The sequence below is a fragment of the Xenopus laevis genome, chromosome 9_10L, assembly GCF_017654675.1.
Source record: "Xenopus laevis strain J_2021 chromosome 9_10L, Xenopus_laevis_v10.1, whole genome shotgun sequence".
Lineage (NCBI taxonomy): Eukaryota > Metazoa > Chordata > Amphibia > Anura > Pipidae > Xenopus > Xenopus laevis.
Genome location: NC_054387.1, coordinates 133,366,892 through 133,434,595, shown reverse-complemented (window position 1 = coordinate 133,434,595; position 67,704 = coordinate 133,366,892). Strand labels below are relative to the sequence as shown.

At 45.6% G+C, this 67,704-nt stretch overlaps 2 protein-coding genes across 5 annotated transcripts in view; both read left to right on the top strand.

The window, feature by feature from the left end:
* XB5854344.L (provisional ortholog of nuclear FMR1 interacting protein 2 L homeolog) overlaps window positions 1-4,818 on the top strand; it is a gene marked incomplete at its 5' end in the record, with an annotated part of 6,125 nt that extends 1,307 nt beyond the window's left edge. Inside the window, 3 exon segments of the mRNA NM_001093993.1 lie at window positions 1,891-2,892; window positions 3,639-3,671; window positions 4,037-4,818. Coding sequence (NP_001087462.1) covers window positions 1,891-2,892; window positions 3,639-3,671; window positions 4,037-4,086 — 1,085 coding nt within the window. The 3' untranslated portion in view covers window positions 4,087-4,818.
* A 17,954-nt stretch (window positions 4,819-22,772) lies between these two features.
* Window positions 22,773-62,076, top strand: taok2.L (TAO kinase 2 L homeolog). 4 transcript variants are annotated; one of them, XM_041575604.1, is made up of 20 exons: window positions 22,773-22,920; window positions 31,510-31,710; window positions 31,838-31,909; window positions 31,990-32,091; window positions 33,328-33,373; window positions 33,521-33,617; window positions 34,804-34,917; window positions 35,626-35,717; window positions 36,850-36,943; window positions 37,639-37,720; window positions 37,839-38,006; window positions 38,136-38,342; window positions 39,119-39,247; window positions 39,382-39,618; window positions 40,742-40,870; window positions 42,019-42,222; window positions 42,644-42,883; window positions 58,456-58,668; window positions 60,203-60,385; window positions 60,693-62,076. In XM_041575604.1, exons 2-20 carry the CDS (start codon window positions 31,579-31,581, stop codon window positions 61,227-61,229), a joined length of 3,078 nt encoding a protein of 1,025 aa, XP_041431538.1. In that variant the 5' UTR covers window positions 22,773-22,920; window positions 31,510-31,578; the 3' UTR covers window positions 61,230-62,076.
* The last annotated feature ends 5,628 nt before the right edge of the window (window positions 62,077-67,704 follow it).

The following is a 67,704-nucleotide window of genomic DNA, read 5'->3' as shown; positions in this document are numbered from 1 at the left end:
AAAGGAGAAGGAAACCCCCTGGGTGCAAAAACCCTCCCGTGTTCCCCCTCCTTCCTCCCCCTGGCCTACCTGTCCCGCTGGGCAAATGCCCCTAATTTGTTACTTGCCCTTCTGCGCAGGTCCAGTCCACGGAGTTCACAGACGCCATCTTCTTCCACGCGATCTTCTTCCTGCTTTGACCGGCGTTTTTGGCGCATGCACAGTAGGAGCATTTCGCGCAGTAGATCCGTACCGGCGAAATGCTCCTACTGCGCATGCGCCAAAAACACCGGTCAAAGCAGGAAGAAGATGGCGCCTGTGAACTCCGTGGACTGGACCTGCGCAGAGGGGTAAGTAACAAGTTAGGGGCATTTGCCCAGCGGGACGGGTAGGCCAGGGAGGGGAAGCAACACAGGGGAGGGGGGAGGGTTTTTGCACCCAAGGGGGTTTCCTTCTCCTTTAAAAAAGTCGTGTTTCAGGCTGATTTATTGAATATTTCGGCAAAAACCCTAATAATCCCTCCCTTCTCTTCCACTTGCTGCTCCCTGAATTCCCAGGCTGTGCACTCAGCTCACTGCACTGTAGGACAGGAACCAATCAGCAGCTAGCAGGACCTGATAGGGAACTGAAGCCTGTCTGTGCTTGTGTGACTGCAGGGCTGTGATTGGCTGTCCCCCTCCTACTGTGCTTCTGGCAGGGACCGTTAGGACACACCCACCCCTCATGTGAAACACAGACAGGGACCAGAGAACATCTATAGGGAGCTCCAATAAAGGGGCTATTTTTAAAGATATTCATTTTTAGTAGGGATGCACCAAATCCACTATTTTGGATTCGGCCGAACCCCAAATCCTTTGTCAACGATTCGGCCGAATACCGCACCAAACCCTAATTTGTAGGGATCCGCTGAATCCTTCGTGAAAGATTCGGCTGAATACCGATCCGAATCCTAATTTCCATATTCAAATTAGGGGTGTAAAGGGGAAAACTTTTTATACTTCCTTGTTTTGTGACAAAAAGTCATGACATTTTCCTCCTTGCCCCTAATTTGCATATGCGGGTTCAGCCGGGCAGAAGGTTTCAGCCGAATCCTGTTTAAAAAGGCTGAATCCTGGATTTGGTGCATCCCTAATGTTTAGCCCCATGTAAAAGCAACACCATAAATTACTTATAATTGCCTACACAATTAGGGTTTTTCATTTATCCTGTATGTCCTTTAACACGAGGGTAACGACTCATTGGTGTAGCAGGGGGGGGGGGATTTGACCCCACAGCAGGCTCAGCATGTCGCCCAACATGTCTTTGGGTATAGGGATTATCTGGTCATGTCTCACTGTTAGAGGCAGATCTGTCAGCACTTGGTTTGGGTGCAGCTCAGGATAGTTACATATTTACATAGTTAAATTGGGTTGAAAAAAGACAAAGTCCATCAAGTTCAACCCCTCCAAATGAAAACCCAGCCCCATACACACACCCCTCCCTACTGTCACATAAATTCTATATACCCATATCTATACTAACTATAGAGCTTAGTATCACAATAGCCTTTGTATTATGTCTGTCCAAGAAATCATCCAAGTCCCTCTTATAGTCATTAACTGAATCATCACCCGGCAGTGCATTCCCCAACCTCACTGTCCTGACTGTGAAGAACCCTCTACGTTTCTTCAAATGAAAGTTCTTTTCTTCTAGTCTAAAGGGGAGGCCTCTGGTACGGTGATTTAGAGAGTGGGGTTCCTCTGCTGCTAAACCTGAGGGGGGCCACTACCACATTATATAATCGTCTCTGAGCTGAGATCTCTGTGTGTCCAGGCAGTGCCGCAGGCTCCATTTGTCAGATTGTCTATTTTAGTGCAAATGACCCTTCAGTGACTGGTATTTGAGTGTTAACCCTGTATTTCCTTTGCACAGGCTCATGGGAAGCTAATGGCTTTGGGCCGGACCCAGAGATCGAGACATTAGCCGGCCGTACAGAAGACAGTGTCCCTCTCAGCCCTTCCAACTCCCTCAACCTGCGTCACCTGAGAGGCTGCGAGAGAGACCCATCCGGGCGCCCACACCAACGCTATCCTTCCAGCCATCACCACTCCTACAGCTACTCCTCCCATCATCACTACCGACCCTTCTACTCCGGCTACCGCAAAGGCTACTGGGACTATGAGAGCCAATATAGAGATGGCAAGCGCAAGGAATGGGTGCCCAGGCCTGGAGGTGGCAGTCGCACTCAGCGCTCTAGGAATGGGGAGTCCTTTAACTCTACAGAGTGTGTAGCTGGGAGGCCTGAGCAGCCCGGGGTAGAGAAAGAAAAGACTGTGCAGACCCCAGTGATATCCCGCCAGCCCTCACCCCCAGCTAAGGAGGAACAGACAACAGACAGTTGGCTCCTCTTTAAACCTCTGCCAGTGTTTCCAGTTGATAGCAGCAGTGCCCGAACCCTGCCCAAAATCAGCTATGCCAGCAAGGTGAAGGAAAACCTGGATAGCAAAGGACTTGTGCCCAGCAGTGCCCTCCGAACCTCCAACAGCCTCCCTAATTGCCTGCTGAGCAGCACTGTAGCCAATTGCCATCCCACTAGCCCAGCACAGACTTCCCTCTACTCCTCCTCTTGCTCCTCCCTCTCCTCAACTCCTCCTTCCCCTGTCAGCCAGGACAACCTGGGGGCCATTTTTCAGAATGAGTGGGGACTGTCTTTTATCAACGAGCCAGGGGCTGGGCAGGCACCAGTAGAAAGTCAAGAGGTAGAGGATGGACCTATAGGAGAAGAGGAGGAGGAGGAAGGTCAGGCTGCTACTCCAGTGTGTGTCTTGGATCGTCTCAAGCTGTGTGGCTTCTACGTGGACAGAGTTGAGGATGATGAAGCCGATCTGGAGAATCCTAGAGACTGGGAGGCCATGGTCCAGTACAGTATGAGAGGTGAGCATCTACCTGGTGGTTAACGTGGGCTACTGAAGGGAGATCAAGGCAAAGGCATAATAGTGATGAAACATGTTGGTGTAGGGGCACCTTCACTGGCCTAGTGACGGCTGCACATGTACATGGTTTGGTCTGATCTGAAGATTCAGGGGCCACCACTGTGCAGAGAAGTAATGATGTGCTGTAGTCCGGTCATTGACTGTGTGGGTGCAGGCGGGGTGTATACATTCTGGGGGTCCCAGTAACACCATTTGCTCCACTACTGAACTTTAATGGACCTGTGGCCCTCCATTCCTTTTTCATGGAAATCAGTCTGGGGGGGGGGTCAGATGGATCCCGTAGGGGATTAAATGATTAGGAAAACAGAAGATACTGGTGGGTACATGATGGTGTATATGGCCTGTGGGCTGACATACAGACCAGACCCTGATCCACTGAGGGCCACTTAGGCTACGGGCTGAGCGGGTGCAGCATTGTATAGAGGTTGGGTTTCCCCAGTATTGAAGTATTATGTGTGACAGTAGGTGTCCTTTATATCACCCAGGAGTCTAGATAAGTAGTGGCTGAGGGTCTCGTATATAAGACATTGGGCCCAATACTACTATGGACAGCGACAGTTTGACCTTTTAGCATTTGTTCATGTCACTTTCTGCATTACTTGGGGGGGGGGGGGGTTCCTTATTCTGAATTGGTTAATATATATTACATGTATAAGCAGCCCTGATCTTGCTTCTTTCTATTTTCAGAGTGGAATCTAGCTTGGACCATACACAAGAAAGGTGAGTGGCTCCATCTGTATGTACACTGTGTGTATGTATGTACTCTGTGTATGTATGTACTCTGTGTGTGTGTGTGTGTACACTGTCGGTATGTGTGTGCCGTGTGTCTGTATGTGTGTGTCTGTATGTACACTGTATGTATGTATGTGTCTGTATGTATGTATATGTGTGTGTGTATGTACACACACACTGTCTGTATGTGTGTGCCGTGTGTCTGTATGTACTCTGTGTGTGTACTCTGTCTGTATATGTGTGTCTGTATGTACTCTGTCTGTATGTGTGTGTATGTATATATGTGTGTGGGGGGGTTGGTATGTGTAGGCATGTGTATGTAGTAACCCGTTTCCATCTCTCCTTTCTCCCAGATCCTTCCCGTGTAGTAGTTTATGCAGAATCCATGGATGGAAAGGGCTAGTCCTCCCGCCTTTCCTGGGGTGCAAAGAGCCACATGAGCTGCCCCCCTCCCCCAGACGCACGCACAGAGTTCATAGAGATGACGCCACGGAATTGGTGCCCCATGAAAGCCCCGGCCTCTCTTGCTCTCCTGTATGGAGGAAAGACTAAGGAGGCATCTTCTCAAAAAATTGTTTTTAATGCTCTTTTCCCTGTTTTTTTTTTTTTTCTTCTCTTGTTTTGCACCTTTGTATGACCCCTCCAATGTGAGAGGTAACCCCTCCGAGATGCGAGAGGTTTAATCCACACACTGGGCTTTATTTGCATCAGACTCATAGGAGTTGGCTTGTTGCTTTCCCTGCAGCTGACGCACAGCTGAACCCTTTCTGTTCTTGCTTTTATTCTGTCCTCTTCCCCCCCCCCCCTCTATTCATGCAGTGTAAATTGCCTGGGTGCAGTGTAGATTGCTAAGGATTATGTACCCCCAGCAGCTGCACCAGGCTGGATCCATTAGCTCCATGTCTCTTGTCACGGTTTTGGTGCCTATAGAGGTGGGACATACTCAGCACTACTCTACATTGATTCAGGACCTGATCCCACTAGGACTCCTGCCCCCCAGCAGAGTTTGCTAAGCACCTTCCTTCCCCTCTTAACCCTCTCCACGCTAAACTTTAGGCTGTGACACCAAACTGGCAATTGGTTTCCTGCCGGCCTGGGATTTATATTGTGATTAAAGCAAAAATCTGTTTTATTACCCGTTTTTTTCTACTTTTATTTGAATCTCTCTCAGCTGATTATAACTCCTGCCGTGGAAACCTTGTTCCCAGAGCTCTGGGCAAATTCTTTAGAACTTCCTTTAATTGACTCAAAAGCACTTTTATTTCAATAAATCATTTTAAAAAGCTGACAGTGCAATAATAGGGCCCCTTATTACTTAGAAATGGTATATCTGCAGCCAATTAACCTGCCTGTATTATTCAAGGGTGTGGGAAGAAACCATTGGAGACATGGGGGAGAAATATGCAAGCGCCTTACAGATCGGAATTGAACCCAGCCAGAGCTGTAATACATAGGAACATTTGTTCCATTAGATTAGAGGATTTGTTTGGTTAATATATACGAACAGGGTTTGCAAAGAATAATAAAAGTTCTTCCCATTTTCATAGAAATCTAAAGGGGAAGTAAAGACCATAAGTCCTAATTTTAGATGTTATTCTGCAATCAGTTTGCTTTCTAGCTATATATATATTATCTATATCTAGCTAGAAAGCAAACTGATTGCAGAATGATGCCAGCTTGTAACTAGAGTGCAGCACTGAAGCCTGAAAGTCAAAGAGAAATAACATTTAGGTTGTCTCACATGCTGCCAAGGAACTACCCGTATGTATTCTGAGCTGCAGTTTCATTCAGCTGTAGCCCTGCTGCTTTCCTTTCTCTATGCAACCAGAAGTATAAACAAGAGTTCAAGATTGGCACACATTTCATTTGTTGAAATTCAATTGTGGGACTTACTGGTAGTTGCCGAACTGCACCCCATTTCCTATTGCTCATACCAACAGCAACACTGGGAATTGTGGGAGTTGTAGGCCAAGACCAGGAATCCTAGGGCAGTGTAGGGGTGGACTTGTATGGTGATGTATTCTTCGGTGTTAATTTTGGTTGTGCTCATTAAAGGGACATTCCACCTTGTTTTTAAAAATTATTTTAAAGGAGACATATCAGTGCATTATACTTAATTAGATATAGAAGAGTTGTGCTTAAAGAAGTAGTGTTTCAGGCTGATTTATTGAATATTTCTGCAAAACCCCTAATAATCCCTCCCTTCTCTTCCACTTGCTGCTCCCTGAATTCCCAGGCTGTGCACTCAGCTCACTGCACTGTAGGGCAGGAACCAATCAGCAGCTAGCAGGACCTGATAGGGAACTGAAGCCTGTCTGTGCTTGTGTGACTGCAGGGCTGTGATTGGCTGTCCCCCTCCTACTGTGCTTCTGGCAGGGACACGCCCACCCCTCATGTGAAACACAGACAGGGACCAGAGAACATCTATAGGGAGCTCCAATAAAGGGGCTAGTTTTAAAGATAATATTAATGTTAAGCCCCATGTAAAAGCAACACCATATATTACTTATAATTGCCTACACAATTAGGTGTTTTCATTTATCCTATATGTCTCCTTTAAAGGGATGGTTCTCCTAGCGTTTTAGCATGACCGAAAAACAGTTTGCAAATTGTTGTTTTACAGTTATTTAGCTTTTTGTTCAGCAGTCCAAATTAACACAGTAACCAGGCGGTGGCTTGAAAGAGAGACAAGCATTTTAATAGAGGAAGATCAACATAGAGAGAAGTAATAAAAAGTACCAATAGTAATACAATGAAAGCCTCACAGAGCAATTGTTTTTGCTGCTGGGGTCACATTTAAAAGCTGGAAAGAGGCTGAATGAGACGGAAAATAACTGGAAAACTATTAAAATTAATAATCAAGACCAATAGCAAAGTTACTAGTAATAGGCCATTTTATACTACCCCTTTAAAGGAGAACTAACTAACTAAAGAAGTAGGTAGAAATGTTGTACATGATGTTTTGTGCTTCTGTACCAGCCCAAGGCAACCACAGTCCTTTAGCAGTAAAGATCTGTGTCTCCAAAGATGCCCCAGTAGCTCCCCATCTTCTTTTCTGCTGATTCACTGCACATGCTCTGTGCTGCTGTCACTTACTGAGCTTAGGGACCCACTCACAATATACAGTACACATAGAATAGAAATGTCACAATATAAGGCTGATTAGTAATTAATACAGATAATTACTACATGGCAGCACAGAAACCAGTGCAATTAGCATCAGAATTGAATAAACAGCAAACCTGTAGCATCAGCTTATATTACAGCCAGGGAAGCTCATTTTCTGCTGGATAATTAGTGATGAGCCCTAAGCTTAGTTTCTCAACAGCCAATCAGAGCCCACTGAGCATGTGAGTGTCACAGACACTTTCCAAGATGGTGACCCCCTGTGACAAGTTTGAAGTCCTGGATCATTGCTGCTATTGACAAGCTCAAACTTTAGCCTCGTGCAATAAGTTCACTATAGAAAATATGCAATTTGTAGCCACATTCATTTTTAGGGTTTTATTTCTCTTTTAAAGGGGTTTTAATCCCAACCAAAATGCCATACCAGACAGTCCCCTAGTTTTCTGTAGAAGTTGCCAATAAACAATTTGACTGATCAAAAACTTCATTATAAATGCAAAAGAACTGACCAATGAGAATGCTGATTCCCAGCACTATGTTAGGCATCTTGCTGTTATGTTACATATAGAGATAATTATGTCATTTTATTCTTCATTTTATGACACTGGAATCAGACATGGGGATAAAGGACAAGCTGAAACTTTAGCCTCGTGCAATAAGTTCACTATATAAAATATGCCATTATTATCCACATTCATTTTTAAGGTTTAGTTCTCCTTTAAAATCATTGAAAATGTGGCATAAATAAATGAAATGTTTTTCACCGTGGGGGGCGTTCCCCTTTAATTATTTCCTCTTTCATAGTCAACATGGAAGTCACTGTGCTGCGCTTATAAGGAGTAGCACCTGCAATGAAGGGAATGGCCACTAGGTGGCGGTACCACTGGGTGTAGCCTGAGTACTAGCTAGATACTTACAGCTGCTAAAGGCTCATGGGTGGGTTATTCTAAGGAGACAGGTTAAGGCACGTGGGGTTAGAAATAGGACATTTTACAAAATATCCCCATAAACTTGTCAGCAGGAGGCGCAAATCTCCTTCCTCTGGATCAACTAGCAGTTAGGCAGGTTATATAGAGACTTAAGGGAGACTTATAGGATAAATGAAAAAACCCTAATTGTGTAGACAATTATAAGTAATATATGGTGTTGCTTTTACATGGGGCTAAACATTAATATTATCTTTAAAAATAGCCCCTTTATTGGAGCTCCCTATAGATGTTCTCTGGTCCCTGTCTGTGTTTCACATGAGGGGTGGGCGTGTCCTAACGGTCCCTGCCAGAAGCACAGTAGGAGGGGGACAGCCAATCACAGCCCTGCAGTCACACAAGCACAGACAGGCTTCAGTTCCCTATCAGGTCCTGCTAGCTGCTGATTGGTTCCTGTCCTACAGTGCAGTGAGTGCACAGCCTGGGAATTCAGGGAGCAGGAAGAGAAGGGAGGGATTATTAGGGTCGCTAACCCTTAAATGCAAAGTACTTTATAAAAGGGGTCACTTTTACCAGTCAAAACTGTTCCACTGCTTTCTGTAACCCTGATAATTCTGAGACAGAAGCACCAGAACAACATTGCCCCAACTTTCCATTTCACATAGAGAATTACCTACCCGTCACTTATACTAGTCACTGGGGCGATCTGTCACCATATAAAGGCTCAGAGTATCACTCATGTATTATAAGGGAAAATGTACCCCCTACTGTAAATGATAAGGATATTAGAAGTCACTGAGGGGTTGTTCTGTGACCATATAAAGGCACAAGGCTGCAGGCTGAGTTATACAGGGAACTCTGAGTATCGCTCATGTATTATAAGGGATAATGTACCCCCTACTGTAAATGATAAGGATATTAGAAGTCACTGAGGGGTTGTTCTGTGACCATATAAAGGCACAAGGCTGCAGGCTGAGTTATACAGGGAACTCTGAGTATCACTCATGTATTATAAGGGATAAGGTACCCCCTACTGTAAATGATAAGGATATTAGAAGTCACTGAGGGGTTGTTCTGTGACCATATAAAGGCACAAAGCTGCAGGCTGAGTTATACAGGGAACTCTGAGTATCACTCATGTATTATAAGGGATAATGTACCCCCTACTGTAAATGATAAGGATATTAGAAGTCACTGAGGGGTTGTTCTGTGACCATATAAAGACACAAGGCTGCAGGCTGAGTTATACAGGGAACTCTGAGTATCACTCATGTATTATAAGGGATAATGTACCCCCTACTGTAAATGATAAGGTTATTAGAAGTCACTGAGGGGTTCTTCTGTGACCATATAAAGGCACAAGGCTGCAGGCTGAGTTATACAGGGAACTCTGAGTATCACTCATGTATTATAAGGGATAATGTACCCCCTACTGTAAATGATAAGGATATTAGAAGTCACTGAGGGGTTGTTCTGTGACCATATAAAGGCACAAGGCTGCAGGCTGAGTTATACAGGGAACTCTGAGTATCACTCATGTATTATAAGGGATAATGTACCCCCTACTGTAAATGATAAGGATATTAGAAGTCACTGAGGGGTTGTTCTGTGACCATATAAAGGCACAAGGCTGCAGGCTGAGTTATACAGGGAACTCTGAGTATCACTCATGTATTATAAGGGATAATGTACCCCCTACTGTAAATGATAAGGATATTAGAAGTCACTGAGCGGTTGTTCTGTGACCATATAAAGGCACATTCTCCCAGTATGGGTCAGTGTCACACCTTATGGGTGAATCATTTAATTTTAGAAAAGAGCGGATCCCTTGAATGCTGCACTTTACAGATCACTTGTCAATCTCAACACAAAGTGCCACCTACACAACACATTCAACTCTTTTTTGTTTCGGCAACTGAGACAAAGAGGAAAACAGTGACACTCACCAGGGCCGGACTGGGAGGAATAAGCAGCCCATGTATTCACCCGCCTGCAAAGCATGATATATAGTTCCAACCCCAAAGTTAACTAGAACTAGTGTTTATTAATAGAGCCCATTACCATATAATCCCGGCAGCATTATTATACACCCCTATGTGCTGGAACTGGCCCTTACCACAAATATCTTACCGTAGTTTCTATCAGAACTACACTCACCATAGAGTAGTAACACAACTGTGCCCATCATCTGAACAATGTTCTCTGGGGGCTCATTTATGGTTATGGGGCCAAATGAACTCGAATGTAGAAGATATTTGGTTTGATTTATTTGCAGGACTGTGTGCCAGCGGCACTGTGGGTTATTGAAGTTGTTAGGGAGACGTTGGATGGCGTCTGGCCTGAAGAATCGATCATTGCTGCTGCTGCTTCTACTCGAATTGAATAAACAAGTGTAGTTGCAATTCACTGAAGTCTGTACCCCACATTTGCATATATGATACCAATCCAGTAGCTGCCTAACCTAACACTGAGCCCTCCAGCCTGGTCTGTGCTCTCCTTTATATATATATATATATATTGTGATACTTACCTTCTTAAAGGGATCAGTACTGAGATAAACTGGCCCCTGCACTGTTTAGCCTCAAATTCATTCTATAAACTCCTACATTGTTCACAGCTGTACCACCTCTATAGTTCACACCCTAAAGCCCTGTACTGTTCACACTCAGACCCAGACTGAAACTCCCCACGTTGTTTACTACTCACATACAAACTGCTGAAGGGGCACCAGCACTGTGTCACTGTGTGTAGTACAGTATTAACTGTTAATCTTAGTGTGGCCCTGATAGGCTTCCCCGACTCCTGCTATATTCTGCCTGTCCTATGTTCCCTGTGTGTACCATACTATGACTGTCCTATGCTCCCTTGTGTGCCATACTCTGCCTTCTCTATGCTGCCTGTGTGTGCCATACTCTGCCTTCTCTATGCTCCCTGTGTGTGCCATACTCTGCCTGCTCTATGCTCCCTGTGTGTGCCATACTCTGCCTTCTCTATGCTGCCTGTGTGTGCCATACTCTGCCTTCTCTATGCTCCCTGTGTGTGCCATACTCTGCCTGCTCTATACTCCCTGTGTGTGCCATACTATGCCTTCCCTATGCTCCCTGTGTGTGCCATACTCTGCCTTCTCTATGCTCCCTGTGTGTGACATACTCTGCCTTCTCTATGCTCCCTGTGTGTGTCATACTCTGCCTGCTCTATACTCCCTGTGTGTGCCATACTCTGCCTGCTCTTTGCTCCCTGTGTGTGCCATACTCTGCCTTCTCTATGCTCCCTGTGTGTGCCATACTCTGCCTTCTCTATGCTCCCTGTGTGTGCCATACTCTGCCTTCTCTATGCTCCCTGCGTGTGTCATACTCTGCCTGCCCTATGCTCCCTGTGTGTGTGTCATACTCTGCCTGTCCTATGCTCCCTGTGTGTGCCATACTCTGCCTGTCCTTTGCTCCCTGTGTGTGCCATACTCTGCCTGCTCTTTGCTCCCTGTGTGTGCCATAACTGCCTTCTCTATGCTCCCTGTGTGTGCCATACTCTGCCTGCTCTTTGCTCCCTGTGTGTGCCATACTCTGCCTTCTCTATGCTCCCTGTGTGTGCCATACTCTGCCTTCTCTATACTCCCTGTGTGTGCCATACTCTGCCTTCTCTATACTCCCTGTGTGTGCCACACTCTGTCGTCTCTATGCTCCCTGTGTGTGCCATACTCTGCCTTCTCTATACTCCCTGTGTGTGTCATACTATGACTGTCCTATGCTCCCTGTGTGTACCATACTCTGCCTGCCCTATGCTCCCTGTTGTAAGACGCGCTGGGAGATTCCCTCGGCATCTTACCTCCCAGCACATCTCTCCCCAAATGATGGCACGCATGCGCGCACTTCTGCATTCTTCATCAAAGTGACGCTGGTATCCATTGCTGAGCGTACTGATGCCTCGTTGAGTCGCAGGTGTCATGTCGTCATCAGGATGCGCAAATTTGGAAGTTTTGGCACCAAAGACTCTTTAAAAGGCCTGTCGACCATTTTGCTTATGCCCAAGCTGGTTTCAGTTTTCTGTTCTTCCCTAAGCGTCTGATTGTGTTTGATCTTCCTGGTTTTGACTTCTGCCTGTTTACTGACTTCGACTTCTGCCGCCTGCCTTGAGCTCTTCTCCTGACCCTGACTACGTTTTTTCTTCACCCCTGTTGGTACCTCGATTTTGGCTACGCAGTTCTTGTTGGCTTCCGCCCAAAAGGGCGTCGGTGAACACCGTAACCCACAGGGTTCACCTGTGCATCCCAAGGTACTGTTCACCTCTCAAGGTTCCAGACAACGTGGTCATTACAGTTAGCTTGGGCCTCAACATGGAACCTTCTCAGGCCTCTGTTTCCGCGACCTTGGAGGGGTATTTCGATATCATGATGAAGCGTCTGGACAGTGAAGAAGCCCAGCAGTCTCACCTTGCTCAGGCCTTACAACATATCACCTCTTGCTTAGAGGCTCTCCAGATTTCAGGTGCTGGTGGCTCTTCTTCTCCGCTTCATGTGTCTTCATCTCCTAAGCTTCCCAAGATTCCGGCTCCAGTTCGAGATCCATACTCTGCCCGCCCTATACACCCTGTGTGTGTCATACTCTGCCTGATGTTGCCCCTGTCCCCTCCACTTTATTCACATTTTCATCATCGGGAACGGAGTAATGGAGTTTGGTGCAGGGGAAGTTTTAAAAACTATTGTATCTCCTGTGCATTCCCAGTGTTTCTGAACCAATGTGGGTGTGGTTGGGCAGCATGCCGCCCCCTAAAATTCTGCCGCCCTAGGCCCGAGCCTTGGTGGCCTCTTCACAAATCCAGGCCTGTCTGGTAGAGTTTGTTCTGGGGGTTTGTTAGCATTGGAAATTCTTGTTAGGGGCCCTTAAGGTGTTTAATCGTGTACTGGAGGTGCTGTGTTATCCATAGGGGAGGAGGTATATGGATTTAAGCATACATTTTAATATGACTTACATTTTTCACAATTGTTAGGTGATATCCCTGCAGTGAGCACCAACCATTTGTTTTTTTTTTTCGGAGTGCTACCATCATCATATCACCCAACATTTTGGAAGTAAAAAGAGGGACAAAAACATTTTTTCCGCATGTAGCGCAGCAATTTTTTGACCACACCCCTTTCTGTGACCACACCCCCTAATTACCATGTTTGTTTTACAAAATTTGGCAGGTTATGAAAGTTTGAAAATATTTCTCCTTATCTAAACTGTGTTTTTGTGTCTCAAAATTGTTACAAAGTCTCTTATTTGCACCTGTTAGCTGGGCTCTCTGCTAAAAGCCAATTAAGTGAGAAACTTTGTTTCTTTTTCTGGCTGTTCAGTGCAGAGAAAAGAGGGACTTTCCAGTACAAATGAGGGACTGCGGGTTGAGCTGTCAAAAGAGGGACTGTCCCTCCAAAAAAGGGACAGTTGGGAGGTATGCCATCATTAATGTGGACATGCTCTTAAAAGTTCTTGTGGTAACATGGGTGTGGTTTAAAAATAGGGAGTGATCAACACTGACTCCCATTATTGACCCTCCAACACAGACCAGAAAAATTCCAGCCCTCGGTACCACAGAAATTGGACAGGATTGATCTGTATGATCTGTAGATTTTATCCTGTTCTTTGCAGCAGAGATAATACATGAAATATATAGGGCCTGTGGCTGCCAGTACAACATTATCTGTAGAAATCTCATATGTTTCAGATAAGGACGGCAGCCAAGCTGACAAGTTAATGACTTAACCACAGGCCAGATCCAGATTCAGGGCGGAACGACAGTTTGGGATTTATTAGGGAACATTTATACCTAACGTGATACTCATTATCCCCATGTTCTGAATCTTCGGGGCTCTGGGGAGTGTTGGGGTTGGTGGATTCCTATTTGCTGGAAACTAAATGACCAGGTTACACCTAACGGCTTGGTGCTAATTTTACCCCTTTGCTCTTTCTATGCACTTAGTACATTCCAAAGGCAGTGAAGCAAGGGATGTATATTTAGGTCAGGGATGGGCAAAATCTGACTTTAAGAAAGGGTGTAGCCTCCTCTCTAACTCCCAGTTGTACAGCTGCTCTTTATACAAGCTTTTCTGTGTAACGTAGTATTAGTTCCAGCTGTAATTGCCGGCTGATTTATGTAACGAGGGGTGAGGCAGCTACAACACGGCATGATGGGGACAAGAGGGAAGGGTTAGGGAGCAACATAGTAAAATGTAAGTATCATAAACTGAGACTACTCCCCTAGCCATAGCAGAAAGACTGCTTCAACAGCCCAGATTCTCAGGATAAGTCATGGTTGACCTGCTGAGTTCACATCCCAAGAAGGATCATGGGAAGGGTGCAAGATGGAGTCAGGATAGCAGAATGGGAGTTAAAGCACCAGTCCTAGTGTTAGTGTGCAGGCTGCTAATAGCCAGTGTATCCACCAGTGACCAACTATTAATATTAATAATTACATTTACAGGAGACATATAGAATAAATGAAAAACCCTAATTGTGTAGGCAATTATAAGTGATATATGGTGTTGCTTTTACATGGGGCTAAACATTAAGATTATCTTTAAAAATGTCCCCTTTATTGGAGCTCCCTATAGATGTTCTCTGGTCCCTGTCTGTGTTTCACATGAGGGGTGGGCGTGTCCTAACGGTCCCTGCCAGAAGCACAGTAGGAGGGGGACAGCCAATCACAGCCCTGCAGTCACACAAGCACAGACAGGCTTCAGTTCCCTATCAGGTCCTGCTAGCTGCTGATTGGTTCCTGTCCTACAGTGCAGTGAGCTGAGTGCACAGCCTGGGAATTCAGGGAGCAGCAAGTGGAAGAGAAGGGAGGGATTATTAGGGGTTTTTGCAGAAATATTCAATAAATCAGCCTGAAACACTACTTTTTTAAGCACAATTCTTCTATATCTAAATGAGTATAATACACTGGTACATTCTTATTTTTTACATAAAATGTCTCCTTTAAAATCTGCTGAAGCAATGCTCAGGACTGGAACTAGGGAATATAGTCAAATACAAGAGTCCTCTGCACTCAACCCATTATCAATAGGGATGTAGCGAACTGTTCGCCCGCGAACTAGTTCGCGCGAACTTCGACCGTTCGCGTCCGCCGAATGTTCGCGAACGTTTGGGAACGTTCGCATTTTGAGTTCGCGTTCGATCGTTCGACCATTCGACCATTCGAATTCCTTCGACCGCTAAAAATCGAACGATTTCCATTCATTCGAACGATTGTAAGCATTCGATCGAATGAAAAGCATTCGATCGAATGGCTTCGATCGTTCGATTCGAATGAAAATCCTTCGATCGAACGATTAAAATCCTTCGATCGTTCGAATCGAACGATTTTAGCGGGTGTTCGAAGTTCGCAAACGTTCGCATTTTTTGCCGGTGTTCGCGAACGGCGTTCGCGAACACCAAATCGGCAGTTCGCTACATCCCTAATTATCAATATATTTAAGACAGAGACATTTTGTGCATACTGCTACTGAAAAATGCCTTACCCTTTAAACAAAACAGGGATTGTTTGTCCATATATTGCAATATATTTAAGCTGGCCAACTACGTCAAAGTCATCCCATATCTGGCCAGTCCTACGCTCAATTTTATCTGATTCATTAAGAATTCAATTGCTTCATTATACATTTTACAAAGGGACTAAGTTTTACCTGCAACTTAACTTGCTGCTTTCAAAGTAAAACTCCCAAACTTGGCTGCCCTTTTATTAGACGCCAGTGGGATCACCTGACTATAGTTGGGAGGGGTGGGAGCTACAACATAGAGCTGGTCACTGCTCCTGTATAACTATAACAAACAAGGGAAAGTTGTGCTCACCACTATTTTTTAAAACCATTAGGCGGGGGTGCAATGAGGCTGTGACCACAAAATACATATAGTCAAATACAAGAGTCCTCTGCACTCAACCCATTATCAATAAATTTAAGACAGAGACATTTTGTGCTACTGCTACTAAAAGGCAGAAGAGGCAGCTGCCTAGAGCAGGGCCCTATTTATGTATAGGCACCCATGGACTTACACCTAGGGTGCTAGACTGGGATACAATACAGGCCCCAGCATTTCAAGTACAAAGAGGCCCAAACGGCCCCACTATATAGTGACTGTTTTTGGCATCTTACAGCAGCATATATATATATATATATATATATATATATATATATATATATATATATATATGTATGCAGAAAGGCGGCACTCACAGGGTTTTCAGTCAAAAATAAAAAGTTCTTTATTAATCTCAACGTTTCGATCCCCACAGGGATCTTCGTCAGGAGTATACAAACAAACAACCAGAGGGCCCCTCCACCTCCACCATTTAAAGCCATGTGTGGACAAACGGCGCCAAAACCAGCGCACCTGGTTGCTAGGCAACCAGAGTTGTTGTCAAAAACATCTGTGTAGCATATAAAATAGAAGTGCAGGGTATAGGGGACATAGAGAACACAAGACAGGGAGAAATAGAGAATAAAAGTACAGAGCCGTATCCCAAAACGGTAACACCGTGCCCTTTGAGAGCCAAATCATTTCCCTTTCATGCGCCATCGAATCAGGACACTCGCCTGGGGAGTCGGTCCAATCATATTGCAGCAAAGAGGTGGGCGTGCGCCTCCGTGTGCATCTGGCTTCAGTATGTCGTTCTGTTGTTATGGACCCGTTGCCTAGATACCCATCGGTTGCAGGGAAAACAAGCGCCGGTAATGCCAGCCTGTGCAGCTCCCTGCGTCAGCCGTCACCACCTAAAGCGCCGAATCCTTAGTTGCAGGGTTGACAGCTACGGCTGTCTTACAGGTAGGGCATGTAGGCAGGGGCGAGGTTATAGCGCCGATAGTGACAGCCTGTGCAGCTCCCTGCGTCAGCCGTCACCACTTAAAGCGCTGGTTCCTAAATTACAGAATTGACAGCTACGGCTGTCTTACGGGTAGAGGGCATAGTCCCTTGAGGCAAGTAGTAGTGGGGTTTAATATAGAAGCGGCATACTTTGGTCAAAAACCCACTTATGACTGCAAGTAAGGTCAGGGCTGCACGCGCAGCTACTAGTCAAACCATACGTTAGGGGTGATGAATAGGCACAGGGCATGTACGGTGTCAGGAGAACAACGAAGAAAAGGTTAAAAATAGGTAGGCAGGAAGCAAAAGGGGGTATATGGAGGATAGTAAACACATATGTACACAGCATTGTTGCATATTATGCTCAGAACATACACAGGGTGTCAGGGTCTGGATTGCCCAGATAATTGTTCATTGGTTCATATTACTGGTTAAAGAAAACAGCCAAGTGGGAGAGTTTCGTTCAACCCCCGTGGGGTAACAGTGTCGAGTCGGTGGATCCATTTGGATTCTCGTCTTAGTAAGGCCAAATCTCGATTCCCCCCTCTGGGTAGTGGGGGCTGATAGTCGACTGCCATGCAACGAAATGTAGGTAGAGTGTGGCCCATCTGAAGGAAGTGTCTGGCCACCGGTTGTTTGGCTGTATTTTCTCTGAGAGCCTTGCTGATTGCCGATCTGTGGTTAGCGATCCTATCCCTCAATATAGTGGTGGTCTTTCCCACATAGTACAGACCACATGGACATGTAATAATATAGATCACAAAAGAGGAGGTGCAGGTGAGTCTATGTTGTATTTTAAAACGCTTGCCGGTATGGGGATGTGGGAAATCTCTGCCTGTCAACATTGAGCGGCAGGTAGTACAGTCCGGGCATCGGAAGCAGCCCAGTTTTTGTTGTTCGCCCAGGGGTGAACAAAACTTACTTAATAGAGGACTATCCTTTATCCCGAGCAGTACACCAGAACCAATTGAAATACTAAGCGACATTCATAAATTCCAACGTAAACTAAAGCTGAAAGAACATTTTAGACACAGTCCCAGTACGGACATCCCCCAGTTTAAATCTGCCAGTAAATTCGATCCTCCAAACACACCGGCATCTATCCGAACCTTTAGCAATATTGTCTCTAAAGAAATGGAACAGACCTTACAACATGCTAAACCTTACCACAATCTTTCCCCAGACGAAAGGAAGGCTATTAGGACATTACGATTGGACACTGACCTGGTGATTAGGCCCGCTGATAAAGGTGGGGGGATAGTCCTTTTAAGTTATGACTACTACAGACAAGAGCTACTTAGTCAACTATCAGACACCTCTACTTACCGTCCTCTACCGTGTGACCCTGCCAGGACCTTTAAAAAGGAACTAGATGAGAGACTGAACTTTGCTCTATCCATGGGCTGGATAGACCTTGATACGCTTAATTTTTTGACATCTGACTTCCCAAGGATCCCTATTATATACACATTACCTAAAATACACAAATCTCAATCTGCACCACCAGGAAGACCGATTATTTCGGCTGTGGGCTCTTTATTCCAACCTGTAGCAACCTATATTGATTCTTTTCTACAACCCCTGGTGCGCCTTATGCCTTCTTTTACCCGTGATGCTACACATGTCATCCAGATGCTACAGACTCTCAACAACTTACCTGAGAAATATCTCTTGGCCACCATGGATGTCAAAAGTTTATATACAGTGATACCCCATGATCAGGGCATACAGGCATGTAAAAAAGCACTTGAAACTAGAACGGACAAGACCGTCCCAACAGTATTCCTAATTGAACTACTTGAACTTACGCTCACTAGGAATTACTTCCGTTTTGAAAACTGTTTCTATCTACAGACATCGGGCACAGCCATGGGCAGTGCCCTGGCACCATCTTATGCCAATCTATTCATGCTACAGTTTGAACAAGAAAACATCATAGAGAGGGTGGCGGACAAAATTATACTATACCTTCGCTATATAGATGACCTCCTGTTAATTTGGGCAGGCGACACCGAAAGCCTCAATATGTTTTTTGACACACTCAACAACTTAGATTCCCCGATAAAACTGACTTTGAATTGTGATGACAATTGTATCGAATTTTTGGACTTACAAATATTTAAAATCAGAGATGGCTTGGGGACGAGTCTATACAGAAAACCCACAGACCGGAACACAATCTTACACGCTAAAAGTGAACATCCACCTACCACTATTAGAGCCATACCATACTCGCAATTTCTACGCATTATACGGAATAATAGCGACCGAAAGAAAGCAGAAATTCAACTTAAGGAGGGCTTCAACAGGTTTCTGGAGCGTGGTTACAAAGAGGAGTTACTTCTTCAACAACTCGAGAGGGCTCTATCCCACTCCCAGACTGACCTACTAGCAGGGAAAACCAAAGGTGAGCAACAACCAACCAACATGATCTTTACCACTAAATTCTCTCACTTCTCCAGGAATTTAAAGAAACACGGAACTGGCCGATCGTCGCTATGGATACCTCTTTATCCTTACACCAGGCACCCTGTCCCATGTTCGGCCACAGAAGAAACCAGAACTTGAGAGACATACTGGTACAGACTGATTTTATAAACAAAGTAAGTGGAACACCTAATTGGCTCTCTGTACAACAAAAACTGGGCTGCTTCCGATGCCCAGACTGTACTACCTGCCGCTCAATGTTGACAGGCAGAGATTTCCCACATCCCCATACCGGCAAGCGTTTTAAAATACAACATAGACTCACCTGCACCTCCTCTTTTGTGATCTATATTATTACATGTCCATGTGGTCTGTACTATGTGGGAAAGACCACCACTATATTGAGGGATAGGATCGCTAACCACAGATCGGCAATCAGCAAGGCTCTCAGAGAAAATACAGCCAAACAACCGGTGGCCAGACACTTCCTTCAGATGGGCCACACTCTACCTACATTTCGTTGCATGGCAGTCGACTATCAGCCCCCACTACCCAGAGGGGGGAATCGAGATTTGGCCTTACTAAGACGAGAATCCAAATGGATCCACCGACTCGACACTGTTACCCCACGGGGGTTGAACGAAACTCTCCCACTTGGCTGTTTTCTTTAACCAGTAATATGAACCAATGAACAATTATCTGGGCAATCCAGACCCTGACACCCTGTGTATGTTCTGAGCATAATATGCAACAATGCTGTGTACATATGTGTTTACTATCCTCCATATACCCCCTTTTGCTTCCTGCCTACCTATTTTTAACCTTTTCTTCGTTGTTCTCCTGACACCGTACATGCCCTGTGCCTATTCATCACCCCTAACGTATGGTTTGACTAGTAGCTGCGCGTGCAGCCCTGACCTTACTTGCAGTCATAAGTGGGTTTTTGACCAAAGTATGCCGCTTCTATATTAAACCCCACTACTACTTGCCTCAAGGGACTATGCCCTCTACCCGTAAGACAGCCGTAGCTGTCAATTCTGTAATTTAGGAACCAGCGCTTTAAGTGGTGACGGCTGACGCAGGGAGCTGCACAGGCTGTCACTATCGGCGCTATAACCTCGCCCCTGCCTACATGCCCTACCTGTAAGACAGCCGTAGCTGTCAACCCTGCAACTAAGGATTCGGCGCTTTAGGTGGTGACGGCTGACGCAGGGAGCTGCACAGGCTGGCATTACCGGCGCTTGTTTTCCCTGCAACCGATGGGTATCTAGGCAACGGGTCCATAACAACAGAACGACATACTGAAGCCAGATGCGCACGGAGGCGCACGCCCACCTCTTTGCTGCAATATGATTGGACCGACTCCCCAGGCGAGTGTCCTGATTCGATGGCGCATGAAAGGGAAATGATTTGGCTCTCAAAGGGCACGGTGTTACCGTTTTGGATACGGCTCTGTACTTTTATTCTCTATTTCTCCCTGTCTTGTGTTCTCTATGTCCCCTATACCCTGCACTTCTATTTTATATGCTACACAGATGTTTTTGACAACAACTCTGGTTGCCTAGCAACCAGGTGCGCTGGTTTTGGCGCCGTTTGTCCACACATGGCTTTAAATGGTGGAGGTGGAGGGGCCCTCTGGTTGTTTGTTTGTATACTCCTGACGAAGATCCCTGTGGGGGATCGAAACGTTGAGATTAATAAAGAACTTTTTATTTTTGACTGAAAACCCTGTGAGTGCCGCCTTTCTGCATACATATACATCCCTAAACTCGGCAGGCACCCAGGTATGTACCGAAGTAAACGGTGTGCACCTTTTGGTCTGTGAATATATATATATATATATATATATATATATATATAGATATGTATATACAGTATATGGTATATAGGATATACAATTGCTGATACAGCAGCCTATATATATATATATATATATATATATATATATATATATATATATATATATATATATATATATATATATATATATATATATATATATATATACACAGTATATTGCTGATACAGCAGCCTCCAGGGGAACAGGGCCCTATCCACTAAACAGTGTGATCTCTAATGGCAGGCCTGTAGTACAGTGTTTAAAGGGAGGGATTTTGGGGACATTTGAAGCCAATAAACAAAGATAACAATCTAGACCTGCAGCTAAAGGTAAAACTGCCTCAGGATATGATCCTTACAGCAAACTGTACAATGAAACATAGTCTTTATTGGATGGAAACGCCTGACTAGCATCTCCGTGCCTTTAAGAAATGTGAAATCCAGTGAAAAGAATGCGGTGGGGAAGCGACGCTCTGTTCTACTGACTTCCTGCTCTGCCAGGAAACTCCCTGCTTTACCTTTCAGTCTATTGTACCCAATGGCTCCGGCACACAGCAGGATGTTACTCATTGGCTCATACTCACATATGTGTAGATATATATATGAGCTCTACGGGATTCAAGGGGAAGTTCATATTAATAACAATGTACTTCTTCTCTTACTTCTGTACAATGTGACATGTGCATCAGCACTGTGACTTCTATACACAAACTCCCCAGATTCTCCTCTTACAATTAGGCTCATTTATGACTCCAAACACCAGTGCAAAGTGTTTGTTTTGTTGCAAAACTGGTCATACATTGCCACTATACACAATATTGTGTACACAAGGAGACCCAGTATTACTGCCCATAACTGCAGCTCTCTGTCCCTAAACAACATGACATTTTTGGGCTCACGTACCCTTTTATAGGCGCTGGGTGTTTGTGCAAATGGGGCTATTTGCACTGTTATTAAAGGGGTGGTTCAACTTTAAGGTAACTTTTATTATGTTATAGAATGGCCAATTCCTACCAAATAGGTTTTCATTGTTTATTTTTTATAGTTTTATAATAATTTGCCTCTTTCTTCTGCGCAGCTTTCAAATGGGCGTCGCTGACTCCCTTCTAAAAAACGAATGCTCTGTTAGGACAGTGGCACACGGGCAGATTCGGGAAGATTTAGTCACCTCTTCTGCGGGGCCACAATCTCCCAGAACTGCCTTCCCCCGATATAATGAGAAAACGCTGATGCACTCAAGGTGCTTTGATTTCCGAAGTCGCCAGGGGACTAAATCTCCCCGAATCTGCCCGTGTGCCCCTGCCCTAAGGTTACAAATGTATTTTTATTGAAACTTTTTATTAGTGATCCTTCTATTCAGACCTCTCCTATTCATATTCCAGTGTCTTATTCAAGTCCATGCATGGTTACTAGGGTTAATTGGACCCCGAAGATGGCTGCCGTGAACTGCGATCCATGAATCTGCACCGAGGGGTAAGTAGAAGGTTGGGTGCAGTTATGCTGAGGGGAGGAGGGAGGGGGGTCTTTGTGGAGTGGGGCGTAGGGTTTTTTCTCCCAGAGATAGATACAGGGCGGAACAACAGTTTGTGATTTATTAGGGAACATATCTACACTAACATAACACTGTAAGGAGGGGGTTATAATAAACTCACATACGTGTGTTACACTTTCTATAAAACAACCTCCTAAAAGGGTTGTAGAGGTTTATTGACAGCAGGAGCACAGATGAAGGGTAGACTAGTCATGGTAACTATTCACCAGGTACCTCCCTTTCCTAATGAACTATAGCGCAGTACCTTCTTATGATAACCCCCATATACTGACCCTCTTTACCCCCACATTATCGCCATTTTGGCTTCTCCTTCGCGTGTGACGTAAGCGCGCCCGAATGCACCACGTGCCCTTTCTATCCCCTGGCCTGAGATAGCTGCGGAGGCGGGTCTGGCCTTGGAACGCACGACGTCACACGTCAACGATGGCGGCTGGGAAAGACGATCAGTTGAAACGCACCCCTACGTCACGCGTAATGGCGTCAGTGAATGCAGACCCGAGCTGGCGGCGGATCCGCCGCAGCCGATAAAAGAGGTGAGTCCGGGTCCCCATCCCACTTTCTCCCTCCGCCGAGACGGGAAGGGCGATTAGCAAGTGAGAGTTTCCCGAGCTGCAGTGGGGCGGGATCGACTGGTCGCTGCGGCCGCTCCATATTTGCATGTAATATCCCTCAGCCTGCGCTATTTTCCAGCTGCGTCCGCTTCCCCTTCCTCCGCCCCTCCCGCTGAGCTCTAATCGCTGCGTCCGCTCACAGTCGGCCGCTCGGTAGGAATGCTGGGAGTTGTAGTCCAGGCGTTGTCAGTAGAGGTGCCGTGTGTATTTATAGGCCAGTGACATTTGTGTGTGAGACTTGGCCTGAGAGCAGACACCCCACCCTGTGTTACCCAACAGCTTCCTGACAGGGTGAGCTCACGTGTGTCTCATACTGGGGGGATTCTCTTGTGACAACTGCACCCCCCCATTATTGGTCCAGTCTCACCCCCTCTAATGACCCTCCCCAATTCCATGTCACCACTGGGGGGTAAAACATGACATTTATAGGGGGGACCCCTCCCAAGATCTATTTTATATTCAACGAAGACCCAATATCCGGTCATTCCTCATTCTTCTGATTAGTAAATGCCACAGTCTAAAGCAGCAGTGCGGACAATCTGAAGAACCCACCGATCAGTTGCACAAAACTAGAGGAATGAGGAATGAGGAATGATTGGATCTTGGGGAGGTAAAATTCACAAAAAACAAGAGAAAAAAACAAAAAGTTTTTGGGTGGAGTTCTCCTTTAAAAGGTAATATCTGTTTGTCCAATAGCTGCAAATAAAATAGTTCCCAGCCACAACTTGCCCCATGTGCCCTCCCCCTTATGGAACGAAAGGGCGGCCCGTGTATATGAGCTGCTCATTGGCTGCACTTGGGCAATAATCACAGGGGAGGAGCAAGTTGTGTAGGCGGGACTTGTAGTTTATAGGGGCCTGGAGAGTTGCCCGCTGCTGCCGCCATGATTATATACTGTGTTGTTTGTACCTGTCAGCTCATCTGATGTGGGGCAGATAGGGATGGGGGGGGACACAGTGGAATGGCATTAAACAAATCTAATTAGTGGTTTTACATATGTGCCCCTTTGTGTGCCTGGCTAAGGAGCATGGGATTGTTATACAGGATTTACTTGCTTCTGGCTATATATATATATATATATATATATATATATATACAGTGCTGGGCAATAGTATGGCTGCTCTGTGACAGTCTGTCAGCCCTTGTGATGTTGCTGAACTACAACCTCTAGCTGCAATGCTATTTGTTTAACCCACTGTCAGAATTCCAATGGGGTCAGCGCCCCCTGTTCCTGGGGCAGGGTTGTAGAGTAATAAGGGGACTGCGGGGAGGTAGAGTAATGAGAGGACTGTGGGGGAGGTAGAGTAATGAGAGGACTGTGGGGTCGTAGGGCAATGAGAGGACCGCGGGGTCGTAGGGTAAAGAGAGGACCGCGGGGTCGTAGGGTAAAGAGAGGACCGCGGGGTCGTAGGGTAAAGAGAGGACCGCGGGGTCGTAGGGTAAAGAGAGGACCGCGGGGTCGTAGGGTAAAGAGAGGACCGCGGGGTCGTAGGGTAAAGAGAGGACCGCGGGGTCGTAGGGTAAAGAGAGGACCGCGGGGTCGTAGGGTAAAGAGAGGACCGCGGGGTCGTAGGGTAAAGAGAGGACCGCGGGGTCGTAGGGTAACGAGAGGACTGTGAGGTTGTAGAGTAAGTAGAGAAAAGGCAGTACCAATTTGGATAGGGCGTACAGAAAGGGAGGGAGGGCAGTACTGTTTCGAATAAGGTGTACAGAAGGGGAGGTCAGTGCCAGTTTGGATAGGGTTACAGAATCGAGAGAGGGCAGTACCGTTTTGGATAGGGGTACAGAGGGTAGTACCGTTTTCAATAGGGTGTACAGAAAGGGAGGGCAGTACCGTTTTGAATAAGGGGTATAGAAGGGGAGGTCAGTGCCAGTTTGGATAGGGTTACAGAATGGAGAGAGGGCAGTACCATTTTGGATAGGGGTACAGAAGGTAGAGAGGGCAGTACCATTTTGGATAGGGGGTACAGAAGGGGAGGTCAGTGCCAGTTTGGATAGGGGGTAAAGACGATAGAGAAGGCAGTAACATTTTGGACAGGGGTTCAAAAGGTAAGGCAGTACCATTTTGGATAGGGGGTACAGAGGGTAGACTGTGCAGTACCATTTTATATATGGGTACAGAATGGAGAGAAGGCAGTACCATTTTGGTTAGTGGGTAGAGAGGGCAGTACCATTTTGGATAGGGGATACAGATGGTAGAGAGGACAGTACCATTTTGGATAGGGGTTCAGAAGGTAGAGAGGACAGTACCATTTTGGATAGTGGTTCAGAAGGTAGAGCGGACAGTACCATTTTGGATAGGGGGTACAAATGGTAGAGAGGACAGTACCATTTTGGATAGGGGGTACAGATGGTAGAGAGGACAGTACCATTTTGGATAGGGGGTACAGATGGTAGAGAGAACAGTACCATTTTGGATAGGGGTTCAGAAGGTAGAGAGGACAGTACCATTTTGGATAGGGGTTCAGAAGGTAGAGAGGACAGTACCTTTTTGGATAGGGGATACAGAGGACAGTACCATTTTGGATAGGCGGTACAGATGGTAGAGAGGACAGTACCATTTTGGATAGGGGTTCAGAAGGTAAAGAGGACAGTACCATTTTGGATAGGGGTTCAGAAGGTAGAGAGGACACTACCATTTTGGATAGGGGTTCAGAAGGTAGAGAGGACAGTACAATTTTGGATAGGGATACAAATGGTAGAGGGCCGTACCGTTTTGTATAGGGGGTACAGATGGTAGAGAGAATGGTACCATTTTGGATAGGGGTTCAGAAGGTACAGAGGACAGGACCATTTTGGATAGGGGTGCAGATGGTAGAGAGTGCAGTACCATTTTGTATATGGGTACAGAATGGAGAGAAGGCAGTACCATTTTGTATAGTGGGTAGAGAGGGCAGTACCATTTTGATAGTGGTACAGATGGTAGAGAGGGCAGTACCATTTTGGATAGGGGTACAGAAGGCAGAGAGGGCAGTACCATTTTGGATAGGGTTTGAGAAGGTAGAGAGGCCAGTACCATTTTGTATAGAGGGTAGAGAGTGCAGTACCATTTTGTATATGGGTATAGAATGGAGAGAAGGCAGTACCATTTTGTATAGTGGGTAGAGAGGGCAGTACCATTTTGATAGTGGTACAGATGGTAGAGAGGGCAGTACCATTTTGGATAGGGGTACAGAAGGCAGAGAGGGCAGTACCGTTTTGGATAGGGGATACAGATGGTAAAGAGGGCAGTAACATTTTGTATAGAGGGTACAGATGGTAGAGAGAGCAGTACTATTTTGGATAGGGGTAGAGAGGGCAGTACCATTTTGGACAGGGTTTCAGAAGGTGGAGAGGACAGTATCATTTTGGATAGTGGGTAGAGAGGGCAGTACCATTTTGTACAGGGGTTCAGAAGGTAGAGAGGACAGTACCATTTTGGATAGTGGGTACAGAGGGTAGAGAGGGCAGTGCCATTTTTAATAGGGGTTTAGAAGGTACAGAGGAGAGTACCATTTTGGATAGGGTGTACAGAGGGTAGAGAGGGCAGTACCATTTTGAATAGGGATACAGAATGGAGAGAGGGCAGTACTATTTTGGATAGGGGTACAGAAGGTAGAGAGGGCAGTACCATTTTGGATCGGGGGTACAGACCGTACAGAGGGCAGTTACATTTTGGACAGGGGTTCAGAAGGTGGAGAGGACAGTACCATTTTGGATAGTGGGTACAGAGGGTAGAGAAGGCAGTACCATTTTTAATAGGGGTTCAGAAGGTACAGAGGAGAGTACCATTTTGGATAGGGGATACAGAGGTTAGAGAGGGCAGTACCATTTTGAATAGGGTTACAGAATGGAGAAAGGGCAGTACTATTTTGGATAGGGATACAGAAGGTAGAGAGGGCAGTACCATTTTGCATAGGGGGTACAGATGGTAGAGTGGGCAGTACCATTTTGCTTAGGGGGTACAGATGGTAGAGTGAGCATTACCATGTTGGATAGGGGGTACAAATGGTAGAGAGGACAGTACCATTTTTGGATAGGGGGTACAGATAGCAGAGAGAACAGTACCATTTTGAATAGGGGTTCAGAAGGTAGAGAGGGCAGTACCATTTTGGATAGGGGTTCAGAAGGTAGGACAGTACCATTTTAGATAGGGGCTACAGATGGTAGAGAGAGCAGTACCATTTTGGATAGGGGGGTACAGAGGGTAGAGAGGGTAGTAACATTTTGAATAGGGGTTCAGAAGGTACAGAGGACAGTACCATTTTGTATAGGGGGTAGAGAGGGCAGTAACATTTTTGATAGGGGTACAGATGGTAGAGAGGACAGTACCATTTTGGATAGGGGTACAGATGGTAGAGAGGACAGTACCATTTTGGATAGGGGTACAGATGGTAGAGAGGACAGTACCATTTTAGATAGGGGTACAGATGGTAGAGAGGACAGTGGCATTATGGGTAGTGGTGCATAAGGAACACAGGGCACTGGCAGGAGGGTAGCGGTGCTGAAGCGATTGGGGGCGGTGCCAGTAGGGAATAGAGGTGCAGAAGGGAGGTCTGTTGCGCATGAGGTTTGTGTGCAGGAGAGAGGGGCTGGGCATGTTGCCTGGAGGTGTTTGGGGTCAGGAGGGAGCACTTGGCTACTAGTTTATGAAGGAATACAAGGGACACTAGCCCATGGGAGCCGAATGCCAGGCACTGTCCTTGTGCTGCTTCTGGTTGGCAGAGTGCGGCAATGTTATATGAGGAGTGTGTGGGTCGGAGGCGGTGGTTGGGGCAGGATTCCTGTGCCCTCCAGCTGGAACCAATGACAGAGCTGTAACTAGGGCCGTCAGCAGAGGGGGTGGGACTAGAAATTTCTAAGATTTCTTATGCTTTCTCCTTCTCATTCACAACTGCTCTCTGGCAGCTATAGGGTAAAAGGGGTAAGGGAGCAATGCTCTGCAGCCATTGGTACTGGAGTAATGCTCTGCAGCTCTGCCAGTGGTCTGGTATAAAGGAGCGATGCTCTATGGTGACGGAGTGTGGTTTTGTACTTCTGCTACTGGATCAGAGTAATGGAGGGATGTTCTGCGGATCTGTCACTGTCTGGGCCTGGGTAATTATTACCTTTTATTTATATAGAGTATTTATATGACCCAGTAAGGTCCATTATAACATTTGCACACACTAGGGGCAAGTTACTGTGCAGGAGTGTCATATGCACGGGAAGAGTTAATGGAGTGATGCTCTGCAGGGGAAGAGTTAATGGAGTGATGCTCTTTGCATTGTATTTGCTGCATATTGTGATTAGCTGGTCACTGTTGTATGCATTTATCTGGCAGGATTAGGGTTAACATGGAAGTTAGAATTAGTTTGCAGCACTAGGTGGTTAGTGGGCAACTCTAGGAAGGACTGGCATCTGGTTAGTTAACATCACTGAGTAGGATTTCCAGGGGGAGTAGCTTTGTGGGACTGTGAGGGGGTCGGTGGCAGCTGTGGGTCAGACTGACAGGGGTTAGTGGCCAGTGCAGGGTAGAAATGAGAGGGCACAGTTTAGTTGGTTGTGTGGGATTTGCAGGGGGCAGTTAGTTGTTGGCTGGGGGTGAGTTGTTTGTGTGTGTGGGAATGGCAGGATTGAGATGGTTGTGTGTGTGTGGGATTAGCAGGATTGAGATGGTTGTGTGTGTGTGGGAATGGCGGGGCTGAGTTGGTTGTGTGTGTGAATGGCAGGATTGAGATGTTTGTGGGTGGGGGAATGGCAGGATTGAGTTGTGTGTGTGGGAATAGCAAAATTGAGATGGTTGTGTGTGTCAGGATTGAGATGTGTGGGGGGGGTGGAAGGATTGAGATGTTTGTGGGTGGGGGAATGGCAGGATTGAGTTGTGTGTGTGTGGGAATAGCAAAATTGAGATGGTTGTGTGTGTCAGGATTGAGATGTGTGGGGGGGGTGGAAGGATTGAGATGGTTGTGTGTGTGTGTGTATGTGAATGGAAGGATTGAGATGGTTGTGTTTGTTCATGATTGGCAGGATTGACATGGTTGTGTGTGTGGGAATATCAGGATTGAGATTGTGTGTGTGTGGGAATGGAAGGATTGAGATTCTGTGTGTGGGAATAGCACAATTGAGATGGTTGTGTGTGTCAGGATTGAGATGTGTGGGGGTGGTGGAAGGATTGAGATGGTTGTGTGTGTGGGAATATCAGGATTGAGATTGTGTGTGGGTGGGAATGGAAGGATTGAGATTGTGTGTGTGGGTGGGAATGGAAGGATTGAGATTGTGTGTGGGTGGCAGGGCAAAGACCCTCTTGTTGGCCAACTTTGTCAAATGAGCAGATGCTTTGGGGTTTGAGCAGCAATACTTAGGAGCCCAGTTGTAGCGCGCAGAAGGTTCCTTCATATCCCACAGTTGTTTGTATATCACCATGGACTAACCTTCATTTGTAGCCTTGCTGAGCATGCTGGGACATTACATTTTGTGCTCTTAGCTTGCAGTTTAGGTACAGAGGACTTATTCTATTGGTTATTCTATTAGTGAAATGGAATGAGAGTGGATTGGCATGTGGCAAGGGTTATGCAGATCTCAGAGGGACCAAATGAAGCTCCGCCGGTTTTATTGGTGAATGTTATAGGTAGTTGGGTGAGTCTATTGGTTACCGGCCTGTGAGTCTGATCTCAGTTGTGGGACTTTTCATGTACTGGCACATACAGCTCATTGCACCCAACCTACTCATCAAAACAAGAGGTTGAGTGATAGCCCCGCCCAGCAGGTCCCATGGGAGGGGACACGTTCAGAACAAGAGGTTAATCTCTGTGATAGCCCCGCCCAGCAGTTGCCATGGGAGGAAACAGATTTAGAATGATTGGTTAGTCCCTGAGATAGCCCCGCCCAGCAGTTGCCATGGGAGGGGACAGACTTAGAATGATTGGTTAGTCCTTGTGATAGCCCCGCCCAGCAGTTGCCATGGGAGGAAACAGATTTAGAATGAGTGGTTAATCCTTGTGATAGCCCAGCAGTTGCCATGGGAGGAAACAGATTTAGAATGATTGGTTAGTCCCTGAGATAGCCCCGTCCAGCAGTTGCCATGGGAGGGGACAGATTTAGAATGATTGGTTTGTCCCTGAGATAGCCCCGTCCAGCAGTTGCCATGGGAGGGGACAGATTTAGAATGATTGGTTTGTCCCTGAGATAGCCCCGTCCAGCAGTTGCCATGGGAGGGGACAGATTTAGAATGATTGGTTAGTCCCTGAGAAAGCCCCGTCCAGCAGTTGCCATGGGAGGAAACAGATTTAGAATGATTGGTTAGTCCCTGAGATAGCCCCGCCCAGCAGTTGCCATGGGAGCAAACAGATTTAGAATGATTGGTTAGTCCTTGTGATAGCCCCGCCCAGCAGTTGCCATGGGAGGAAACAGATTTAGAATGATTGGTTAGTCCCTGAGAAAGCCCCACCCAGCAGTTGCCATGGGAGGAAACAGATTTAGAATGATTGGTTAGTCCCTGAGATAGCCCCGCCCAGCAGTTGCCATGGGAGGAAACAGATTTAGAATGATTGGTTAGTCCCTGAGATAGCCCCGCCCAGCAGTTGCCATGGGAGGGGACAGATTTAGAATGATTGGTTAGTCCCTGAGATAGCCCCGCCCAGCAATTGCCATGGGAGGAAACAGATTCAGCTTCTGGACCAGTGTTCCTCTGACACCGGCCAAGTGTACTTTTCTTCTTAGCATTGTGCCGCCATACTCATCATGTCCCAGCCTCCTTTGCACATGAGCAGAGATTTTCTGTAGCGCTTGCTCAGGGAGGCGCAAAGGATGCTGGGACATGAAGAGTATGGCGGCACAAAGGAGAAAAGTAGACTTGGCCGCTGCGTTTTTGGAAGAAAACTGCCAGCCCTGGGTCTGTAGTGAGTGGAATTATCATGGGTGGGTGCCTAAAAATCTATCACCTCCCTTAGTGGACTTGGGGGAGGAGGTGCGTTTATTAGCATGGTTGTTTTTTTTTTTTGTTTGTTTTTTTATTTGATTAAAGACCAGGTCACCGGCTGTACAAAGCAAAAGAGAAAGGGACTGGTTAAATGAACAAATCAATCAGTATCCCCCCCATGCTAAGAAGTGCTGTATTCCAATGACACTCCTACTGAGACCTGGGCCTGATTGAGCAAAGCATTATGGGCCTCTCCCATAACCACAGGCTCCTGTGTGGCACCCGCCGAGGCTTTGTCTCCATCTAAACGGCCTGGCCAGGGATGTAGATGCTGTGATATAAAGGGGAAATTGACCCAAATAAAAACGTGCGCTCAGTAGAAATCTGGGTGGCAGTAAAACTAGGTGTGGGAGTAGAAAGCGAAATAATTGCCATTCGGGGGCGCTCTACAGAGATTTTGTCATGCCCCCATCCCTCCCACACGCTCCAGGTAAACTATCTCCCATGGATATCAGGAATCAAACACAAGACCCTACAGGTGCCATTCAGCCAATCACAGGGTTGATACAGAATGTTTCTTCTCTGAGTGGATGGTCTGTATACCCCCAACACTTTTCATCTCCTATCCACAGCCTCGGGTGGTCCCCCCTACATAGGGAGTGGTGGCGCTGTCCCGCGGGGGGCTCCCTCTGGGCCTCGTCATGCCGTCCAACGCTCGGGCCGGCAACCTGAAGGACCCAGAGGTGGCTGAGCTCTTTTTTAAAGATGACCCAGAGAAACTCTTCGCTGACCTTCGAGAAATTGGACATGGCAGCTTCGGAGCAGTTTACTTTGTGAGTATTCAGTGCTGGTTCTATGACTGCTACTGACTAAGCAAACAATATGGCTGCTCTTGTATCTTTCTCTGTGACCCCGGATCTCCATTACTGACCCTCACGCTGCCCCTTTTCTCTCTCCCAGGCCAGGGATATCCGTAACAATGAGGTTGTGGCCATTAAGAAGATGTCGTACAGTGGGAAGCAATCAAATGAGGTGGGTGCACTCAGCCGGGGGGAATAATGGGGCTAATGGGATTATTCTTCTCCTCTGAACCCTCTGTCTGTGTCCAACAGAAATGGCAGGACATTATAAAGGAAGTAAAGTTCCTCCAAAAGCTCCGACACCCAAACACTATTGAGTATAAAGGATGTTACCTGAGGGAGCACACTGCCTGGGTAAGTAGGGGCCTGACTGGATTAATCCTATATGTCTATAGGTTTGGGGATGGAGCCCTATACCCTCCTGCTGAGCCATTCATTACCACACTGCTGATTCTCATCCCTTTAACAACAGCATGAGGGCCACACATTGAGCTTGTTGTACAGTTGCACATTTACACTGTGAATGACCCCTGTCCAAACAGGTTATACAACACACTCACCCCCTCATCTGATACACCGGCTGCACTACCCTGCCCATTGCTGGCAGTGTGTGTGTGTAAAGTACTGAGAGATCTGAGTGTGTAAAGTACTGAGAGATCTGAGTGTGTGTCTGTGTGTAAAGTACTGAGAGATCTGAGTGTGTGTGTGTAAAGTACTGAGAGATCTGAGTGTGTGTGTGTGTGTGTGTGTAAAGTACTGAGTGTGTGTGTAAAGTACTGAGTGTGTGTGTGTAAAGTACTGAGAGATCTGAGTGTGTGTAAAGTACTGAGAGATCTGAGTGTGTGTGTAAAGTACTGAGTGTGTGTGTAAAGTACTGAGTGTGTGTGTAAAGTACTGAGTGTGTGTGTAAAGTACTGAGTGTGTGTGTAAAGTACTGAGTGTGTGTGTAAAGTACTGAGTGTGTGTGTAAAGTACTGAGTGTGTGTGTAAAGTACTGAGTGTGTGTGTAAAGTACTGAGTGTGTGTGTAAAGTACTGAGTGTGTGTGCAAAGTACTGAGAGTGTGTGTAAAGTACTGAGAGATCTGAGTGTGTGTGTAAAGTACTGAGTGTGTGTGTAAAGTACTGAGAGATCTGATTGTGTGTGTAAAGTACTGAGTGTGTGTAAAGTACTGAGAGATCTGAGTGTGCGTGTAAAGTACTGAGTGTGTGTGTAAAGTACTCAGAGATCTAAGTGTGTGTAAAGTACTGAGAGATCTGAGTGTATGTGTAAAGTACTGAGAGTGTGTGTGTGTAAAGTACTGAGTGTGTGTAAAGTACTGAGAGATCTGAGTGTGTGTGTAAAGTACTCAGAGATCTAAGTGTGTGTAAAGTACTGAGGTGTGTGTGTGTCATGTTTGTGCTACAGATCAAGCAAGTACAATAGCCCCCCCTGCAGGCTGCACACATCACTGCCAAACACCCCCTCCTCTCACTGACATAACTGCCTTCCCCTCACCTGAGCCCACAATAAAGTACGAGGGGCCCCAGGTCTGTAATTAATCCTGGTATCACCCTGATCCCTTCCCTGCTAATGTTTGTCTCTTGTGTAGCTGGTGATGGAGTACTGCCTGGGATCTGCTTCTGATCTCCTGGAGGGTGAGTGTCCTCCTGCCTAATTCACTAAAGCCCTAACTTCCCCTTTGTTCCCAACTGGTTTGAGTTAAGAGTTTAATGTGGGAGACGTCATATGAAATCCAGTGGGAGAGTGTTTATCTGCTTGTCTTGTTTCTGCTTTCCCACCAGTGCACAAGAAACCTTTGCAGGAGATGGAAATTGCTGCTATTACCCATGGTGCACTGCAAGGCTTGGCCTATCTCCATAACCACAACATGATCCACCGGTAAGAGTCAGAGCTGCTGTTGTTGTCTAATAGACTGATGCTCTATCTGTGCAATGTCTCTGTTTTATTTCCCTGCCTGCTCAACACCACCCCCTGTCCCTGTAGTCCTGAATTAGTTGCCTTCCCATTCCTGCCCCCCATTCCCTCTTGCACCCTTCCATTCCTCCTCTGGTCCACTGAACTCTCTCCTGCTGCTGGTATTGCTCGCCCTTGCCTCCCCATTCATCCTGTACCTCTGGCCTCCTCTTCTCACTATCCAACTCTTCTTGACTCCTCCCTACCTGCCTGTCTTAAGTCTTCCCTAACCACCTCTTTTTGACTCTGCCCTACGGAACGGATTTTAGGACATTATCAGGAGAAAACGGGCTCCTGCGTGCACTCTATTAATGAAGACATATGCAGACTCGCCTCTTATTTTACTTACTGATCTGAAGAGGCTGCAGTCACACCTCCGTGTTGCCCTCATATGCTGTTGCGATCTCCCCCTTCATGACTCAGTCCTAAGCCCTCCCGCCCCAGACCTCTGCTCCTAAACCAGGCTGAGGACGGAGGACCCAGGACAGAGGTGTGACGTCAGCCTTTGAGGATGGGTGAGAGAAAAAGCAGGCGATGCAGCATTCCTCTGTCTTATGAGAGTGCATGCAGGAGAGAGATTTCCCCTGAGGATGTCCTAAAATGTGTTCCGTACTGCCCTCCTCTCCTACCACTCTCCTCTCTGCAACACCTCCCTACCCACGACCTCTCTTTGGCTTCTCTCCTTCCACCCAACAATCCTTGACTCATTCCTATTGACCTCTTTTCAACTTCTCCCTGCCTGCTTCTCCTTGGCCTCTCCTCTCTCACCCGTCTATCTTCGGCTCCTCCCTGTCCACCTTTTCTTGACTCCTCCTTACCTGCCTGTCTCTCCCCTTCCTCCTGCCTCTCCTCAGCTCCTCCCTATACACCTCTCTTTGTCTCCTCCCTATACACCTCTTTTTGTCTCCTCCCTATACACCTCTCTTTGTCTCCTCCCTATACACCTCTCTTTGTCTCCTCCCTATACACCTCTTTTTGTCTCCTCCCTACCCTCCCACCTCTACTGTTGAGCCTCTCCTCCCGCCCACTTCTGCCTGTGATATCTCTTCCCACCCTTTGCCAGTTCCTCCCCACCAGTTCACCCTTGTATGTTTATTTTTATTCCACATAGGGATGTGAAGGCAGGGAATATCCTTCTTACTGAGCCAGGACTGGTGAAGTTGGGAGATTTTGGATCAGCCTCTATAATGGCTCCAGCCAACTCTTTTGTGGGGACGCCATATTGGTGAGAACGTTTTTAAGTACACAAATTGTCTTCATGTTACAAAAAGTTTCCCTAAACTGCCCAACCATCCCTTTAATATGAGACGCCCGGGTAATCAGAATTTGTCTTGTTGCAATGTATGATGGGGGGTGCAGGGGCACAGCCAGTGAGTGTGTGTGTGTGTGTGTGTGTGTGTGTGTGTGTGTGTGTGTGTGTGTGTGTGTGTGTGTGTGTGTGTGTGTATATATATATATATATATATATATATATATATATATATATATATATATATATATATATATATATGGTGCGTTGGTCAAGTTTTTTGCATATGTAGTAAAGGATGGACCCGCACTCCACAGTTCTTGGTGAAAAAAATGATGTGTTTTATTCACAATGCATATCCAACGTTTCGGTCCACGCTGGGACCTTTCTCAAGGATAAATGGCATGTACACAAACAGTGCTTAAATCCCTTTAGAATTGGCGCCAATATGGCGGTCATATTTGGCGCCAATTCTAAAGGGATTTAAGCACTGTTTGTGTACATGCCATTTATCCTTGAGAAAGGTCCCAGCGTGGACCGAAACGTTATATATATATATATAGAAGGTGGTAATGCAGAACATTTGCTCTATATTGTACATTCTGGTGCAGAATCATTAGAGATGGTGTTTATCAGCACTTGCCTGTAGTTGAGTCCAGTGCAGCTGACATGTCTTTTCTATAGGATGGCTCCAGAGGTGATACTCGCCATGGACGAGGGACAGTATGATGGGAAGGTGGATGTCTGGTCTCTGGGGATAACAAGCATTGAATTAGGTGAGTGCTGGGCTGTTAGTGACTGTTTCACATCTGTCATTGGTTTCCTGGTCCCTCCCAGTGCTTAGCTGTGTGCAGAGCTGCATCCTGCACAACACACACATACACACATATATACACACAAATATATATACATACACACTCTCCATGGTGACTTCCTGCAGAGCCGGGCTTCCTGCCTTCTCTGTGAAATTTCTCTGCCCCCTCCTTTTCGTTTCCTGCACCTCACAGTAGCCAAAGCATTAAGTGTGGCCATTACTATCACTATCTATTGTGTGCAGAGCTTAAGGTGGCCATAGACACACAGATGATATTGTATGAAACAAATTTTCGCACAATATCCGGTGCTTGTATGGGGGGAAAAGAGCCGACCGATATCGACAGAAGACTTGGACACCGGTCGGCTCGTTGATCGGTCTGGATGGAAAATTTTAATTGGGTGCCTTTGAACTAACATTGTTAGTGCTGAATCGTCAGAAATTCTATTGTTTCTATATGTATATCTGACAATTCAGTAGGAGAAGAGTAGTCAGCACATCGATTCTCACTTTTCTTTGGAGATGGTGCACGTTCTACAATGGCCACTTACCATTGGCAAAACTGTGTAGTAGAAGATTGAACAGCACCACCAACTCTTCAAATGGTTAAAAAGCCTTTATTTATGCTTCTGTGGGCATCATCTGACCATTCAGCTGTACATTTTGCGGTACTGCAGATTATCCAGCTCTCTCACGGCAACCTTTGTGCGTTGGATCAGCTCCATGATGACGGTCTGTGGGCGCTCCCTTTGTAGGAACCGGTGCTGGGATCAAGATGGGACAAATGACTGTATTGAAACTAACGATTTTTCTTGGAGACCTCTTTTCCAAGAAAGATCGTAATTGTTACGTCTATGGCCACCTTTAATCGTGCTCCAGTAGCCAGACTCTGCTGAGCTTTTAAACCTCTCCCTAGCCCTGTGCCAGCCTGCTCCAGGCTTCTTCTCCTCATCACCAACCCTTTGCTAACTGATTCAATCTCCCAAGCTCCTCTGAAGCCTCGTCCAACTCTGTACTCCTTGTGCTTCTGTCCACTCTCCATACTGTGCAAGTCTCGTGCCAATATAATGCCTTCTCTTCTGCTCCCTGTCTAGCTGAGAGGAAACCTCCCCTGTTTAATATGAATGCAATGAGTGCCTTATATCACATCGCTCAGAACGAGTCTCCTGTCCTACAGTCCAACCACTGGTGAGCACCTACCTGCGTACACAAAATACAACTCTCTTGCTGGGTTATTGCCTTGTGCCTGGGGGAATATTATTTATTATATTATTTAGTTTAATGTTATTATTTTAGGGACACAGGATATCACCCCCCGTTACATTAATTACTGTTTATTATCAACCCTGTACTCTGACAGTTTGTTTCCCAGGAGTGAATTGATATCAAAGCTCAGCAGGGAAAGCAGTATGGCAGCCCTCACACATCTTACCATTTATATAGACTTTCTGTGCACATTATCCTGTATGGATGTGTTTTCGTGTAGAAAAATGAAGGGGAACAAAACACTGCTTTCTAATTAGGATATCTTTTGTATATGTTTCTTTATTACTAGGGACAGTGTAGGGGCTGCATGTGCGCATATGAGGAGGTGCTAATGAAATTGGCACAGGTTGTTCTGAAAGGACCAATGTCCCTTTTATTCTGCATATTTCTATAAATAGTTCAATAGCTGTGAGACGTGGGTGTGCTACTTGCAGTAGTGTGAACACTTAATTGACAGACATAATGCGCATAGGTAAGGGAATAAAGCAGAGAAGTGTAACTTCCATTGAGAGTAATGGCCAGTCAGATGGGAGTGCATTGTCCCATAATGTATATTATTGTATGACAGTTGCCTCAGGAAGCAGCAGCCTAAAGCCTGTGAGCCTCAATCTCTTTAGGTCTGAATATTTTCGGAACTTTGTGGATTCCTGCCTGCAGAAGATCCCCCAGGACAGACCCACCTCTGACATGCTGCTGAAGGTAAGTGGGGGTTTTGAAGGTAAAGGGGGGTCTGTCCTAGTCCAGGCACTGCTCTTTGTGTGAGCTCCGCGTATGCTCTCCCTCTTAAGTACAGTCATTTGTCCCATCTTGTTCCCAGCACCGGTTCCTGCAAAGGGAGCGCCCACAGACCGTCATCATGGAGCTGATCCAACGCACAAAGGATGCCGTGAGAGAGCTGGATAATCTGCAGTACCGCAAAATGAAGAAAATCCTCTTCCAGGACACCCAGAATGGGCCAAACACAGAGACTACAGAGGAGGAGGAGGTGAGGGGAAGCGCTGCGTTGGGTCCAAAAGGGAGTAGATGAAGGGGCATCTTGATAGCATGTGGGGCTTTGAGTACATCTCAAACTTGGGGGAAAGGTAGGCTAATAATATGTTCCCTATATCCCCAGGAGGCAGAACAGTTCTTACACTGCACAGGCACCATAACCAGCATGGAAAGCAGCCAATCAGTGCCAAGCATGTCCATCAGCGCCAGCAGCCAGAGCAGCTCCGTCAACAGCCTCGCCGATGCTTCCGATGACAGTGGAGAAATGGCAATGATGCAGGAGGGGGAGCACACAGTGACGTCCAACAGCTCCGTCATTCATCGCCTTCCGGTAATCTCCACTGTGTTTGTGCTGCGATTGTATTAGGGATGCACCGAATCCAGGATTCAGCCTTTTTCAGCAGGATTTGGCTGAATCCTTCTGCCCGGCCGAACCGAATCCTATTTTGCATGTGCAAATTAGGGATGGGGAGGGAATCGCTTTTTTTTGCGTCACAGAACAAGGAAGTTAAAAAAAAATTTCCCTTCCCACCCCTAATTTGCATATGAAAATTAGGATTCGGTTCGGTATTTGGCCGAATCTTTCGCAAAGGATTCGGGGGGTCGGCTGAATCCAAAATAGTGGCTTTGGTGCATCCCTAGATTGTATGGAGTTAGGTGGCAAGATATGTGTGTCCTCTGCAAATTACTCTGCCCCCTCCCCATAGCTTCTGTCTGCTGTTTTCAGTTCCCAGATAGATATATATTTATATATATATATATATATATAATATATATAGTAGGGATGCACCATTATTTGGGATTAAGCCGAATTCTTCGTGAAAGATTCTGCCGAATATGGAATCTGATTCCTAATTTGCATATGCAAAAAAGTGGGGGGAAAATGTTTTACTTGTTTTGTGATGAAAAGTCGTGTGATTTCCCTTCCCGTTCCTAATTCCTAATTTGCATATGCAAATTAGGATTTAGTTCAGCCAGGCACAAGGATTCGGCTGAATCCTACTGAAAACGGAGTCCTGGATTCAGTGTATCCCTAATATATAATATCTGTTGCTCCCTGTGAATCCTTTTTCCTTCACGGCTCATATGTATCTTGCCCATTGCCAGGCACATGATAATATATATGATGATCCGTATCAGCCAGAGATGGAAGCCCAGCAGTCCTCGTCTGCAGCCCGGCGCAGGGCATATTGCCGCAACCGTGACCACTTTGCCACTATCAGAACAGCATCCCTGGTAAGTTATTATTGTGAGAGAGGAGAATCAGGTCTTGGTGCTCTCCTCTGCTTTACAACTTCTTCTGACCTCTCCTGTAATCCTTCCTTTGGCTTTTCACCGCTCACTGGCCTCTCACTCTGCACAACCTCCAGGTAACGAGACAGATCCAGGAACATGAGCAGGACTCGGCACTGAGAGAGCAGATGTCTGGCTACAAACGCATGCGACGACAGCACCAGAAGCAGCTGATGGCTTTGGAGAACAAGCTGAAATCAGAACTGGATGAGCACCAGCAACGCTTAGACAAAGAGCTGGAGGCTCATCGGAGCAACTTTTCTGCTGAGAATGAAAAGATATCCAAGAAGCACCAGGCCATCTTCGAGAAGGAGGTAGAGAAGGAAATATTAGACTGGGACAGAGGAAAGATGTGCAGTGGGAGAGTAGCAACCTGGAGGAGCTTGGAGATCGGGTAGAAGTGGATGGTGGTTCCAATATGCAACCCTAATTTATCTGTTCAGGGGTGATTGATAATAATGGCTTTGTGGTCGTGGGAAGCTCAGAGAATTGGGGACTGTAGAATAATTTGTACAGTAGTGATGTGCATGACTAGGCCAAAACCCTCAGGATTGGTTTGTTTGTAGCACCAACTACCTCCAGGATTTGACTGGTCAGGGCCATACCCAGCACCATCCAGTGATGTCATTGCCCATAGCATTGTCACATCTGATGTCCTCACACGGGGTGGTTTTGGGGCAGGTTTTAAAATATTTAATGGAGACAATTTTGTATAAAAAATAAGAATGTACCAGTGCATTATACTCATTTAGATATAGAAGAATTGTGCTTAAAAAAAGTAGTGGTTTCTGCAAAATCCCTTATAATCTCTCCCTTCTCTTCCACTTGCTGCTCCCCGAATTCCCAGGCTGTGCACTCAGCTCACTGCACTGTAGGACAGGAACCAATCAGCAGCTAGCAGGACCTGATAGGGAACTGAAGCCTGTCTGTGCTTGTGTGACTGCAGGGCTGTGATTGGCTGTCCCCCTCCTACTGTGCTTCTGGCAGGGACACGCCCACCCCTCATGTGAAACACAGACAGGGACCAGAGAACATCTATAGGGAGCTCCAATAAAGGGGCTATTTTTAAAGATATTAATTTTAAGCACCATGTAAAAGCAACACCATATATTACTTATAATTGCCTACACAATTAGGGTTTTTTCATTTATCCTATATGTCTCCTTTAAACATTTAATCTGGCTTTGGAAATATAAGGTTCATGCTGTAATATTTCTACCCGTTCATCACTAGTGTAGAGCTCCACAGAACTGCAGCACATTCATCAGTCACAAGGCAAGGGGATGAGGAGTGTGTAAAGAAAAGTGTGGTTGGGGTGGAACCTTAGGGCTGGAAACTAGGGAGCAAGGGTAGGAGGAAGAAAAGATATAATTAGATCAGAAGAAGCAGGAAATGAAGGCTCAGATTGTTGATTGATTTTGCCATATTATCCCCCAGGCTAAGGGGGGAATGACGGAGGAGAAGAAATTCCAGCAACATATCTTGGGCCAGCAAAAGAAAGAGCTCACTAACCTGCTCGAGAGCCAGAAACGCCAGTACAAGATCCGCAAGGAGCAGCTGAAAGAGGTAGGGGGTTACTAGGGGCCGGCTCTAGGGGTGCAACACTCTGCAATACTCTGCTGCAATGACAACATCGCTGACTTTACAATAAGATTTCTGCGCTGTTTTCATATGTGCTGCGTATGGAGTTGGAAGAATTTATGGCATGGGCAGAACTTGCATTCTAAGGGAGTTATCTAATATAAGGCACTAAGTTTGCCCAGGGGCAGTAACTCATAGCAACCAATCAGCTGGTTGAATTTACTGGTCATCTGTTTAAAAGCAAACATCTTATTGGGGGGCTATGGGTTACCGCTCCTGGGCAAACTAAGTGCCTTTTATTACATATGGGGAACAGTGTTTAAATGACCAGTGACACAAAAAATGTAAAGTGTTTTAAAGTAATGAAAAAATGTACTCTTGCCCTGCACTGGTAAAAGTTACGTGTTTGCTTCAGAAAGGCTACTATAGTTTATATAAACAAGCTGCTGTGTAGCCATGGGGGCAGCCATTCAAGCACAGGATACACAGTAGATAACAGATAAGTACTACTATAGTTTATATAAACAAGCTGCTGTGTGGCCATGGGGGCAGCCATTCAAGCACAGGATACACAGTAGATAACAGATAAGTACTACTATAGTTTATATAAACAAGCTTCTGTGTAGCCATGGGGGCAGCCATTCAAATACAGCATACACAGTAGATAACAGATAAGTACTACTATAGTTTATATAAACAAGCTGCTGTGTAGCCATAGGGGCAGCCATTCAAGCACAGGATACACAGTAGATAACAGATAAGTACTACTATAGTTTATATAAACAAGCTGCTGTGTAGCCATGGGGGCAGTCATTCAAGCACAGGATACACAGTAGATAACAGATAAGTACTACTATAGTTTATATAAACAAGCTGCTGTGTGGCCATGGGGGCAGCCATTCAAGCACAGGATACACAGTAGATAACAGATAAGTACTACTATAGTTTATATAAACAAGCTGCTGTGTAGCCATGGGGGCAGCTGTTATACCATGAGTGTATAGAACTATCACAATGAGCTGTTTATCTAACAGCAACATATTTTAAAGATGAACGCACAATAATCATGCTGTGTTTCCCCATTTATGGACTGCAAAATGTTCCCAATGATCAATGTTTCCTTTTCTTTCCAGGAGTTGCAGGAGAACCAGAGCACCCCGAAAAGAGAGAAGCAGGAATGGCTGCTGAGGCAGAAGGAGAGCATGCAGCACTACCAGGCGGAGGAGGAGGCCAACCTGCTGCGCAGACAGAGACAGTACTTTGAGTTGCAGTGCCGCCAATATAAGCGCAAAATGCTGTTGGCACGGCACAACCTGGACCAGGATCTGCTTCGAGAGGTGAGGGAGACCTAACAAATGTCTTGGGCATTAAAGAACATTGGGAAGCAGGCCCTGACTGGCAGTCTATGGGTTCTGGCAGAGGGGCTGCTGCAAGTTCCAATAGACGTCACTATTTTTTGGGCTGTTTGGGCCTCTGTGTACTTCAAATGCCAGGGGAATAGTTACTGGGCTCCCGAGAGAGACTTGGGGAAAATAGAATGAGGAGGAGTTTAAGGTGCGTCCAAGAGGGAGACTTGGGGAAGATGTGCCATGACAGGACAAGTGAACCTGAGAGACATGTGGGATTGTGGGTGTTTATGCTTCTCCTGAGACAGAGACTTAGTATGGTGGGTGCTTTTGGTTATCCTGAGAGGAGACTGACTTTTAAGGAGCGGTATGTTGAATGTTTCAGGGGTAACATTTTTGATTATCTTCTCAGGAGCTAAACAAAAAGCAGACTCAGCGGGATCTAGAGTGCGCAATGCTCCTGCGCCAGCACGAGTGCACCCAAGAGTTGGAGTTCCGCCACCTGCAGCTCCTGCAGCACACGAGGAGTGAACTCATTCGCATGCAGCACCAGACAGAACTGGGGAACCAGCTGGAGTACAACAAACGGCGAGAGCAGGAACTGCGACAGAAGCATGCAGCCGAGGTCCGACAGCAGCCCAAAAGCCTCAAAGTAAGGCCTGGGGAGGAGGAGGAGGTGGAGGTGGAGGAGGAAGAGGGGGGAGAGGGAGACCAGTTTAGCCTCTGTAGCTCTGAGGATGAGGAAGAGCCTGTGTACTTAGAGGTGACCCCAGAGAGAACAGAGGCAGATGGCTGCCCAGACCAGGAGGTCCCTTATTTTGAGCTGTCTTCTGAGTGGGCGCAAGAGCCTACCAACTCTCTGCGTCCAGCTCCAACACTAACTGCCTCCTCTATGCCAAGCCATGCCCTATGTGCTGTCCTTACCCTGATAGCAGCTTCTCGCCCTTTTTGTCCTTGGTCATTACTCCCACTGCTTCTGGCTCTTCTCACCCTGTGGAGGCCAGGACCCTTGCTGGACTCTGTCCTAGTAGCTCTAGAGACACTGGGGGCCAGCCTGCTTTGCTGCTACATTATGTTGTACTGGGTCTTTGATTTGAGTCCAGCCTCCTTTCTGCTGCTGGCCCAAAGTTGTGGAGCAGTGGCTGCCCTAGCCTTAAGCTACCGGCTGCGTTTATATTATGTGCCTGTTCTGGCTATAGCAGTTGGGGTATTCACATCGCCAGGTATCTTCCTTTCACTCTTCCTGGTGGCGGGCTCATTGGGAAGGCCCGCTGGGGAGTGGCTGAAAGACTGGCCAAAACGAGCGCGTAGATTATGGCTCCGTGCCCTCCTGCGCTTGCCCGGGCCTCTGTTCAGAGTCCTGCAGCGATGTGGAGCAGCCGGAGAAGGTGGCCTATTCTACCTTTTCCCAAAAACCTACAAGGGCGGATTCCGAAGCCGTATCCCAGTGTTGGCTGGAGACTCCCGGGCTGTGAGTGGAGGTTGGGTTTATTGGCGTAGGAGGATTGTTAACACTCCATCAAGAATGGTAAAGATAGTGAATGAGACGTTGGCAAAGGGCGTGCGGAGGCTGTGTGCGGTTCTCCCTCCAGTAGCCCTTATTTACATGGAGAAGATGAGGCTCCTACGAGCAGAGAGGCCCAGTAGAATTCCCAGGCTGATGAGTCGGGAGCAGCGCAGGAGGGAGGCTGACAAGTGTAGGGATCTGAGAGGGACCCCATTGGGCAGGGGGGTCGGCAGACACAGCACAGTAAGGAGGACAAAGCCGCCCAAACCATGGAGATGAGCAACAAGCTGTTCATTATCCAGTCTTAACCGCTGCCTTCCTCAAACCATATAGTGCCTTATTAGAGTGCAGTTAGGGGTCGGCCAGGAGCACCTTACATGGGATCAAACCACTGGCAGTGTCTTCATGGGAACCAGTTTTGTTTTGTATTTTTGTTTTTCCTTCTGTTGCACGGGTCATGCTGGTCTCTGAGGCGAGAGCCGAATTCCCACCTATGTCTGCAGACAGGCAACTCGATTTCTGGGCTGTCTGACCTCTGGGGAGAAGGGTCATCTATTGGATATTGTGGTGCCACCCAGTACCAGTCACACCACTGCACAGCCCCCGGAGTCCCGTCCCCCCAATATACTAAATATTTATATATTGTGGTTTTGTGAGGCTTGCCAGTCTGTTTCATTGTGATTGGTTAGCTGTTCAGTTCAGTCATTGGTTGTTTCAGAATGGCTTCATGCTGTGAGTGGCTGGGTCTTGTATCTAGTATTGACCAATCAGAGGGCACGAGCCCAGAACTAAGCTGTTGGTAAGCCATAGCACGTTCCCCATATTTCACCCCTAATTCTTATTGTGACTCAATAAAAACGAGGGACAAATGGCTACAATATTGGTTTGGGATCATTTGCACATATTTGCATTTGCTCCGTGTCTGTATTAAATGGGGATTATAATGTATTATCTCATCCTATCATTACCCTACGGGGGCAGATGTCTTTGTTTATTATAGGGATACACCGAATCCACTATTTGGGATCCAGCTGAATTCCGAATCCTTCATGAAAGATTCAACTGAATACCGAAAATGAATCCAAATCATAATTAGCATATGCAAATTAGGGACAGAAAGGATAAAGCAAAGTTTTGTGACAAATAGTTAAAATTTCCCTTCTTGTCCCTAATTTGCATATGCTAATTAGGATCCAGTTAGGCCATGCACAAGATTTTGGCCAAATCTGAATCCTGCTGAAAAAGGCAGAATCCCAAACTGAAACCTGGATTTGGTGCATCACTATTTTATTTAGACACTTTGTCCTTAGGTAACTTTACTCACTCAAAACTTCACGTTTTCATACCCTGGTTTTAAGTTTTCCCTCGTTTTACAGTTTTTTTGGTGGTCCCACCAATAAATAACGCACAATCATTTCACAGAGGCCACATCTTTTTTTCTGGTCTCCTGAAAAAATGTAAAATGGGGGTTTCTACTGTAGTGCAATAATCTCCAGTTAATATGGGGACAGTAACGGTTGGTGGCAGTGCTGTAAGGAGGGCATGGTAGCCTTTCTAATCATTTGTTAAAGGACCAGTTTAAATAAATAAATTGTTAGTATATAGTATGGAACAAAAAAAAACCACAGACACATTTAACTTTGAAATCGCTAAGTCTTTATTGAGAAATAACTTACCAAAACTCCTCTTCAGAAAAGGTGATCCATTGTGCAGCGCTCGATTTCTCCTTCCTGCTTTCCTTATAGGAGATAATAGCCAGGGAGGAGAAATCGAGCCTCACACGATGGATCGTCGCCTTTTCTTTTTTCTGTCGCTTCAGTAAGTTATTTCTTAAAGGGTTACTGTCATGGGAAAACATGTTTTTTTTCAAAATTCATCAGTTAATAGTGCTGTTCTAGCAGAATTCTGCACTGAAATCATCTTTCAAAAGAGCAAACAGATTTTTTTATATTCAATTTTGAAATCGGACATGGGGCTAGACATCAGTTTCCCAGCTGCCCCCAGTCATGTGACTTGTGCCTGCACTTTAGGATGGAACTACTTTCTGGCAGGCTGTTATTTCTCCTACTCAATGTAACTGAATGTAACAGCCTGCCAGAAAGTAGTTCCATCCTAAAGTGCAGGCACAAGTCACATGACTGGGGGCAGCTGGGAAACTGATGTCTAGCCCCATGTCCGATTTCAAAATTGAATATAAAAAAATCTGTTTGCTCTTTTAAAAAATGGATTTCAGTGCAGAATTCTGCTGGAGCAGCACTATTAACTGACACATTTTGAAAAAAACAAGTTTTTCCATGACAGTATCCCTTTAATAAAGACTTAGCGATTTAAAAGTTAAATGTGTCTATGTGGGGTTTTTTCATTCTATACTGACTTTTTTAAGAAAATTGATGTTACTGGTCCTTTAAAGCCCCTGATCACTTTATCCTGACTGCAGGGGGGCTGCTGGGTGCCCAGGCTAAAGCTGAATGGTTTGTGTCGGTGCATCGAGGGGCAAATGTATTAGTTCTCTGTTTGATTTGTTGTGGGTTTTTTTTGCTGATTTTCTATTGTGAATGTAAAATGTTATGAAGTCTCTAAGCTGAGGGATCTTTTGTTATATCCCAAGAGCTGCTGGTATTACTGCTGAGCTCCCACTCTCTCTCTCTTGCAGCCAAATCAATGATAAACGATGGCTGCTGAGAAATAGACTATAGGCTACTGCACTATAATGTTGCTGTGAACTTCCCCTTTAAAAAAGTCCTTTTAACCCAAACTAGAATATATATATATAGCAATTTATCAATGTTTAACGTGTCACACGGACCAGTTTTTTCTCAGTTGGTTTTTATGTTCCATTACTTCACTGTTTAGATTTTTAAAATGTATTTGTTTCATTTTCCTGCCTCCCAGAGAAACTCAGTAAAGCAGGTCTCCTCCGGCCTAGGCCGCTAAACTGTTAGACTGGGGACAGGCTTCTGTAACGTAGGGACCAATGGATACAATCTAATCACATCTCGATTTTACTGGGCTGCTTGTGGGAAATTAAAAGGCTTGTTCACCTTTGAGTTAAAGGCGACATTTTATGTCAAAAAACAAGAATGTACAAGTGGATTATACTATTTTAGATATAGAAAAAAAAGTATTGTTTCAGGCTGATTTATTGAATATTTCTGCAAAACCCCTAATAATCCCTCCCTTCTCTTCCACTTGCTGCTCCCTGAATTCCCAGGCTGTGCACTCAGCTCACTGCACTGTAGGACAGGAACCAATCAGCAGCTAGCAGGACCTGATAGGGAACTGAAGCCTGTCTGTGCTTGTGTGACTGCAGGGCTGTGATTGGCTGTCCCCCTCCTACTGTGCTTCTGGCAGGGACACGCCCACCCCTCATGTGAAACACAGACAGGGACCAGAGAACATCTATAGGGAGCTCCAATAAAGGGGCTATTTTTAAAGATAATATTAATGTTTAGCCCCATGTAAAAGCAACACCATACATTACTTATAATTGCCTACAAAATTAGGGGTTTTTCATTTATCCTATGTGTCTCCTTTAAGTTTTACTGTGACGTAGAGAGGGTTATTCTGAGACAATTTGCAAGTTTTTCAAAAAGATCAAAATGAAGACCAATTTTGCCACCACATACTAAAACTTAGCTCAAAGGTGAACCTCCCCTTACATTTTTGGAAAAATGCCAACTACAAATTAGAAACCGACAGAAAAAAAGATCATTTCTATTTGAACGGAACATGTTTTGTAATGGTTAACTGCCCCTTTAATTCAACGTTCCCAGCGCCAGTTGTTTTAGTTGAAAGCAGCGGTTTTATCCTTTGCTGTTACGACTCTGGAAACAATGTCGGCTGTAATGAAGGCCCGTTAATCACACACAGCTGTATTTTTGCAGCCTGAGAGAAGCGGATCTGCTCCATCTGTCTCTCACACACACAGGAGCAACGATTAGCCCAAAGACGCCTCCTTTTGTGTTTTTGGGCTGACCTCCACTTGAGTGTGTGTAATCGCACATAGGCACATGTGATTCAGATCAGTTAAGATGGAGCACAAAGCGGATCCGCTTCTTTCAGGCTGAACACACAGCTCTGTGAAGCTTAAAGGGATCCTGTCATCAGAAAACATGTTTTTTTCAAAACACATCAGTTAATAGTGCTGCTCCAGCAGAATTCTGCACTGAAATCCATTTCTCAAAAGAGCAAACAGATTTTTTTATATTCAATTTTGAAATCTGACATGGGGCTAAACATTTTGTCAATTTCCCAGCTGCCCCTGGTCATGTGACTTGTGCCTGCACTTTAGGAGAGAAATGCTTTCTGGCAGGCTGCTGTTTTTCCTTCTCAATGTAACTGAATGTGTCTCAGTGGGACCTGGGTTTTTACTATTGAGTGTTGTTCTTAGATCTACCAGGCAGCTGTTATCTTGTGTTAGGGAGCTGCTATCTGGTTACCTTCCCATTATTCTGTTGTTAGGCTGCTGGGGGAGAAAGTGAGGGGGGTGATATCACTCCAACTTGCAGTACAGCAGTAAAGAGTGATTGAAGTTTATCAGAGCACAAGTCACATGACCGGGGGCAGCTGGGAAACTGACAATATGTCTAGCCCCATGTCAGATTTCAAAATTGAATATAAAAAAATCTGTTTGCTCTTTTGAGAAATGGATTTCAGTGCAGAATTCTGCTGGAGCAACACTATTAACTGATTCATTTTGAAAAAAAAATGTTTTTCCCATGACAGTATCCCTTTAAGAAGCAGCAGCAGGGCCAGGAATAGCTTGGTATAAATTCCGCTTTCAGATGACTTTACAAATGGCTTCTGAACATGGCGCACGTTACAGAGGGACTTCACACACTTGCGATTGTGTCTGGGAAGGGAAGCCACACTGTGTAACTTTACTGCACTGTTGCGATTGGTCTGACTAAGACGGCCTGTGACATGAATGTGTTTAATGCAACAGCCCATAAGTCTGACCGGGTTATTTCAGTGTTGGTGTCTGCAGCGACATCTGGTGGCAGTTGTGAGCTCTTGTTACTGAGAGAAGCCCTTGTATTATTTGTATTTGATTACAGTGACACCTAATGGGCAGTTTGGGTAATGGCAGCCGGCTGCTGAGCTTTTCAATACAAGTGCTCATTTCTACCAGTTTATTAAAATCCATTAACCTTTTCTCTGCCAGAGACCAGCCTTCCCCCCCTCAAAATGCAGGTCAAAAAAACAAAACAAAACACGTTTTTGTGGTATTTCACCGTATATTTTTGTTTTATTTTTATTTGTCTTTTGTACATAATCCTGAAATTTCTGTATCATTTCCTATATTTATTTTGTCCCCTCCCTGCACATTGTACAGACTGCTGACATTTGTGATTGATCAACATGAAGATATATATGGAATTGCATTTAACCCCCCTGCTGCCAGACCCCCTGCACACTGGCCAGTAAGAGGTTAAATGGACTTGCATATATATATAGATTCCTTGCCATCTTTTTGTTATTTGTCCCAATGTAAATAAGGCTTCTTTTGTGTTTGTGTTTTGTTTTGTTTTTTTGTAATAAACGTCTAAATTGAATCTGACCTCATCCCAGTGTCTTTCATTTATTTCTGTTTTATCACCATCTGTGTGGCACGGGGCTTCCCCCAGCAGTAGCTTGGCTGTCTCTCCTGAGCAAGGAAAGGGTTAATGGTGCGCTGACCCAGAGGTCACATGACTGGGTAATACAGGCATTTAGCAGTGACTGTCATGGGAGTGGGGTGGGGGTTATGCTTGTGTAGGTATACACACACTTATACACACTCACAGGCCGGGCACTGATACAGGTATAGACACTCACAGGTCGGGCACTGATACAGGTATAGACACTCACAGGCCTGGCACTGATACAGGTATAGACACTCACAGGCCGGGCACTGATACAGATATAGACACTCACAGGCCGGGCACTGATACAGGTATAGACACTCACAGGTCGGGCACTGATACAGGTATAGACACTCACAGGCCTGGCACTGATACAGGTATAGACACTCACAGGCCTGGCACTGATACAGGTATAGACACTCACAGGCCGGGCACTGATACAGATATAGACACTCACAGGTCGGGCACTGATACAGGTATAGACACTCACAGGCCTGGCACTGATACAGGTATAGACACTCACAGGCCGAGCACTGATACAGGTATAGACACTCACAGGTCGGGCACTGATACAGGTATAGACACTCACAGGCCAAGCACTGATACAGGTATAGACACTCACAGGCCTGGCACTGATACAGGTATAGACACTCACAGGCCTGGCACTGATACAGGTATAGACACTCACAGGCCTGGCACTGATACAGGTATAGACACTCACAGGCCTGGCACTGATACAGGTATAGACACTCACAGGCCTGGCACTGATACAGGTATAGACACTCACAGGCCTGGCACTGATACAGGTATAGACACTCACAGGCCTGGCACTAATACAGGTATAGACACTCACAGGCCAAGCACTGATACAGGTATAGGCACTCACAGGCCTGGCACTGATACAGGTATAGACACTCACAGGCCTGGCACTGATACAGGTATAGACACTCACAGGCCGGGCACTGATACAGGTATAGACACTCACAGGCCGGGCACTGATACAGGTATAGACACTCACAGGCCGGGCACTGATACAGGTATAGACACTCACAGGCCTGGCACTGATACAGGTATAGACACTCACAGGCCTGGCACTAATACAGGTATAGACACTCACAGGCCAAGCACTGATACAGGTATAGGCACTCACAGGCCTGGCACTGATACAGGTATAGACACTCACAGGCCTGGCACTGATACAGGTATAGACACTCACAGGCCTGGCACTGATACAGGTATAGACACTCACAGGTCGGGCACTGATACAGGTATAGACACTCACAGGCTGGGCACTGATACAGGTATAGACACTCACAGGCCGGGCACTGATACAGGTATAGGCACTCACAGGCCGGGCACTGATACAGGTATAGACACTCACAGGCCGGGCACTGATACAGGTATAGACACTCACAGGTCGGGCACTGATACAGGTATAGACACTCACAGGCCTGGCACTGATACAGGTATAGACACTCACAGGCCTGGCACTGATACAGGTATAGGCACTCACAGGTCGGGCACTGATACAGGTATAGACACTCACAGGCAGGGCACTGATACAGGTATAGACACTCACAGGCCGAGCACTGATACAGGTATAGACACTCACAGGCCGAGCACTGATACAGGTATAGACACTCACAGGCCAAGCACTGATACAGGTATAGACACTCACAGGCCTGGCACTGATACAGGTATAGACACTCACAGGCGGGCACTGATACAGGTATAGACACTCACAGGCCGGCACTGATACAGGTATAGACACTCACAGGTGGCACTGATACAGGTATAGACACTCACAGGCCGGCACTGATACAGGTATAGACACTCACAGGCGGGCACTGATACAGGTATAGACACTCACAGGCCTGGCACTGATACAGTATAGACACTCACAGGTCGGCACTGATACAGGTATAGACACTCACAGCCGGCACTGATACAGTATAGACACTCACAGGTCGGCACTGATACAGGTATAGACACTCACAGGCTGGCACTGATACAGGTATAGACACTCACAGGCCGGCACTGATACAGGTATAGACACTCACAGGCCTGGCACTGATACAGGTATAGACACTCACAGGCTGGGCACTGATACAGGTATAGACACTCACAGGCTGGCACTGATACAGGTATAGACACTCACAGGCCTGGCACTGATACAGATATAGACACTCACAGGCGGGCACTGATACAGGTATAGACACTCACAGGTCGGGCACTGATACAGGTATAGACACTCACAGGCCGGCACTGATACAGGTATAGACACTCACAGGCCGGCACTGATACAGGTATAGACACTCACAGGCCGGGCACTGATACAGGTATAGACACTCACAGGCCGGCACTGATACAGGTATAGACACTCACAGGTCGGGCACTGATACAGGTATAGACACTCACAGTGGCACTGATACAGGTATAGACACTCACAGGCCTGGCACTGATACAGGTATAGACACTCACAGGCCTGGCACTGATACAGGTATAGGCACTCACAGGTCGGGCACTGATACAGGTATAGACACTCACAGGCCGGGCACTGATACAGTATAGACACTCACAGGTCGGCACTGATACAGGTATAGACACTCACAGGCCTGGCACTGATACAGGTATAGCACTCACAGGCCGGCACTGATACAGGTATAGACACTCACAGGCCGGGCACTGATACAGATATAGACACTCACAGGCGGGCACTGATACAGGTATAGACACTCACAGGCGGGCACTGATACAGGTATAGCACTCACAGGCTGCAACATTAAGGGTAAGACATTTTTTAGTCCTGATACAGGTATAGCACTCACAGGCCTGGCACTGATACAGGTAAGACACTCACAGGCGGCACTGTACAGGTATAGCATCAGGCGGCACTGATACAGGTATAGACACTCACAGGCGGCACTGATACAGGTATAGACACTCACAGGCGGGCACTGATACAGGTATAGACACTCACAGGCGGGCACTGATACAGGTATAGGCACTCACAGCCGGGCACTGATACAGGTATAGACACTCACAGGCCGGCACTGATACAGGTATAGACACTCACAGGCCGGGCACTGATACAGGTATAGACACTCACAGGCCTGGCACTGATACAGGTATAGACACTCACAGGGCCCGGCACTGATACAGGTATAGACACTCACAGGCCGGCACTGATACAGGTATAGACACTCACAGGCCTGGCACTGATACAGGTATAGACACTCACAGGCCTGGCACTGATACAGGTATAGACACTCACAGGCCGGCACTGATACAGGTATAGACACTCACAGGCCGAGCACTGATACAGGTATAGCACTCACAGCCGGCACTGATACGGTAGACACTCACAGGCCGAGCACTGATACAGGTATAGACACTCACAGGACGGCACTGATACAGGTATAGGGCACTCACAGGCCTGGCACTGATACAGGTATAGACACTCACAGGCCTGGCACTGATACAGGTATAGACACTCACAGGCCTGGCACTGATACAGGTATAGACACTCACAGGCCGGGCACTGATACAGGTATAGACACTCACAGGCCTGGCACTGATACAGGTATAGACACTCACAGGTCGGGCACTGATACAGGTATAGACACTCACAGGCCTGGCACTGATACAGGTATAGACACTCACAGGCCTGGCACTGATACAGGTATAGACACTCACAGGCCTGCACTGATACAGGTATAGACACTCACAGGCCGGGCACTGATACAGGTATAGACACTCACAGGTCGGCTGGCACTGATACAGGTATAGACACTCACAGGCCTGGCACTGATACAGGTATAGACACTCACAGGCCTGGCACTGATACAGGTATAGACACTCACAGGCCTGGCACTGATACAGGTATAGACACTCACAGGCCTGGCACTGATACAGGTATAGACACTCACAGGCCTAGCACTGATACAGTATAGACACTCACAGGTCGGGCACTGATACAGGTATAGACACTCACAGGCCGGGCACTGATACAGGTATAGACACTCACAGGCCGGGCACTGATACAGGTATAGACACTCACAGGCTGGGCACTGATACAGGTATAGACACTCACAGGCCGGGCACTGATACAGGTATAGACACTCACAGGCCTGGCACTGATACAGGTATAGACACTCACAGGCTGGGCACTGATACAGGTATAGACACTCACAGGCCTGGCACTGATACAGGTATAGACACTCACAGGCCGGGCACTGATACAGATATAGACACTCACAGGTCGGGCACTGATACAGGTATAGACACTCACAGGTCGGGCACTGATACAGGTATAGACACTCACAGGCCAGGCACTGATACAGGTATAGACACTCACAGGCCAGGCACTGATACAGGTATAGACACTCACAGGCCGGGCACTGATACAGGTATAGACACTCACAGGCCTGGCACTGATACAGGTATAGACACTCACAGGTCGGGCACTGATACAGGTATAGACACTCACAGGTCGGGCACTGATACAGGTATAGACACTCACAGGCCTGGCACTGATACAGATATAGACACTCACAGGCCTGGCACTGATACAGGTATAGGCACTCACAGGTCGGGCACTGATACAGGTATAGACACTCACAGGCCGGGCACTGATACAGATATAGACACTCACAGGTCGGGCACTGATACAGGTATAGACACTCACAGGCCTGGCACTGATACAGGTATAGGCACTCACAGGCCTGGCACTGATACAGGTATAGACACTCACAGGCCGGGCACTGATACAGATATAGACACTCACAGGTCGGGCACTGATACAGGTATAGACACTCACAGGTCGGGCACTGATACAGGTATAGGCACTCACAGGCTGCATACAATTAAGGTTTGTACACGACAAATTTTCTTTAGATTTTTCCTTAGACACAGTTCTAATATTAAGCTGGGGGCCAAAGTTTAACGTTCCTTATTGTGGGGGAAAAGGTAAGAGAATTTGGTAGGGAGGGTAGAGGGGTAGGGGACCAAGGATAGGATTGGGACACACATAGGATTAGGAGTCAAGGAGAGATGGCTTAAAGTTCTCAGAAATGTGGTGATTTAAATATTAAAGGTTAAATATTAGGTGAAGATGAGCTGGACTATGATGGGAAATTCCAGAGGAGAGGTTGCACCTTGGTGAAGTTCAGAAGAGCTAACTAGAGAGTTGGAGATGGCAGCAGTTGAAAGTAGTCTGAGAGTTGAGTGAGTAGAGATTGAATTAGAGTAGGTTGGAAACACAGATGTTATGTAGTAGTTGATACAAGTGCAGAGAAAGAGAATGGGCAGTTAGTAAGGGAGGCAGCTCAGCGCAGTGCCACATAACATTTTCCCACTGAGCGGTGCTTATGGGCTGGAGCAAGGACAGTATAGAGGGGGTTCACCCAGGATTCAGTATATTCAAGTGCCTGGTTGAATCGGATCCTTAAAGGAGACGGGTAAGATAACTGAAAAAAACCCTAATTTTGTAGACAATTATAAGTAATATATGATGTTGCTTTTACATGGTGCTAAACATTAATATTATCTTTAAAAATAGCCCCTTTATTGGAGCTCCCTATAGATGTTCTCTGGTCCCTGTCTGTGTTTCAAATGAGGGGTGGGCGTGTCCTAACGGTCCCTGCCAGAAGCACAGTAGGAGGGGGACAGCCAATCACAGCCCTGCAGTCACACAAGCACAGACAGGCTTCAGTTCCCTATCAGGTCCTGCTAGCTGCTGATTGGTTCCTGTCCTACAGTGCAGTGAGCTGAGTGCACAGCCTGGGAATTCAGGGAGCAACAAGTGGAAGAGAAGGGAGGGATTATTAGGGTTTTTGCAGAAATATTCAATAAATCAGCCTGAAACACTAATTTTTTTTCATGAAACATTCAGGATTGGGTCTATCACAAAATAGCACATCCCTAGTAAATACGTACATCCATGTGCAGCAACTCCTATGGCACAATGTTCTACTGAGCATACCTTGGGAGTGGGGGTTAAACCCTACATTTAGATCAGTTGCAGTTCATTTTAGATTTCTATGTGCAGTGCAGGGTCACTCGTGCAGTTGTACAGACCCAGTGCAAGTTCCATCAATCCCCATTCCTAAAGAAAAGGTCCCTCAGCAGCTACTGTCCCAGTACAGGGAAACAACAAAGGAACTTTGGAGGTTGATTTAGTTAAAGGGATACTGTCATGGGAAAAAACATTTTTTCAAAATGAATCAGTTGATAGTGCTGCTCCAGCAGAATTCTGCACTGAAATCCATTTCTCAAAAGAGCAAACAGATTTTTTTATATTCAATTTTGAAATCTGACATGGGGCTAGACATATTTCCCAACTGCCCCAAGTCATGTGATTTGTGCTCTGATAAATTTCAATCACTCTTTACTGCTGTACTGCAAGTTAGAGTGATATCACCCCCTCCCTTTTTCCCCCAGCAGCCAAACAAAAGAACAATGGGAAGGTAACCAGATAACAGCTCCCTAACACAAGATAACAGCTGCCTGGTAGATCTAAGAACAACACTCTAGTAAAAACCCCGGTCCCACTGAGACACATTCAGTTACATTGAGAAGGAAAAACAGCAGCCTGCCAAAAAGCATTTCTCTCCTAAAGTGCAGGCACAAGTCACATGACCAGGGGCAGCTGGGAAATCGACAATATGTCTAGCCCCATGTTAGATTTCAAAATTGAATATAAAAAAATCTGTTTGCTCTTTTGAGAAATGGATTTCAGTGCAGAATTCTGCTGGAGTAGCACTATTAACTGATTAATTTTGAAAAAATGTTTATTTCCCATGACAGTATCCCTTTAAGTAACAGCCCAGGTACCCAAGTCAGACATCTGGGTAATTCTCTGTGTCATAACAACTTAGAGGGATAGTTACACATAAAGAATGTTCCACTGCATTCATCTCACCTTTTTACGGAGATGAATTTACTGCCTCCCCTGCAGCCTGTTCCTGAACCATCAAAGCTCCTTCCTCTGCTTTCCCAGAGACTTAAAGGGGAACTAAAGTCTAAAATAGAATAATGCTAGAAATGCTGTATTTTGTATACTTAATATAAACATGAATTTACTGCACCAGAAGCCTAATTAAACAAATGATTCATGCTTTCAAAATTGGGATCTTGTAACTTTGTTTACAAACTTTGCAAGACCAAGACCACGCACATGCTCAGTGTGATCTGAGCTTCTGCTGGGAGGTTAAGCTTAGGGATCTTCAAAAATTATCAAAACAGCACAAGTCAAATAATATCTGCCATAGAAGCCAAACCAGCAAAACTGATAAATAATCAGAATATACAGACTGCACTGGGTCTGTGGATACAAATCTCTAAACGGTTGCCAGCTGCTCTACAGGAAAACAAACAAAGCTGCTCAAGTTCTGGGAAGTATGGTGCTGTTCCAAAGTATGATCGTTTCCCTGCAGTTAGGGACCGTCTGAAGTTTCCTATCTGCAGCAGTCAGCACAAGTAAAAAACAAAGGGGCAATTTCACTGCATACAGTCTGTTTTCTTATAAAAACGGTAGACATTTAATTAATTTATATTGGAGATAGATTTATTTTTCATAAAAGAAAGTAAATTGGGATTTTATTTTTTTGCCTTTACATCCCCTTTAAAGGGGTGGTTCACCTTTATGTTAACTTTTAGTATATTAGAGTGTCTAATTCTAAGCTACTTTTTAATTGGCCTTCATTTTTTTTTTTCATTTTCATTTGACTTATGACATCTTTTAAAAGGGTATCACTGACCCCATCTAAAAAACAAATGCTCTGCGAGGCTACAAATGTATTGTTATTGCTGGTTTTTATTATTCATCTTTCTATTCAGGCCTCTCCTATTTATATTCCAGCCTCTTATTCAAGTACATTGCATGATTGCTAAGGTAATTTGTACCCTAGCAACCAGATTGCTGCAATAAGAGCTGCTAAATAACTTAGACTAAAAATTAAAAAAAATATTAAAACCAAAGTCTGAGAATATCACGTTCTACATCATGTTTAAAGGGATCCTGTCATCAGAAAACATGTTTTTTTCAAAACACATCAGTTAATAGTGCTGCTCCAGCAGAATTCTGCACTGAAATCCATTTTTCAAAAGAGCAAACAGATTTTTTTTATATTCAATTTTGAAATCTGACATGGGGCTAGACATTTTGTCAATTTCCCAGCTGCCCCTGGTCATGTGACTTGTGCCTGCACTTTAGGAGAGAAATGCTTTCTGGCAGGCTGCTGTTTTTCCTTCTCAATGTAACTGAATGTGTCTCAGTGGGACCTGGGTTTTTACTATTGAGTGTTGTTCTTAGATCTACCAGGCAGCTGTTATCTTGTGTTAGGGAGCTGTTATCTGGTTACCTTCCCATTGTTCTTTTGTTTGGCTGCTGGGGGGGGGAGAGAGGGGGGTGATATCAGTCCAACTTGCAGTACAGCAGTAAAGAGTGATTGAAGTTTATCAGAGCACAAGTCACATGACTTGGGGCAGCTGGGAAATTGACAATATGTCTAGCCCCATGTCAGATTTCAAAATTGAATATAAAAAAAATTGTTGGCTCTTTTGAGAAATGAGAAGTGACTCGTTGCTAATGGGGCTGCAGGGAGGCACCGGAGCACAATACAAATGCCAGATTATCATTGGATAGTGTCTCACTACATGAGGAGGACAAGGCAAAAGAAAAGCTGGATTGAGAACAATGGAGCCTTCTGCAAGGTTGAAACTGCCAGATGAGCCAGTGTCTCCCTCATGGAACCTACATGTAACAAAGCAAGAGGCATAGTAATTGTAACATACACATACTGACATGCACAATGACAAACTGCCAGCGGGTTGGCTTGAGAAGCAGTCACATGACTTTTACAGTTTGATCTCAGTTCAGCAGAGGTGTATTTGCTGCATCGCTCAGACAGACAGAATAGTGAATAGCAGAGAATAAGGGACATATTCACAGAAGGGACAGGACATAGATACAGGCAAGAGAATAGATACTTAATATGTCAATTGTTTTACTTGCTGCTTGTTGTCTACCTGTTCCTTTGCCTCCATCGGTTCATTTCTCTTCCTTTCCTTTTCTCTCTCTTGCGCCTGAAGTCGAAGGAGCTGCAGATAAAGCGCCAGTTCCAAGACACGTGTAAGATCCAGACCCGGCAGTACAAAGCTTTGCGCAATCACCTGCTGGAAACGACCCCTAAGAGCGAACACAAGAGCATCCTGAAGAGGTTGAAGGATGAGCAGACACGCAAACTGGCTATCCTGGCTGAGCAGTATGATCACAGCATCAATGAGATGCTCTCCACCCAGGCTGTAAGTATCACCCTACTCTAAACACTATATTCTATATTATTATATATTTCATGGACCTTCCCATTATACACTTAGGGGCAAATTTATCAAAAGTCGAGCGATAGAGATGTTTTTTTACCTCGAAACTCGAATTGTATCTTATTTAAGAAAAATCTTGAACATCTAAAATTCAAACGATTTTTACCGACTTGAAAAATCAAATTTTAACACAATTCAAATCAGGTTTTTTTCTGGAAAAAAAAAACTCGCAAGTCAGGAAGGCTATTAACATCTTCGAATGGGTCAATGGGCCTCTGCCATTGACTTCTACATGAACTCGGCAGGTTTTAGGTGGCGACCTATCGAATTCAAATTTGGGGTTTTCCCAACTCAAATTTGTGAGTTTTGACCAAAAATTTAACTTGAACATTTGAATTTACCATTTGAACCTTAAAGGGATCCTGTCATTGGAAAACATGTTTTTTTCAAAACACATCAGTTAATAGTGCTACTCCAGCAGAATTCTGCACTAAAATCCATTTCTCAAAAGAGCAAACAGATTTTTTTATATTCAATTTTGAAATCTGACATGGGGCTAGACATATTGTCAATTTCCCAGCTGCCCCTGGTCATGTGACTTGTGCCTGCACTTAAGGAGAGAAATGCTTTCTGGCAGGCTGCTGTTTTTCCTTCTCAATGTAACTGTATGTGTCTCAGTGGGACATGGGTTTTTACTATTGAGTGTTGTTCTTAGATCTACCAGGCAGCTGTTATCTTGTGTTAGGGAGCTGCTATCTGGTTACCTTCCCATTGTTCTTTTGTTTGGCCGCTGGGGGGAAAGGGGAGGGGGGTGATATCACTCAAACTTGCAGTACAGCAGTAAAGAGTGATTGAAGTTTATCAGAGCACAAGTCACATGACTTAGGGCAGCTGGGAAATTGACAATATGTCTAGCCCCATGTCAGATTTCAAAATTGAATATAAAAAAATCTGTTTGCTCTTTTGAGAAATGGATTTCAGTGCAGAATTCTGCTGGAGCAGCACTATTAACTGATTCATTTGAAAAAAATGTTTTTTCCCATGACAGTATCCCTTTAATAAATCTGCCCCTTGATGTCCTGCCTCTCCTCCCAACAGGGAACTGACACTGATTCATCTCTAGGCATGGAATCATTTCCATCTCAGAACATATGTTGTCTTCTCCTCCCAGCACCATACATCGACTCACTTCTCTTCTCACCATAGACCTTATGTCCTGTCTCCAATCCAAACAGAGATTTATGTTCTTGCCTGGTCTTTGTCTCATTCCTATCATAGACCCAATGTTATCCTATTCCTTAAAATAGACACTTTTATGCTCTTTTACGGACCCAGTCCCATTCCTGTCAGACAATTTCCTGCATCGGAAACCCTTTTTTATTATATACCATTGACATTGTTCTAGCAGCTAAGTGCAGAGATGTAATAACATTTGTACATTAATAAACCTTATATTCCTATACATCCACACACTGAATCGTTTAGAAGGTGGTGACTCTGCTCTTCTGTTCCCCAGTTGCGCCTGGATGAGACCCAGGAAGCAGAATACCAAGAACTTCGGATCCAGCTACAGAAGGAACTGGAACTCCTGAATGCCTATCAAAGTAAAATCAAGATTCACACGGATGCCCAACATGAGCGTGAGCTAAAAGAGCTGGAGCAACGAGTGTCGATTCGCAGAGCGCTTCTGGAACAGAGGGTAGGTCCAAAAGCTTCATCCTAAGGTGTAAGTCTGAGTTTCAGAAGGAAGTCCAGTATATAGCGAGGCCCTGATCTTTTTTGCAGCCAAAACTCAGCCTGTTATACTCAATGAATGGTGGGAGCAAAAATACATTTTCTTTTGTGGATAAATTGGACTTGTTCCTCCTTGTTTCATATAAATAGGGTGTTTGAAAAGTTGATAGACAGGAGTCTAGTAAATCTGCCAGTTCTGCTTGTTCTTCAGTGTCTTGGCTCACAGCTTTGGTGCTGCGCAACCTAACCTTGATGCTCCTTGTTTATTACAGATAGAGGAAGAGATGCTGGCCCTGCAGACCGAGCGGTCAGAGCGAATCCGGAGCCTCCTAGAGCGTCAAGCCCGAGAAATCGAAGCTTTCGACTCAGAGAGTATGCGGCTTGGTTTCAGCAACATGGCCTTGACAGGCATCCCTGCTGAGGCCTTCAACCAAGGCTACCAAGCACCTCCTCCGGGATGGCCATCTCGTCCAGTCCCCCGCAGTGGCTCGCACTGGAGCCATGGGGTACAAAACACTGGTGCTCCTCAACTCTGGCGTCAACCTACCCTGCTTGCTCCACCCTCCGCTTCCTGGGGACTGCACCCCCCTGGTTCTTCATCCTCTTTGTCTGCTCTACCCTCTTCTTCTTCCTCTTCTTCTTCCTCTCCATCATCCTCTTCAGGTGGCCGGCCTGGGCTCCTGCTGCTTCGCAATAGCCCCCAGCCACTTCGGAGGGGGGGCTCTGGGGGTCCTTCGGAGGCAGGCCTGAGTCGTAGCACCAGTGTCACCTCCCAGCTCTCTAATGGCTCCCATCTATCCTATTCCTGAGCCACTGCAGCCAACGGGAGCTTTCCAAGCCTGTACCCCGTACCACACTCTAGGAGCAAACACTCCCCTTCTGTTCCCTACCTCTATTGCTCCCCTTTAGCCCCATTTTCTTTGGTATTTCTCTTCCAGCACATGAACTCTATACTTTATGTCCTCATTACAGTTCAATTTCTCCAGCAACTCCCCCCTCCCCAGCAATAACCCACTGCCCAAACTTCCTGCCCTAGATAATCTCTCTTTGTATATATATATATGTGTATTTGCCCGACTCCTATCTTTAGTATTGGTTCATGGTCCCCCAAACCGTATTATCTGCCACTGCTTTACCTGTTCAGTGCCAAAAGAGCCAAAGATCCTCCCTAGCTGCTCTTTGGCACTGGGCCAGTTAAGCGCATATATAATTTTTTTTTTATTATTATTCCCTTTTATGATATGTTGAGTCGCTGTATTATTTTAATGATGTTGTCACTGGGTTTTCTGATGGGCGGTTGTGCGTCTGTGTATAATGTGAGTATGTGAGCGGCTGAATGTATGATAGTTACATTTTCTTTTTTTAAATAGGAAACAAAAAAATGTTAAAAAAGAAAAAAAAAATATGACAAACTATTAAGGAATGTATTAAAAATAAAAACTACTTAATATCCCTTCTTCAAGGGGGATCCAAGGGGCCCTCGAGGCCACTTTTTTTTTTTTTTTTTTTTCCTTTTTGTTAAAAGTGGAAAGCTTGAGAAAGGCGGGGAAAGTTGGATTTTCGTGCTCAGTTTTCTGCTGATGCAGAAGGACATGTTAAAACACAGAGACTTTATAGCACATGGAAAATGTTGGACATTAAAGAGTTAAACTGGAATAAGAGTTTGGATCTGTGTTGTTTGTCTACGGACGCGTACCCTGGACATAAGGTTGTCCTTCCTAGGGTTTGCCAGAGTTTTCACTGGACTGTACCAAGTGCAGCAGGGGGAGGAGTTATCCCTGTAGCAAGTTCTTTCACAAAACAAACACCCCTTATAGAATAAACTATTTCTAGATATCCCCCTGCCCCCCCTACTAACTTATTAGCACTTTGTGGTTTCAGAGTCAGGATAAGAGACAATAGCAGACAGAAAGCTCATTTCTGGTCCTTAGCAACAGGTGTCTCCATAGCAACAACATCACAGCAGTTCTAACCAAGTTCAAGTTTGCAGGCAGTATTGTATACATATCATTGTGCTGATTTGGGGTCCTGAGAGGGGACAATGGAGCATGAGTGGATTTAGGGAGTTACTTGATAACATGTGTGACTGACCAGCTATTGCTGAGCTATAAGAAGCCGGGATGAGTACTTAAAGGAACAGTTCAGTGAGAAAATAAAAACTGGCTAAATAGATAGGCTGTGCAAAATAAAAAATGTATCTAATATAGTTAGATAGGCAAAAATGTAATGTATAAAGGCTGGAGTGACTGGATGTGTAACATAATAGCCAGAACACTACTTCCTGCTTTTCAGCTCTCTAACTCTGAGTTAGTCAGTGACTATAAGGGGGGCCACATGGGACATAACTGTTCAGTGAGTTTGTAATTGATCCTCAGCATTCAGCTCAGATTCAAAAGCAACAGTTATGACCCATGTGCCCCCCCCTCAAGTCACTGGTTGTAGGCAATTATAAGTAATATATGGTGTTGCTTTTACATGGGGCTAAACATTGATATTATCTTTAAAAATAGCCCCTTTATTGGAGCTCCCTATAGATGTTCTCTGGTCCCTGTCTGTGTTTCAAATGAGGGGTGGGCGTGTCCTAACGGTCCCTGCCAGAAGCACAGTAGGAGGGGGACAGCCAATCACAGCCCTGCAGTCACACAAGCACAGACAGCCTTCAGTTCCCTATCAGGTCCTGCTAGCTTCAGCAAAGTAATCAATTCATTGGCTGCCACGTGGTCAACAAGACTGGGTGTTTTGACATGGCAACGCTTGGACAATATTTCATAGACTGTGACTTGCCTTTATGTACGATCCCTTGGGACACTTCTGATTGGGCATATGGCCTCCAAGTGAAGGACATAGGTGGGCCCAAAGGAAGAGTGCCTGGGAGAGAAGAATCTGCCACCTTTGTCTGAATCAAAATCCAAAAAGTTCAGGCCAGCAATGTCAGTGGGTGGGTTGGTGATGTAAAGAGGTAACAGAGTTTGTGGTCGTGTTGTGACGGCGGGGGCTATGATTTTGCACAGTTTTGAACCCAAACACACCAGGCAGAGCATTGGAACCAAACAGCATCTTCAGAAACAGGTTGTCCACTTCAAAACAAGGGCCCACAGGCCAGAGCCCTAAAATATTTTATACCATGGTATCCACATGCCTGATAAGTTAATTGTTCAGTTAATTATTCAGTGATTAATATAGCATAGAAGGCTCTGTGCTTTGCCCGCGTGCTTGCTCATCCCACCCCTCTTGTGACATCATCGGTGGGCCGGGTCGGCACGGGTCTATAAAAGGAACCCGGATGCGGGCGCAGGTTGTGGGCGGGGAAGCCTGACCCGTATGCCTAGACCCACAAAGGCCAAAGCCCACCATTTCTATATGCGAAACTCCCCTGCCAGTTCTGTAAAATAACTAAGCTTTGTGAATTCTCCTGCTTATCTGTGGCAATAGATTTGCCCACTGTCATTTCCCTGCCCCCATCAAAAACATCTAAATTAATTCTTTCATGACTTTCTCACTACTGGGAACAAATGAGACACACGCAGAGAACCTGTAAAAGGTAGAAAATAGTAATGAGCAAATTTTTCCGCCAAGTTTTACAGCGAAATGACCAGACTTCAATGGGTGGGAAAATTGTCCGGTGTCAAAAAAATTGTCGCCCATACACTTCAACTGTATTTTGTGAAATTGTTCAAATTCGCCCACCACTAGAAAACAGTTAATGCTCTGTGCAGGGCCGCCATTAGAAATCACGGGCCCCATACAACAAAATTTTCAGGGCCCCCTGGGCCCCGCCCAGTCCGGACCCCCAAGCCCCACCCCAGATCCCGCCCAAACTACAGTTAAAAGACCACACAGACATCAGTGCTAAAAAAGGTACCCCCCCCCCCACAAACACACACAAGTTATTAAAAGCTATTGAAGGTCAGGCCTCCTTATAAGTTAAAAAAAACTGTGGTGCCAGCCAGGGCATTGGTGTCGGGGTCCTTTAAGAATAAGTCCAGATAAAGCTGTACAGGGATTGGATAAGGGAATCCAATCCCAATGCAGAGTTACTGGTACTTAGTCTTAAAGGACCAATGAGGGTACAGGAAATCTTAGTAGGAGAAAAGCTTCCGTGCACAGAGCTGCAGTGTCCTATTTTGTGCAGCTGGCAGCACGAAAGCAGGGGGGCCCGGCTAAGCAAGTGAAGCATGGCCGGGCCCCCCCTTAGACACAAAATCCTGCAGGCCCGGGACAACTGTTCCCCCTGTGACCCCCTGATGGCGACCCTGGCTCTGTGCTCCAGAGAGGGCAAAGGGCCCACTGGGGAAAATCCCAGTAGCTCGGCAAGCCAGTCTAACACTACTGGGAGATAAGTGATGAGATTGGAACATGGCACAGGGGGAACAGTCGTCCTAGGCCCATAGGGAGCCCATCTTTGGTGCACTTTATGGATTAAGAAATGTCATCAGTTCCCTATAGAATTAACCATTAATTCTTTATTATTATTATTATTATTAGGGTAGTTATGAGATAAGTAGGAAGGATAATAGTGACATAAAAGTAGTCAGAAAACAGCCATTTCCCTTCCACAGTTGGACAGAGCTTTGTGGATAAGCACCGAGCAGCTCTGAATGTCCCACATTAATCCAGTACTGAATAATCTCCTGGGTGATAAGATCCTGACCCAGGAACAGTACATAGAGAACACAACTTCCTGTGTTTCAGCTCTCTAACTCTGAGTTAGTCAGCGACTTAAAAGGGGGCCACATGGGACTTAACTGTTCAGTGAGTTTACAATAGATCCTCAACATAACCAATCAGGAGAAACCAAGAGAGCTGAAAAGCAGGAAGTAGTATTCTGTCATGTTAGACATTCACTCACTCCAGTCTTTATACGTTACATTTTTGGCTAACTAACTATATTAGATACATTTTTTTATTTTGCACATACTATCTATTTACCCAGTTTGTATTTTTATACGGAACTGTTCCTTTAAGACCAAATAGCGAAGTGTTTTTCCCGAATGAAAGGCGGTAGTTATAGTAGTCGTGACAGAACCTTGGTGCCTGTTCTGGGTTTTAGGATACTGAACGTGAGAGGAAGATTGAGAAGGAGATGTTCTACAGCCTACAGCACACTGGTAGTATATAATAGAGCACTCATTAAGCACTCTACGCAGATCTTCTAACAATGAAAAGTAAAAGGATGGAATGGATAGAGGATGGTTAACACCTGCTGACTTTGCACAAATAAAAACTCGAGGAACCTCCTGAGATTCACATGAGAGTCGAGGTTCTCTGATCTCGGATGTTGAAGAAAAGAAGCAACAGATTAAGCTGATGTAGCTTCTTCTCACTTCAGCAGGCCCATCATGGCTTCCCTCTGGCTCATCTGGTGGCTCATTCTCCCTTCTCATATTTTTATTTAGCACTGTCACATTTCTGCAGCACTTTACAAAGATTATCATTTCCATCAGTCCCTGCCCCAGTGATCTTACAATCTAAGGTCCCTATCGTGTTCCTATCAGTCCCTGCTCCAGTGAGCTTACAATCTAAGGTCCCTATCACATTCCCATCAGTCCCTGTCCCAGTGAGCTTACAATCTAAGGTCCCTATCACATTCCCATCAGTCCCTGCCCCAGTGTGCTTACAATCTAAGGTCCCTATCACATTCCCATCAGTCCCTGCCCCAGTGTGCTTACAATCTAAGGTCCCTATCACATTCCCATCAGTCCCTGCCCCAGTGAGCTTACAATCTAAGGTCCCTATCACATTCCCATCAGTTCCTGCCCCAGTGAGCTTACAATCTAAGGTCCCTATCACATTCCCATCAGTCCCTGCCCCAGTGATCTTACAATCTAAGGTCCCTATCACATTCCTATCAGTCCCTGCCCCAGTGATCTTACAATCTAAGGTCCCTATCACATTCCCATCAGTCCCTGCCCCAGTGAACTTCTAATCTAAGGTCCCTATCACATTCCCATCAGTCCCTGCCCCAGTGAGCTTACAATCTAAGGTCCCTATCACATTCCCATCTGTCCCTGCCCCAGTGAGCTTACAATCTAAAGTCCCTATCAAATTCCCATCAGTCCCTGCCCCAGTGAGCTTACAATCTAAGGTCCCTATCACATTGCCCAAGCGGCCACAGAGAGAACATAGAAACTTCTTACAGGACCTCAGGACTCCAGTGTTGGCAGTCGCAGTGCTGGATTTAGCAGAGGGGCTCATTCTCTACAGGAGAATCCCATACCTGTGTACTACACAATACAGACCTTATGGCTATTATGTGTCACAAGCCACATCCTGCAGTGCAGTTAATCCTTTTGCTTTTCACAGGGGGCAATTTCCTCCCATGAAAGCGGTTCATGGTGGAATTTATGCTGAATTAATTCAACGCTAATTGAAAGAGGAGGGTTCCCTGATTTAGGATTGAGAGTGTGAAGCTACGAAACACAGTATCAGCAGGAGAAAGACTGTGGAATACGTAAGGGGGTGGAGAAAAAGTTTGGAGAGATACCACGACTGTGGGTGAGAATGTACCGGTTACTGTATTATTAAGATAATAGCTTTGCTCCTCCTTTTTCTCTCTCTCTTTTTTTTTGCGCAGATATAGCGACAGGAGATGCCCCGCAGCAGTTGCTGTCGCTATTGAACGTTATTAGAGGCATTTTTTTCGGCTTAAGTCAGTAACAAGCTGGGAGGAAATTGCCCCCTGTGGAAAGCAAAAATCAATCACCGCAATAGCAGCTTGCACAATCCCAATACAAAGTAACCTCCTGAATACTATCTGAATGGATTGTTGAACTATAACAATATCCGGGAAAAGTTTTAACCCTTATTTATAAAATATAGATCACTATGAACTGTGTTTGAAGGCAACTGCAATCCTCAGTGATTTGGTTTTTTAAAGTCTTTCTAAGCTTTTTAATGAATTATGAACTGCAGCCATTTAAGTCATTTTTATCTGTAATTTGAAATTGCTAAATGAAATAAGATAGGCCGGCCAAGTGCATAGATTATTTGATCACATTGTGTTTTAGTACCAATAAAATTATTTCTATATATATATGAATAACTAAGTACTATTGCTAAACATGCCCCTGCCCATTTATATGTTAATGGGGTAAACTAACAGGATAGCATGTCGTTTACTCTACAGAAATGTATTAGTCTGTTTCCCCTTAATAACTCTGCTATGTATTAGCAGAAATATGTTCTGTAATGAGTTGCAAATTAGTTTCTATCTATTTAACATACCAAAAGGTTAATATATTGTGCGGGCCTTTACAAGGATGGGAAATAGCCAGCTCTATTAGA

Bases quoted from the DNA above. Each gene is read 5' to 3' on its own strand.
- taok2.L (XM_041575606.1), top strand. From the start codon at position 31,579: ATGCCGTCCAACGCTCGGGCCGGCAACCTGAAGGACCCAGAGGTGGCT. The intron at 39,619-40,741 runs GTAGAGAAGGAA...ATTATCCCCCAG, and splicing joins AGGCCATCTTCGAGAAGGAG to GCTAAGGGGGGAATGACGGA. The intron at 40,871-42,018 runs GTAGGGGGTTAC...TTTTCTTTCCAG, and splicing joins GCAAGGAGCAGCTGAAAGAG to GAGTTGCAGGAGAACCAGAG.